Raw genomic sequence first — 72,089 nt, 5'->3', positions numbered from 1 at the left:
TTCTAATCCATTTCCTATGTTTTCCAGGGCCTTCATGTGAACAGTATGTTTTGATGGGCATGCATGAGGATGATTCTTTAGAAGACTTCATTCCCTCTGACGTGCATATAGCTGTGTATCAGAACAAGTACTCACACTTTGATGTGCTCTGTCAGCGAGTTAGTTGAGCTTCCACCTGGTGTTTCATAATGGCATGTGCAGACACTGGTGACAGGCACACCCGTGGAGAGCCATAAGACCATAAGACATAGGAGAAGAAATTAGGCCATTCGGCCCATCAAGTCTGCTCCGCCATTCAATCATGGCTGATAAGTTTCTCAACCCCATTCTCCCACCTTCTCCCTGTAACCTTTGATCCCCTTAATAATCAAGAACCTATCTATCTCTGTCTTAAATACACTCAATGACCTGGCCTCCACAGCCTTCTGTGGCAATGAATTCCATAGATTCACCACTCTCTGGCTAAAGAAGTTTCTCCTCATCTCTCTTCTAAAAGGTCTTCCCTTACTCTGAGGCTGTGCCCTCGGGTCCTAGTCTCTCCTACTAATGGAAACATCTTCCCCACGTCCACTCTATCCAGGCATTTCAGTATTCTGGAAGTTTCAATCAGATCCCCCCTCATCCTTCTAAACTCCATCGAGTATAGACCCAGAGTTCTCAAAAGTTCCTCATATGTTAAGCCTTTCATTCCTGGGATCATTCTCGTGAACCTCCTCTGGACCCTCTCCAGGGCCAGCACATCCTTCCTGTGATACGGGGCCCAAAATTGCTCACAATATTCAAAATGTGGTCTGACCAAAGCCTTATAAAGCCTCCGCAGCACATCCCTGCTTTTATATTCTAGTCATCTTGAAATAAATGCCAACATTGCATTTGCCTTCCTAACTACTGACTCAACCTGTGAGTTAACCTTAAGAGAATCCTGGACTAGGACACCCAAGTCCCTTTGCACTCCAGATTTCTGAATCCTCTCCCCATTTAGAAAATAGTGTATGCTTCTATTCTTCCTACCAAAGTGCATGACCTCACAGTTCCCCACGTTGTATTCCATCTGCCACTTCTTTGCCCATTCTCCTAACCTGTCCAAATTCTTCTGCAGCCTCCCCGCCTCGTCAATATTACATGTCCCTCCACCTATCTTTGTATCATCTGCAAATTTAGCCAGGATGTCCTCAGTTCCATCATCTAGATCATTAATGTATAAAATGAAAAGTTGTGGTCCCAACACTGAACCCTGTGGAACTCTACTAGTCACTGGCTGCCATCCTGAGAAGGACCCCCTTATCCCCACTCTCTGCCTCCTGCCAGACAGCCAATCTTCTATCCATGCTAGTACCTTGCCTCTAACACCATGGGCTCTTATCTTACTGAGCAGCCTCCTGTGCGGCACCTTGTCAAAGGCTTTCTGGAAGTCCAAGTAGATAACATCCATTGGCTCTCTTTTGTCTAACCTACTCGTTACCTCCTCAAAGAATTCTAACAGATTTGTCAGGCATGACCTTCTCTTGATGAAACCATGCTGACTTTGCCCGATTTGACCATGCACTTTCAAGTATTCTGAAATCTCATCCTTAATAATGGACTCTAAAATCTTACCAACGACTGAAGTCAGGCTAATCGGCCTGTAATTTCCCGTCTTTTGCCTCACTCCCTTCTTAAACAGGGGGTTATATTAGCGATTTTCCAGTCCTCTGGGACCTTCCCTGACTCCAGTGATTCCGGAAAGATCACCACTAATGCCTCCTCTATCTCTTCAGCTGTCTTCTTCAGAACTCTGGGGTGTAATCCATCTGGTCCAGGTGATTTATCCACCTTCAGACCTTTCAGTTTTCTTACCATCTTCTCCTTGGTAATTGCCACCATACTCACCTCTGCCCCCCGACTCTCTTGAACTTTGGGGATGTCACTCGTGTCTTCCACTGTGAAGACTGACGCAAGGTACCTATTCAGTTCCTCTGCCATTTCTTTGTTCCCCACTACTACTTCTCCAGCATCATTTTCCAGCGGCCCAATGTCCACTTTTGCCTCTCTCTTACCCTTTATATATCTAAAAAAACTCTTGCAATCTTCTTTTATATTACTGGCTAGTTTACCCTCGTATTTAATCTTCTCTCTCCTTATTTCTTTTTTAGTTGTCCTCTGTTGGTCTTTGTAGGCTTCCCAATCTCCTGGTTTCCCACTGCTCTTCGCCACATTGTATGCTTTTGCTTTAGGTTTTATGGTGTCCCTGACTTCCCTTGTCAGCCATGGTTGCCTCGTCCTCCCTTTAGTATACTTCTTCCTAGGGATGAATTTTTGCTGTGTCTCCCAAATTACTCCCAGAAACTCCTGCCATTGCTGTTCCACTGTCTTTCCTGCTAGGCTCATCTCTCAGTCTATTATGGCCAGCTCCTCCCTCATGCCTCTGTAGTTGCCTTTATTCAACTGTACTACCGTTACATCTGATTCCAGCTTTTTCCTTTCAAATTGCAGGGTAAATTCTATCATATTATGGTCACTTCCTCCTAAGGGTTCCTTCACCTTAAGCTCCCTTATCAAATCTGCCTCATTTCACATCACTAAATCTAGAATTGCCTGTTCCCTAGTGGGCTCCACCACAAGCTGCTCCAAAAAGCCATCTCGTAGACATTCTACAAATTCCTTTTCAGCATCAGGGGTTACTGTCACCTCCAAGCTTTCTTTGCCTGGGCACAGGTTCTGAACCCCAGGGGTCATTGTTGAGGAGTTTTTTAGAGACAGCAGCAACTTGACCAGATATTGACAGATATTGGGTTCACAGTTTCTACAATAACAAAGAGGATGAAGGAGTCTGACTCAATCACTCGTACATTAGTGATGCAAGTAATAGTGTAACTGTCTGTCATGGAGAGAGTTGTTTTCTCTATAGAGCTTCAAGCACAGCTATCAAAGGAGTTCATGCAGACCACGACAATGGCCATGCAAACTTTCAATGCCAAGGTGTCTTAAATCATTTAGCAGATACCTTATCTGTGACCTTACAACATACCACTGAGCTTCACTAGGATGATCTGAAGCAGAATATTAGCAGTAATGTGGCACCGGCCCAGGTGTCAGATAATGGCAAAAGAGGACATGGAAGTGGGAGCTCCACCAAAAGCACTCATACCTCTCACTGATTGGCTTTTCACCTCAGCCAGTTCTCAAATATTACCTTAGCTCCCAAAGCCCAACTCCATCCCAGTACATAGAGCAGTCTTTGGTGGGACTCTCAGGAGTTCTGACGGACATAGGCCAAATGCATCTCAGCAGTCAGAGCAGGAATTTGACTTGTCCCTATTTCTACTGAAGCCACACAGGGTGCACCATGTAGACGTTGTAGGGAGTAGAGTTCAAATCACCAAGGTTGTGCAAAAAAATGGGGAAAAACTATGTTGCTAAGTTTCCATTTACTGTAACACCAGTACAATGTGTTGATTAGCACCATATCTATGACTTATCATTATTTTATCCTAACTGCCAAATCACCATTTCACTTTTTTCATGATGAATGACAATGGATGACAGAATCTATTGAGCAGTTGTGCAGTGAGTGTTAAAGCCCCTTTTTGTGCGAGACAGATGGGGTGGGTGAGGGGTGGCTAGTTGTTGCTGGTGATGCCTTTCATTTCAATTTTGTTTCAGTGGCTATAATTAACTGAACATTTGAACAATTAGTGCATCCATGGCTACCCTGGCAACAAAGTCCACAGCTGATCTGACGGTGGGTGCCTCATCTTCATATTCCTCCTCCTCCTCCCCCATGCTTTTATCATTTGAAATGCAAGATGAGCCCCTTCATTCTCTTCCACCTGTAATCCAGCCAGGCAGGCAGGCAGGCAGCACAACAATATAATCTGGATACCCTGGCTGGCAAGTACTCAAGGGTGCCTCCAGACCTATCGAGGCATCTGAAGTGCATCTTCAACATTCCAATAGCTTGCTTAATGACACATCTAGTGCTCATGTGGCTCTCATTGTTGAATTCCTGCACCTCATTGTGGAGTTCCTCATAGGTATAATAAAAAAAGTTTGAAGGAGAAGTTTGTCCGCTCTGAGCCAACCCAGTCTGTAAAGTTGGTTTGCTGCTCTATGAATGCATCATGGCACCTCCCAGGGAATCTACTATACATCTGCATGAACACCTTCCTGTGGTTTCATAACAGTTGCACATTGAAGAGGTAATATCCCTTGCACTGAGTCATAGAGTCACAAGAAGATAAAAATAGGTAATTTGGCCTATTGAGCCCATGCTGGCTCTCTGCAAAACAATTGGTTGTTTAAAATCTTCTGGTTGCTGTGATGGTCATAAAATCGGCCCATGTGTACAGTGGATAGTACCTGTACCTGTGGGATGCCAGTCTGAGAGGTAAATATAAGAGTCCGCTCATTCTGACTATTATCATCACCGGGGAATTTTACATAACTTTCAGCCCTGACCAGTAATCCATCTATTGATTGCCTTATGTATTTATGTGCAAAGGACTTCAAGACCTTCAATAGGGCCCTGGAAGCAACTAGAGGCAAAAATGATTGAGGATGGTGGGAACTTTCACAACCACTAGCAATGCATAGTGCAGCAGATTGCAAATCTTTTTCTATGAATAAACACCCGAGGTGACAACATCAGAAACACTGCTCTTATCAAGAGGCCAAGGAATCTGAGCGTCTTTCTGTAAGCTTGGTAACATGGGGAGTGCCTCCTCAGCCACTCTGTTAACCTTGTGTCTGCCTTTCTGCACCTTTCCACTCTGCTACACCTCTCTCCTGCGTTACTCCTGTGCACCTCGCCGATACATACAACCTGGCATTGCTGCTGTGGATGGTTATTGCCTTCCTCTTCTGATGTCCAAGACATCCAAGGCACCTCCCATCCTGCTAGGGTTTGTTTGATAGCCTTCACGCTACTATAGAAGGAGTCATGGTGTAGTGGTATTATCACTGGATTATTAATCCAGAGACCCAGAGTGATTCTCTAGCAACCCAGGTTTGAATCCTGCCATGGCAGATGGTGGAATTTGAATTCAATAAAAATCAGGAATTAAAAGTCTAATGATGACTATGAAACCATTGTTGATTGTCTCAAAAACCCATCTGCTTCGCTAATCCCCTTTAGGGAAGGAAATCTGCTGTCCTTACCTGGTCTGGGCTACATGTGACTCCATACCCCACAGCAATGTGGTTGACTTTTACATGCCCTCTTAAATGGCCTAGTAAGCCACTCAGCTGTATCAAACCATGACAAAGGAATGGAGCAGGATGGACTAGCCAGCATCGACCTCAGTACTGGAAGCGACAATGGCAAACCCAGCCCTATTGACCCTGCAAAGTCCTCCTTACTAGTGTCAAATTTGGAAGAGTTGTCCCACAAGCTAGTCAAGCAACAATCTGACAGAATCATTCTCACAGAATCATATCTGACAGATAACGTCCCACCATCATAATCCCGGGGTATGTCCTGTCCCACCTGCACGACAGGCCTAGCAGAGATGGCGACACAATGGTATACAGACGGGAAGGAATTGGCCTGGAGTCCTCAACATCGACTCCGGACCCCATGAAGTCTTGTGGCATTAGGGCATACAAGGGCAAGGAAACCTCCTGCTGATTACCACAAACTGCCCTCCTCAGCTGATGAATCAGTGCTCCTCCATGTTGAGCACCACTTGCAGGAAGAACTGAGGGTGGCAAGGGCACAAAATGCACTCTAGGTAGTGGAAATCAATGTCTATCACCAAGAACCGCCCGGTAGCACCATCACTGACCAAGCTGGCTGCGTCCTAATTGACATAGCTGCTAGACTGGGTCTGCAGTAGGTGGTGAGGGAACAAACAAGTGGGAAAATCATACTTGACCTCATCCTCACCAGTCTTCCTGCCACAGATGCACCTTAGCGTGATAGCATCGGTAGGAGTGACCACCGCACAGTCGTTGTAGAGATGAAGTCCCACGTTCACATTGAAGATACCTCCCGTCATGTAGTGCGGAACAGACGCCATGCAGGATTTCAACAGATCTAGCAACTCAAGACTGGGAATCCATAAGGCAGCAGCAGAATCATACTAGAACACAATTTCTAACATCATAGCCCGGTATATCACCTTCTATCATAAGGTCAGAAGTAGGGATGTTGGCTGATGATTGCACAATATTCAGCACCATTCGTGGCTTCTCAGATACCGAAGCAGTCCATGTCCAAATGCTGCAAGACCTGGACAATATCCAGGCTTGGGTTGAAAAGTGGCAGTAACATTCACACCACACAAGTGTCAGGCAATTTCCAACTCCAGCAAGAGAGAATTTAACCATCAACCCTTGCCATTCAATGGCATTACCATCACTGAATCCCTCGCTATCAACACCCTGGGGGGCTACTTTTTACCAGAAACTTAACTGGACTAGCCATATAAATACTATGGCTGCACAAACAAATCAGAGGCTAGGAATCCTGTGATGAGTAACTCACCTCCTGACTCCCCAAAGCCTATCCGCCATCTACAATGCACAAGATAGGAGTGTGATGGACTATTCCCCACTTTCCTGGCTGAGTGCAACTCCCACAGCATTCAAAAAGCTGGACACCATCCAGGACAAAGCAGCCCACTTGATGCACACCACATCCACAAACGTTCACTCACTCTGCCACCGACACACAGTAGCAACAGTGTGTACCAATTACAAGATGCTCTGCAGGAAATCACCAAGGCTCCTTAGATAGCACCTTTCAAACCCATGACCATCTAGAAGGACAAAGGCAGCAGATAGATGGGAACACAGCCACCTGAAAATTCTCCTCCAAGTCACTCACCACACTGACTTGGAAATAGTTTGCCGTTCCTTCACCGTCACTGGGCCAAAATCCTGGAACTCCCTTCCTAACAGCACTGTGTGTTTACCTACAGCACATGGCCTGCAGTGGTTCAAGGAGGCAGCTCACCACCACCTCCTCAAGGGCAACTCGAGATGGGCAATAAATGTTGGCCCACCAATGAAGCTCACATCCCGTGAATGATTTTTTAAAAAGCCTCTATGGTGACATGAACTCCTTTGCCAGAGGGAACTGGTAAATCAAACGCAAGAACTAAGCCTTTATGAGTTATGGTAATCTGAAATTGATTGATCCCATGAAGTGTGCCTGAAACTCATTTAATTTTCACTGGTTGGTTTTCTGAGCACTTGGAAATCCATACAGGAGGCATTAAATTAATGTTAAATTAATTTCAATAAGCCCTTATTACATACAATTATTTCCATCAATTGAACTGTCTGCCCATCTGTGCTTATGATGATGCTAACTTCGATGAATAGGTTACTCATGCAACCAATTGCGTCTAAGTAAAATGCAGAAATCGGTGCATTGGAGCCGGGTATTGCACCGTTCTGCATTTTTCTGCACTTAACTGTGCACATGACCCCAAACGCCCCACTCTTGCCTGTTTACACTTCCCCATTGTGTCCAATTCTGAGCCCCACACAAGGCTTTAGCTAGGGCGTGGAGGAGATTTACTGGCATGGTATCAGATTTGAAGGATTTCAGCTAATTGGAGAGATTAGGGAACATACGAAGATATAATCATGCCAATTAGGAGCAGGAGTCGGTCAGGGGAACCCATTCACTAAGATCATGCCTGATCTGATTGTGGTCCTGTTTACTTTCCTGTCTACCCCCTGTACCCTTTGACTTCCTTGTCAGTCAAGAATCTATCTAATTCAGTTCTAAAAGTATTCAATGACCCTGCCTCCTCTGCTTTCTGGGGAAGAGAATTCACAGACTATCCACCTTCAGAGAGAAAAAATATTCTCCTTGTCTCTGTCTTAACTGGGAGACCCCTTATTATCAAACTGTGCCCCTTAGTTCAAGCCTGTCCCATAAGGGGAAATATCCTCTTGGTACCAATCCCATCAAGTCCCCTCAGGGTCTTATATGTTTCAATCAGATCACTTTTTGTTCTTCTAAACTCCAATGGATACAGGCTCTACCTGTCCAACTTTTGCTCATAAGACAACCCCTTCATCAATCAAATAACTCTCCTCTGTACTGCTTCTAATGCAATTATGTCCTCAATTAACAAAACTGTACACAGTAGTCCAGATGTTGTCTCAGCAATGCCCTATACGACTGTAGCAAAAAGTTCTCTTCCAATAATCAACATTCCATTTGCCCTCCCAATTATTTGCAAGCTTTTTGTGATTCATGAAGCCTGAATAGGTGTTAATTACTTTCTGAAGCTTGGCTAGTGTAAGTCACCTCAGCTCTATTTAAGAAAGGGACTATCTAGAAGCACACTACAGTGTGCTTGCACACGAACGGGGAGAGAGCTCATCCTGAGCGAGACACAGCCAGAGTGGGTATTGGCAGTTTGGTGCACAGTAGGAATTCATTGCATAAGGGAAGAGGGGCTCTTTGCATTTTTTCCTTGTTATCCAACTTCTTAAAACTTCAGAATGTGGTCTTGCCCTTCCGCAGTAGTAGAGGCTACAATGGAAATGGATCACTGGTAAGTAGTGGGTAAGGTCGGGTAAGTATTTAATACTTTATTCGCTTATAGCTTCAAGTCTTTTTGTGGTTTATAGTTTGTATATTTTATAGTAACGAGGATCAGGAAAGAGGGGCCATAAAGTAATTGATTTAAAAGATTTAATTTAAGAGGACATGTCATGGCAGGAGGGCTCAAAGACGTGGTGTGCTCCTCGTGCTCTATGTGGGAAGCTGGGGACATTTTCAGTGCCCGGGATAGCATGTGTGCAGGAAGTGTATCCAGCTGAAGCTCCTGGAAGCTCGGGTTTCAGAGCTGGAACAGCAGCTGGGGAGCACTGTGGAGCATCCGCAAGTCTGAGAGCACATTTAGAGAGGTGGTCACACCGCAGATGAAAGGACTTAAGGAAGGAAGGGAATGGGTGACCACCAGGTAGTCCAAGAGAAACAGGCAGGTAGTTCAGGTTTCCCCTGGGGTCTCGCTCGCAAATCGGTATTCCGTTTTGAAGGCTGAGGAGGGAGCTGGTTCCTCCAGGGAGTGCAGACAGAGCCAAACTTCTGGCACCATAAGCAGCCTGTCTGTACAGGAGAGGAGGAAGGGAGGAAGAGCAATAGTAATAGTGGATTCTATAGTCAAGGGAACAGATAGGTGCTACTGTGGCTGTCAACATGACTCCAGGATGGTGTGTTGCCTCCCTGGTGCCAGGGTCCGGGATGTCACTGAACGGCTGTAGGGCATTCTGAAGGGGGAAGGTGATAAGGCAGAGGTCATGGTACATGTTGGTACGAATGACATGGGTAGAAAGAGGGATGAGGTCTTGCATCAAGAATTCAGGGAGTAGCAAGACCTCTCGGGTTGTAATTTCTGGATTACTCCCAGTGCCACGTGCTAGTGAGCACAGAAATTGGAGAATAGCGCAGATGAATATGTGGCTTAAGAGTTGGTGCAGGAGGGAGGGTTTTAGGTTCCTGGATCACTGGGACCATTTTTGGGGAAGGTGGGACCTGTACAAGTGGGACAGTCTACATTTGAACCAGAGCGGGACTAACATCCTTGCGGGTGGGTTTGCTAGTGCTGTTGGGAGGAGTTTAAACTAATTCAGCAGGGGAAAGGGACACAGAATGTTAGCAGAATTGGGACACATCATAATTCAGTAAAACAATCAAGTCAGAAGGAGTGCAGCTGCATTAAGCTTCAAGGGAGTAAGGCAAGGCTGGATGGCCTTTACTTTAATGCCAGGAGTATTACAGATAAAACAGATGAGTTAAAGGTGAGGATTGACATGTGGAATTGTGATATAATAGCCATCACTGAGACGTGGTTGAGGGAGGGGCAGGATTGGCAGCTCAACATTCCGGGATAGGGAATATTCAGGCAAGACAGGGAAGGGGATAAAAGAGGAGGAGACATTGCATTATTAGTTAAGGAGTTAGTTACTGTAGTCAGGAGAGATGATATCTTGGAGGGGTCATCGAATGAAGCTTTGTGGGTAGAGCTTAGGAATAAAAAAGGGGCAGTCGCATTGTTAGGTGTTTATTATAGACCCCCAGATAGTCAGCGGAAAATTGATGAGCAAATATGTGCACAATTTGTGGAAGCATGTAAAAACAATAACAATATGGTAATTATATCAGGTGATTTCAACTTGCCCAACATTAATTGGGATAGACATAGTGTTAAGGGCTTGGATGGAGTGGATTTCTTGAAATATGTACAGGAGAACTTTTTAGGTCAATATGTAGAGGGTCCAACAAGAGACGGCGCAGGGCTGGACCTAATTCTGGGGAATGAAGCCGGACAAGTGGCTGAGATGGTGGTGGAAGAGCATTTTAGCGATAGCAACCACAACATGATACAATTTATGCTTGTTATGAGCAAATAAATAGACAAGTTGCAAAAAAATGTTTTGGATTGGGGGAGAGTGGATTTTAGTAAAATAAGGCAGGATCTGGCCAAGGTAGACTGGGAACAGCTACTTGTGGGGAAATCTACAGAGGAGCAGTGGTGGGGGTGGGGGGGGGGTGTTCAAAAAGGAAATGGGGAGGGTACAGGCTCAACATGTTCCCTCTAGGGTGATAGGAAGGAGTAACAAACTCAGACAACCATGGATGACCAGAGATATTCAGGTTACGATGAGAAGGAAAAGAAAGGCTTTTAGCAGGTACAAGGGAAGCAAATCAGCGGAGGCATTAGTGGAGTACAGAAAGTGCAAGGTGGAGCTTAAGAAAGCAATTAGGAGAGCAAAGAGGGGATATGTGAAAGCCCTGGCTGGTAAAAGTAGGGAAAATCCCAAGATATTCTGTAATTCTATCAATGGGAAGAGGATAACCAGGGAAAGACTAGGGCCCATAAGGGACCAAGGGGGCAATCTATGGGTGGAGCCAGAGGACATGGCTAGAGTGTTAAATGAATTCTTCATATCCATCTTCACCCAAGAGAATGAGGAAGAAGGTATCGGAGTCGGAGAGAGAGATGCAATGTTCTTGAGCAAATTGAAATATGGAGTGACAAGGTATTGGAGGTGTTGGCAGGCTCATAAGTCGACAAATTTCCAGGTCCAGATGATTTGTGTCCCAGACTGCTGAGAGAGGCAAGGGAGGAGATCACAGGGGCTCTGACCCAAATTTTTAATTCCTGTCTGGCCACAGGGGAAGTGCCAGGGGAAGGACCAGAATGTGGTCCTCTATTTAAGAAGGGTTGTAGAGATAAGCCTGGGAACTACAGGCCAGTGAGTCTTATGTCAGAGGTAGAGAAACTATTGGGGAAAATTTTGAAGGAGAGAATGTATCTCTACTTGGAAAGGCAAGGTTTGATCAAGGATAGTCAGCATGGCTTTGTCAGAGGGAGGTTATGCCTAACAAATTTGATTGAATTATTTGAGGAGGTGACCAGGTGTGTAGATGATGTAGTTTATATGGATTTCAGCAAAGCCTTTGACAAAATCCCACATGGGAGACTTATAAAGAAGGCAAATGCACATGGGATACAGGGTAATTTGATAAGGTGGATTCAAAATTATCTTAGTGGTAGGAGACAAAGCATGATGACAGACGCATGGTTTAGTGACTGTAAGCCAGTGTCCAGTGGTGTATCAGAGGGATCTGTGCTCGGTCCCCTATTATTTAACATTTATATAAACAGCATAGATGATTGTGTGGGGGGTAGGATTAGTAAGTTTGTGGATGTCACAAAGATTGGCCGGGTGGTTAACAGTGAGGTTGAGTGTCTTGGGCTACAGGAAGATATACACGGGATAAGTGGCAGATGGGATTTAAACCTTAAAAGTGATGCACTTTGGAATGAGTAATTTGACAAGGAAGTATTCAATGAACGTCATGACACTAGAAAGTTCTGAGGAACAAAGGGACCTTGGCGTGTGTGTCCATAGATCTCTGAAGGCAGAGAGGCATGTTAGTAGGGTGGTGAAAAAGGCATATGAGACATTTGACGTTATCAATCGAGGCATAGATAACAAAAGTAGAGAGGTCATGTTGGAGTTGTATAGAACGTTGGTGAGGCCACAGCTGGAGTTCTATGTGCAGTTCCGGTCACCACATTATACTGTACCTGCCAGATCTTTGTCCACTTAACCTATCTATATCCATTTGCAGAATCCCAGAGCCTTAGATTGTTCTCCAGGGGCAGAGGAGGTTAGGGAAGGTTTAATAAAGGTGGTTCCAAATCATGAAGGGTTTTGGTGGAGTAGATAAGAAGAAAATGTTTCCAGTGAAATTGAAGGTTAGTAACAATTGCAAAAGAACCAGAGGAAAGCTGAGGAGATTTATTTTTACGGAGAGAGTTGTGATGTTCTGGAATGCTATGCATGAATGGGTGGTGGAAGCAGATTAAATAGTAACTTTCATAATAGAATTGGATAAATCCTGGCAGGGATATTTTCACTGGGCTATAGGGAATGGGACTAGATGGATAGCTCTGTCAAGACACAATGAGCCAAATTGTCACCTTCTGTGCTGTGTCATTCCATGATTTTTGATTATATGAAAAACCATACTAAGCTCTCAGTTGAAGAATTGTATGCAGTGCTGGGCTCCACATTATTGCAATGATATTGAGAGATTAGAGAGGATATCACACAGATTTACTGGAATGCTATCTGGTAGGAGGAAATAAAATGGTTGAAAAAAATGTTTTTTTTAATCATTAGAGCAAATCAGATTATGGGGCAATATAGTACATGTGATTTAAAATTAAGAAAGAGTTGGATAGGGTAGATTAAAACAGACTGCTTCACGTTGAAGGATCAGGAATGAGGGGCCATTATTCAAAATTAAATACAAGAAATTTAGAATAAACAGTGGTGACAACTTTGAGAGCTGTGAAGCTGTGAAATACACTTCCAGTGTTCATGGTTGAAGCAGAAATTGTGGGCCCACACCATTGACATCCAAGGCCTGTCTGATTTTGTCTTCTTTCCTAAAGTGTACTTTCTTTCATCTTCCTATACTGATTGTGACTGGGGCACAGTTCAACATGTACCAACAACTGAGATCAGCTAACTCAGCATAGATCAGGAATTGAGCCTGAAAACCTCTGGCATACTGCAGTTTAGTGCTGTACTGAGCAGTACCTTCACTGGCATGGTGTTGATGGGAACTTTGGTAGTGATATTTTTGCACGTATGTTTTCTGCTTATGATCACAGAGACTTACGTAGAATGTATTGTATAGAAGTAAGCCATTTTGCCCAATTTGTCTTCTTTTTATTTACGCATTCATGGGATGTGGGCATCACTGGCTTGGCCAGCATTTATTGCGCATCTCTAATTGGCCTTGGAAAAGTGGTGGTGTTTTTACGCACACAAACCTCTTCCCACTCCGCTTCATTTAACCATAGTAGCTATCTTCCTATTCCTTAGAAAAATCAAAATATTGCAGTTGCTGGAATCTAAACACAAAGTGTTGGAATTACTCAATAGATCAGGCAATATCTGTGGGAGAAGCATTTTTTTCTGCCTGATGATCTTTCATCAGAATTGGAGAAGTTAGAGATGGAACAGGTTTTATTGAAATACAGAGGCAGGAAATGTGGGAAGTGGAGGGTAGAAATAAAGGGAAGGTCTGTGATAGGCTGTAAGGCAGGGGTGATTAAATGACAAAAGCAGTGATGGTGCAAGGCAAATGGAGATGACAAATAAAGAATCAAAAGATGGGCCTGGACGTGGTATAAATTAAAATAGCAAAATCAACAGCTGTCTGTCTTCTTAGTAATGGTGGGTTCGCTAGCTCATTGTTCAGGATAACCATTTGAACATTTTCAACATTTTCTGTCTCTATTCCTTACTCCATCACTTTGGTTAAAATACATCTACTTAGGGGTGGACAAACATTTTGGCCAGAGAGCCACATCTGGTTATGGAAATTGCATTGGCGGTGGGGTGGAGCAGGAGGTATTGGTAGCGAGTGCAGACATAAATGTTCAAGTAATGAACGATTAGAATGAAGATAAATTTTGGTACAAATAAACATAACATCTTTATCATTATGATAATTATACCATCATAATGATGCATTATATACAATAACAAAACCAATAATATATTTATACCCTTTTGGCTAAATGTGAACAATGTATTTGGTCACCCCTCTTTGTAATGGCATCAAAGTTTGGTGTCATTCTTCTTTTCTCTCCACAGATGCTGCTTGACCTGCTGAATACTCCCAGCATTTTCAGTTGTTATATCAGATCTCCAGTATCCACAATATTTTGCCTTTGTCTTGCCAATATAAATACTGTTTTACTGTGATCTGCAATGTGGTGTTGTAAGAACCACCAAAGGAAAAACAGTGAAGAAAATAGAAAGAGAATGTGTACAGACCAAGAGGCATCTCAGAGCCGTCACCATACTTTGCGGGGACCTCAGTGATCTGTATCATCTCTCTACCTCTCATTCCCAGAGCTTGGATTCAATAACCTCATGGCACATTTTAAAAGAGCTGCTATCAAGTGCTTCTGTAACTTGATCCACATCTTTTGGGGGACTTGTTCTTAATTTTCAATTTTCTCAGAACACAAAACCCTAATCCAGAACCACACATTCTTCACTTTCCACTGCATCCATCATCCTCCTAAAAATCTAAACCTGAGCTAGACCTGGAAGTACTTCCATGGACCTTGAAATACTCCTTTGAAATTCTCCATAGATCAGATCTGATTTTATTTTCACAGCTCCTGATGCCAATTGTTCGGGTGCCAGGAATGCCACACTCAGCGCATGCTGCATCCCCCAGCATGGCAGCCACAGGCTGGATTAAATGATCCCACAGGAAATAGTGTGTGCATGTCTGATGCTTACTATTCAGTTGAGCTATTTTTTGTGGTACCTATTTCACATTCCAACCATTTTCTGGGTAAAGATGTTTCTCCTGAATTTCCTATAGGATTTATTAATGACTATCTTATGTTTGTGGCTCCTAATTTTAGTCTTTCCTGAAAGTAAATATCTTTGTGTAACAAACACTTTAATAATCTTAAAGGAATAATCAGGTCTTTCCTAACAGAAAAGTGCCCCAGACTGTTTAATGTTTCCTGATAGTTTTTTTTTAACAGTTAAAACCATTTTAAAGAAAGTGAGGGAGAAAGAATTTGGGATTTGTATTGTAATGTAAAAGTGTTGGAAAATCTTCATTGTAAATCTCCTTAGTTTAGTGAAATTATTTTTCTTTAACTTTGCAAGTAAAATATAGCCCATTTTATTCTCCTTGTCATAAAAATATGGCCAGTGAAGCAGTTAAATGATCCAAAACATGACATCCAGTTTAAGGACATTGTTCAAATAATAGAAGCATAGAGATTACAACAGATGCACTGTGTCAAGTGAATGAGATCCAGTTCTCTTTCAACACATATCAGTTTGTGATCAGACAATAGTGGCTAACAGGCACATTAACTTTCTCTTACAGCAGGCAGCTGATAATAGTCATTCCTGGGAGTGTAAATCATAACCATAAGGCAAACAAAAAAAGACAAGAAAAATGATGGCTTCAGGCAGTGAAGATAGGGACAGCATTGTATGTTAATAGGTGTTTGTGATAGAAAATTCAATGGATACATTTCATTATGAGATAGGCCGCTTTGTACAGATCACGTAGTATACTTAAAAAGTGTCAGCTGGGAAGTGAATTGATTAATTTGTCAAATGGGCTGCAAGGAAACACATATCAATATAAACTTATGATGCACGTATGCTACTAGGGTATGAGAAGTATCTAGAGTGCAGTATGGTCAACAAGGTTTGAGCTATATTACAGTCTGTATCACACAAAATTTGACACTGAGCCATATAGGGAAATATTAGGACAGATGACCAAAAGCTTTATCAAAGCAGTAGGTTTCAATCAGTGCCTGAATGGAGTAGAAGGATGGGAGGCCAAAAGGGGAGAATTCCAGAACCTAAGGCCCTGTGACCAAAACAGTGCAAATAGAATTGACAATTCACAGAATTTGAAGAGTGCAGATATCTTGGAGGGATGGAAGGCTGACGGAAGTTACAAATTTGAGGAGGAACAATGCCATGAAGGGGTTTGAAAGCAAGGATGTAGATTTTAAAATAGAGGTGTTGCTGGACTGGGAGAATTCCAACCACCCAATGTTACTTCAGATCAGCCATTAAAGCATAACGCTCATATTCCATGCTCAATTGCTTCAATTTCAATTGTCTTTGTGTGGCCTTTGTGTACCTCTGTCACACCATCATAATTTCACAACTTCCCCCTTTTCATAGCCCTGGCAATCTGGAAGTCCTTGGAGCAAAGAGTAATTAGCTTTCTTTTCTACACATTATTCAAAACAGTCAACTACTAATGGGCTTGATTCAATGTTAAATTTATCTGCCTTTGACACTAAGTAAACTACTGAAGGCTGAATTATATCTTATGTTTATTTAATTGCACTCTCTAACTGTCTTAATTGATAATACATGTTACTAGTTTCTGAACTTCCAGTTGTCAATAAAATATTATTTTCATCTGCTTGACCTCTCAAAGGTCATCGAAATTAAGTAATTAAATTATTTGGAACATTTTGTTCAGTAGCTTTTTCAGAGACCTATTCAGATAGCTGACTGCGAAAGGATTTGGTGAACTAATTATTGGTGTATGTGTTTTACTCAGTAACATTTGGTTGTAAAGCTTGAAAACTAAGGAAAAGGTTTATGTGAAGGAGTTAGATCACTTGATTTATAATCCTATCCTTGCATCATTAAACATAAAGAATCAAGCAGAGATTGGAAGAATAATATGTCAGCTTTGGCTTGGCAGTAACATTCTTAGCTCTAAATTAGGTTGTGGTTTCAAGCTAGGCTGAAAATACAGTTCTATGCTGTTGGAGAAACTAGCCTAGAAATAGGCTGACCAACGCGAGGAATGAAGCCATTGTCTGAATAAATAGCAGCCTTGAGGTAGATAGAAAAGAAAATTCATAGAAAATAGAAGCAGGAGTAGGTAATTCAGCCCTTCGAGCCTGCTCTGCCATTCAGTATGATCATGGCTGATCCTCTATCTCATTGCCATACTCCCCGTCTCTCACCATAATTTCTGGGAAGTGGAGCAAAGCAATCAGAATAGATTGGAGTGGCCAGGCTGAGGTGGGAATTGGGAGGTGGGGGCAGAGACGTGATTGGGGTAGGGGAGGAGGGAGGCAATAAGATGAGAAGAGCAGGGAATGATTGAGAAGAAGCAGTGGGGGGTGGGGTTACCTGGGAGAGAGGAGAAAACAGTCAGCAGGGGATGAATGGGGGTCAGTGATAGGCTTTCAGCATTCCCAGCTTTCCAAAAGGAAACCCTTTAAAAAAAAACTTACCCTTTTTAAGTGGCAACTTCCAGAATTCTTTTAGGTTTAGGCTGCAGGTAGACAACGTTTTCCTCAATATAGCCAGTCCAACATTATCTGCATTTGGGCAGTCCATAAAGGAGGCCTTAAAGAGGCATTTGGCCTTTTTATTTGGATATGCATGAGGCATAATTCCTGTTTTAGATGTTAACTATAAATGCTTCATTTTCTGTCTTTGCCCATACTTCTGTAGTGTAATGAGTGTATGTGTCCTGACCACCAGAGTGAATGCATAGATACCTGATTTGTGTCTGAAAATGGGCATGGCTCCCTTGAATTTTAAGGCCTCTCAGGCCAGATGTGATAATAAGCTGAGAGACACCATCTGTCCTCTCCCATGACATTATTCAAAGCAGAGCAGATGAGTTCCCCTGATGTCCTGGCCAACATTTATCCTTCATCAAGTATTTGTTCATTTGGTTCAAAATACGAGTTCAAGTTACAGGATTAAGGCAAGCAATATAGATCATATTACATTGGCTGCCCCCAAACCCACCTTTTCTTTGTTTTAATTGAGCTCTTTTCAATGACTGGACATCTCCTCAAATTTGATGTTGTGGACTTCTAGGTTTTTCTGCCATCAAGACTGTGCTGTTCTACTGCATTACACTGTAAAACTTGACTGTTGGGATTCTTTGCTTCTAAATTGCTTCATGTTATAAGGTGACCTTTACTAGCCTACAGGCCATCCCCCATATGCTGCAGTTACTTGCTAAGCTTCTGAATGTATTTTTATGGTGGAAGTTTCTCAGCTTTTTTTTTGCTGTATGGATCGTCTGTAACTCCTTTTCCTGGGCTGAATTTGATCTCCCTGCAGCCTTTGGATGTTATAGTGACCATCAACTTCAACCCCCGTTTACTACAGAGACTATATTCTTTGCAATGACTGTCTCATTTTTGCTGGTTCCTATCCTGTTCTGCATTCTGCTTCACTGTTGCCAAACAACCATCACTCTGCTGCTTTCCACCAGCTTCCCACCGTTGCTGACTTCATTCATTCTCGTGCTCATATGCTTTGCCCTATCGGTGTCGACTGCTAATCACCCAGCCTGTGAACTTAACTCCACTCAACAAAGAAGACTAGGGGAGTTATCTTCTATATCCTGGCCAATAATTATCACTCAATCAGCATTACAAACATATATTATCTTTTCATTATCACAGTGCTGTTTCTGGGAGTTTTCGGTGCTACTTCCTTCCTGCATTGCAACAGTGACTAGACTTCACAAAGTACTTCATTGGCTGTAAAGTGCTTTGAGGCATCCAGTGGTTGTGTAAAGCGCTATATAAATGCAAGTCTTTCTTTCTTTTAATGCAAAGATAACCTCCACAGCAAACCATTTTCTTAAACGCCTTTGAGCTTCCACGTCCACCTTCACCTCCAACAACAGTTGTGAGGAATTCATGAACTTAGTTGTCAATAAGATTAGGACGAGCATTCAGTTGCCTCTGTCATATCCCATCCTTCTTCTTACTCACAAAACTGACATTTTCCCAAGGCTCCTTCATGCTTTAGTCCTGAAATGGGTGTTTTTCTCTCCTAACTTCCCTCATAATCTCTCCAAACTCATCTTTTCCATGAGGCCCACATACTGTTCACACAAAACTACCCAACATCCCTTCCTAGCCCCCATGCTACCTGCCATTATAAATTGTAGTCCTCCCTTCCAAACCTGCTGTCAGCCATTGTCTCATGAAGCCTCTCAGTGGCCCAGTGGTTGAAAGCTATTGCCTCACCTCCTTTTGTTCTCCACAGTCCTTCAATATGTTGGGCAGAATCATGCCAGATTTGCACAGAGTCTGGTATCGGGTGGCAAAATGGAATTTTTACCCACTGGCCGCAAAGGTGGCTTTTCATGCCATTCTATCCCATTCCCAGCCTCATCAATAATGCAATCCGAGGAAGACGCCAGGTCGCTGGTGGGGCGACCTCTGATTTACCTGCCTGGCCGTCACATCAGGCCTTCAGTAATCCAGGCGCCATATTTAAATGCCACCTCTGCACAGAGCTAGCACTCTATAAGGCAGTGGAAGCTGCTGGAAATTCATGGCTGCGCAAAGGGAGAAAACATGCAGCCCCCAAATTTAGTGATGCCTCCCTCGGGATCCTACTGGATGCTGTGGAGGCCTGCCATGAAGTCCTCTACCACCACCCCCCCCCCCCCCCCCAGCGAATACCAGCAAGCCAGGCCGCCAATCCAGCAAGGGATGTGGCATCAGCGGTGGTTAGTGCTAATGTCTTGCAAAAGAGGACAGCCACCCTGTACCAAAAGAGGATGAATGATCTCCGTTCTGCCGGTGTAAATAACTCTTTTCATCACTCTCAACTCACACACTCACAAGCCCATCACACAACCACAGGGATCACACTCACTGCCAGTTCAAGGGACGTCACCATTCACTGTCCACACACACCTTCATCTGCCCTGCAGATCGTGTCCTCATCCCATCCATGGCACCACTCACCAGCCATACATGCCAGGCTCCTTATCATCTGGCCTGGCTGGTATCCTGCTTACACTGTCTCCATCTGTATTCATGCAGGACAAGCTGGCACAAAACAAAAGGGTGAGGTTGCAGACTGTTGGAGGAATGCCCGACATCAAGGTCCTCACAGACTTTGAAAATAGAGTTATCCAGCTGGCCGGCGACTATCTGGGCCATTCGTGTGCTGGTGGGGAGATCGGCAGTGCTCAGCCAAGAGAGGATCCAGTAGTGCAACATCCATCAGACAACTACACTATTCCCCTGTTCCGCAGTTCTCTGCTGTGGTAATTATGATTTTATTTAGTGTGTAATATACCTTTAAGAATAATGCATGTTAAGGAAGATCACATGATCTTTAGTGCCCAATAGGAAAGTAGTGCGGGCTACATCTGTTAGTAGTGTAGCAGTATTTAGTTAGTGTAGAGATGGAGTTTGAAGTGAAAGCACATGTATAGTTGTTGTTGAGTATCATTGTAAATGAACTAAAAGTCTCCATGGAAGACATGTCTGCTGATCAACTCTATCAGTAGTACCAACTCAGCCACCACTCACAACATCTGCCACTAATTATCTCTCCTTGCTTTCGCAGGCACATCTGGGAAGCAGCCAAGGGGGCCCACGAGGCAGGTCCTTGACTCAAACCCTGAAGACACCTCGGAAGAAGAATCTGATGACACTCTAATTGAAGACTCATCACAACACTCACCCACACCCCCACCAGTGCAGAGACACACACCTCAGTGGGACCAAATTCTAGAGCAGCTTCGGGGTCACAATCTGGTCAGCACATTGGACTGTCTGATCCACAGCAGGCGGCAGCAGGGGCATCCCAGGTTTATGGTACTTGGAGGACTGCTGGAGGCCAGAAATCTGCTGAGTCTGAGTCAAATGAGGAACAATAAGATAAAAGCAAAAAACTGTGGATGCTGGAAATCCAAAACAAAAACAGTAATATCTGGAAAAACTCAGCAGGTCTGACAGTATCTGTGGAAGAGGAATAGAGTTAATGTTTCGAGTCCGAATGACTCTTCATCAGAACTAAGGGAAAATAGAAAATAGGTGAAATATAAGCTGGTTTAAGGTGGGGTGGTGGGACAGGTAGAGCTGGATAGAAGGCCAGTAATAGGCAGAGATTGCCAAAAGATGTCATAGATAAAAGGACAAAGAGGTGTTGATGGTGGTGATATTAGCTAAGATCTGTGCTAATGGTGACATTAAGGGTAGAAAGCAGGATGAGCAAGGTACAGATAGCCCTAGTTGGGGTGGGGTGGGGGGAAGGGATCGAAATAGGTTAAAAGGTAGAGATAAAGCAATGGATGGAAATATATTTAAAAATAATGGAAATAGGTGGGAAAAGAAATATATATATAAATTATTGGGAAAAGGGGGAACGGAAAGGGGGTCAGGATGGAGGAGAGAGTACATGATCTAAAGTTGTTGATCTCAATATTCAGTCCGGAAGACTGTAAAGTGCCTAGTCAGAAGATGAGGTACTGTTCCTCCAGTTTGCGTTGAGCTTCACTTGGACATTGCAGCAGGCCAAGGACGGACATGTGGGCATGAGAGCAGGGTGGTGTGTTGAAATGGCAAGCGACAAGGAGGTCTGGGTCATTCTTGCAGACAGACCGAGGGTGTTCCGCAAAGCGGTCACCCAGACTGCGTTTGGTGTCTCCAATATAGAGGAAACTGCATTGGGAGTAGCGAATGCAGTAGGCTAAATTGAGGGAAATGCAAATGAAATTCTGCTTCACTTGAAAGGAGTGTTTAGGTCCTTGGACCACCAAACACATCTTCCCTTCACCCCGCCCGGCAGCATTCCGCTCCACTTCCCAGATCGTTCCCTCCGGGACACCCTGGTCCACTCCTCCATCACCCCCTACACCTCAACCCTCTCCCACGGCACCTTCCCATGCAACCACAGAAGATGCAACACCTGCCCCTTTACTTCATTCCACCTCACCGTCCAAGGACCTAATCACCTAATCAAAGTTGTATGCCCTCGCAATTATGGAGCTCTTGATTGCATTTGTGTGTAGAGGCTTGCGAGATCCCACAGAGTTCACCTGTGGAGCCCTGGAAGGAGGCACTGGTGTAAAAATTGAGTGCTGCAGTCACTTTCACGGCCACTGGCACTGGATGCCCTCCAAGTCCCCATGGCACCAAACCCTGCAGTAGGTGGCATATGTGACAGGCCAGATTCCTGGACATGCGCAGTCTTCTGCGATACTGGTTCTTGGTCACCTGCAGGAATGACAAGTACCATCTGTAGACCCTAGGTCTAGCTAGGCGCTGACCCATGTTGGCTTGCTGTGGCTCTTCAACATTGTGTGAAGGAGCCCCAGCTGCCTCTTTTTCTTGATGGCGCTGCTCCTCCCTCTGCCCAGCTAGGCACATCTGTCACTCTCTTCTCCTTCATCTCCACTCCCTGTAAGACATCAGGCATACAGCTAGGTCACCAGGCTCCATGCTCCTGATGTACTCCTTGGTTAGCACGAGTCTCCTAGGGACCTCTCATGATTATGTGTGATGGTCAGAGTTTAGTGCACTGCATGGCTGCCCAAAACCCCACTTTGTACAAGCCCTTCCTTGGATAGCAGGTGGGCTTCCCTTTATAGGAAGGAGATAAAGCAATGGGAAATAGTCAGTGTAGACTCACTGGAATGCGATGGGGGTTTACAATTACAATCATCCTCACTGATTTGAATGATCAGCCATGAAAATAATGAATGGTGCAGCAGGCTTGAAGGGGCGAAAGGCCTACCCAAGAATGATTCCTGGGATGCGGGGCTGACATATGAGGAGGGATTGAGTCAGTTAGGATTATATTCGCTGGAGTTCAGAAGAATGAGGGGGGTTCTCATACAGACCTATAAAATTTTAACAGGGCTAGACAGGGTAGATGCAGGAAGGATGTTGCCGATGGGGGAGTCCAGAACCAGGGGTCACAGTCTGAGGATATTTAGGACTGAGATGAGGAGAAATTTCTTCACCCAGAGAGTGGTGAGCCTGTGGAATTTGCTACCACAGAAGGTAGTTGAAGCCAAACCATTGTATGTTTTTAAGGAGCTAGATATAGCTCTTGGGGTGAAAAGGATCAAAGGGTATGGGGAGAAAGCGGGAGCAGGCTATTGAGTTCGATGATCAGCCATGATCATAATGAATGGTGGAGAAGGCTTGAATGGCCGAATGGCCTATTCCTGCTCCTAGTTTCTATGTTTCTATGTTCCACTTGGTTGGAGCTGTTCTCACTTGGTTCCACTCTTACATATCTAGTAAGAGTTAGAGAATGACCTACAATATAGCTTCTCTTCCTTCTCCCATACCATTACTTTTGGAGTACTCCAGGGATCAATTCATGCCCCTTCCCATTTCACATCTACCTACCTCTCAGCAGCATCATCCAAAACATGGGACAATTTTTCCTTAAAAGTAGATGAGTTGGGGTTTGTTGTGATGCACATTGTGAGGTGAAAACTCAGACTTCTGAGTTTCCGGATTGAAAGCCTTACTTTCTCCCTGGTTATAAAGCCTCCTCTATCAATATTGGGGCCATGCTGTCAGATTGCACATGTATGTTGATTACGTATACCCTTTTGAACTGCACCTGGGAATTTTTGCAGCAATACTACATGTTATTTTTTAAAAGTACAAATAAATGCGGCTCTGGATTTCTGAATTGTGGTTGTATTTGAAAAGGTTCCTCTTTAATTGCCCTCTTATTATAATAGGTTTTGTAAAGAAACAATAATAGCAATGGATGAGATTCAAAGGTCATGCTGGAAAATAGCCTGTTGACAAGTCCCCATGCCACAGAAACTGATTTATCAGATTTTAGTCACAAAGCACTTACACCTTGTCAGGTGACTATTTAGATTTTGATAACATAGCTACAGCTCCACAAAACATAGTTTGTATAACACCGGCAGCCAATTTATGATTAATGACTAGATCAAAGTAAAATAAATGTAAATTTAAGCCTTTTATTGCTACGGCTCAAACCAATGCAGTCAATATATTGCTGTTACCAAACTACTACATATAAATCTATGTGAATTACAGTGCTGCAGTTTCTATTGATGAACGTTTATGTGCATTATTTTTCTGTAGCTATTTTCGTTGATATGATAAATGCATTGTGTTATGTCATGCCTGGCAATTACTTGCCTTATTAATTAGCCTCTGAAAGCAGGTTGTTCACTACCATATTAGTGGAGTTTTCAGTTAATAGAAATCACGCGTCATCTGGTGAGTCATACAAATTTGCCAAGTTATCAGTAGATTGATTAGTGAAATCAGGAAAAAGAAAGTGGGAGAGAAGAACTTTTCTTTTTCATTTGTTTTCAACTTGCTCATAAAGGAAAGGTATGCATGGTTTTAACATGTGTGCAGCCTTACAATGCAATTTTAGTAAATGCCACTATGTCATAAAGGCACGGGTGACCATCAATCCTATGTAAATGAGGTACTAGCCACTGGCCCTTCATAATACAGATTATGATCCTTGTGCTGCTGCCAGAATCACTTCCTGTACATTTTCAGTTTTGATTTTTTAAAAATTAAATCCAGTTGTTTATGTGATTTACAAGAAACAGTAATGATCAAGAGCAGCTTCAAATGTCTGTCTCAAGAGCAATGAGGGATTGGTGATAAATGCTGGCCTTAATGCCAATGAAGCCTGCATTCCAGGAACAAATGAAAAAAAACTGCCAGGAATTTACATTTATTAGTGTTAAAATTGCTTATTCACATTTGTAAATGATGGTAGAATTCCATTAACCACCTACAGCCTACAGCAGGAAGGCACTTGAAAGAATGCAAATGTCCAAATTCAAGTATTGTGTCAATCATAGCTCCTTAAAGAATACTAAAACGTGTGGGTTCTCCTGCTCATCTGCTTTAACCTGGACAAAGCAGTATAAATGTCAATGTTACTTTTCATGAACTTCAAATAATAAAACAGATAGAAACTATGATGTCAAATGAGCAATTAAACAAGTTATCAGCTGTGGCTCTGTGGTAACACTCTTGTCTCAAAGTCCGAAAGATTAAGTTCTAGCCCAATTGTAAACACTTGAGCACATAATCTAGACTGACGCCGCATCCTTCCAGTTGAGATATTAACCTGTGAGACTTCTCCTTTCAGGTGGATGTAAAATATTCCATCTCACTATTGGAAGAAGAACAGGGAATATTTCCTGGTGTCCTGGCCAATATCTATCTTTCCACCTACAGCAATGGAAAAAAGGATGGTCTGGTCATTCTCACATTGCTGTTGCTGTGCTGAAATAGGCTGCTGTGTTTCCTATGTTACAATAATGGCCATCCTCCAACAAACAGTTCATTGGCTATAAAGCACCTTGGAACCTTGAGGTCAGGAAAGGGGCTATTTATACATGATGTGCTTTTTAGTGACTTTGCTCCTTTGCAGAGGAAGAAAGCGCTCTTTTTAGTGTTGGGTTAGCTCCAAATTAATATAGGAGATTGTAAGAGTCAAATTGCCACGGCAACCATTACAACCTAGTATGAAGTTCAAGCTGGTTTGAGAATGCTAAAGTAATGCTGATGGTTCACCATACAGTCTAGTTCTTTAATGGGGCTATGTTAATTTGTCCATATGCTCATGCTACAAAACAAGTCCTAATATTGGCCATTAACATTTTCAAACATTCACCAATGTGCCACTACAAATTTGCTGAATTCCTTGGTGATGATTTTAGCAGTTCCAAATGCGTAGAAAGCAGCTTTTTGATCTTGGATGCCATTGATTCATCACCACTATTAGGAGCAGTCTTGAGAGATACTGCACCTTGTATTCCAGAAATCTCCCTGTGGACTCTATTGATATTTTATGCTGCTGGCAAGTTTTCTTGGAGAGAGCCCTTGCTGTGTGATATCATACAATTATATGCCAACTGCTTGCATCACTTCCTCTAAGCAGATAAGAGGGTGGTGCATGTGGTCCTAAAATATTTTCCTTTCATATCTGACCATTAAGTCATAGGGTGGAATTTTTTCACTATGTACACTAAGGGCAGAATCCTCCCAAATTTGTACTAAGTGCGTTAGCGAGTGGGAAAAGGATGTTTTACCCATTGGCTGCAATGGCGTATCTTCATGCCATATCGCCTCAATCCTGCCTCAGTAATCATGCATTCCCAGGAAACAAGTCGTTTTGCTGGCGGGCGACCTCCAGTTCACCCACCACGCTGTCACCTCCCTGCTTCCTCATGCCGGGCGCCAGATTTAAAGTGCAGCTGCATGCACACCCCTCAGTGCTTCCAGCCCAGGACTGCTGCACAGAAAATATGGCTCCAAAAGGCAAGAAGACTGCACCCTCCAGATTCAGTGACACACCCTTGGGGAGCCATCTGGATAATGTGGGGGTGCACCACGATGTCCTCGAATCCCACTCTGGCTGCGGGAGGCCCATCAGCATAATCACTCCGGCTTGGAGGCGATGGCAGTGGTGGTCAGTGCCAACACTACACAGAAGAGGTTGGCCATCCAGTGCAGAAAGAGGATGAATTATCTCATTCGTGCGGCCAGGGTAAGGCAATCATCTCATCACTCTAAACTCACACACTCACAAGGCCATCACATGTTCACTGGCATCTCACTCACTGCCAGGTCAAAGGACCTCACCATTCACTTTCTTACACACACCCTCATATCTCCATATGGCCTCATCTCCTCTGGAGACCACTTCCTCAGCTCTCACCCCCCTCAAGGCCACTTGCACAATTCAACGTGTCCCCACACTCACACACCCTGGGATACCCCACCTTCGCCAGTAGTGCGCTAGCCCTGCAGCCTCCTCCCTTGCCTGAGGTCACTTCTCCCCCTTCCCCAAGCAAGCCATAGCCCTGTAGCAATTGAAAAGCCAACTCCAGCTTATGGCTGGTCTCGTAAGTAGAGACCGGCCCTTGAGCCCCCCCAAAAGTGATGTGGTTCTGCCTGCAAAGCTTGGTGCTGATGACTGCAATCATGCCGATATGCCCAATTGATCCAGTGTGGGAGGATGTTTCCGGCGAGCAGGGCTTATAATGATATGCTGATGTATTACAATGAAGTTCCTGACATGCAGCAACGGGAAAGGCGGCCTGCCATTGATGGGCAGAGCAGACAATTGCAAATAGGTTTCACGACGGCGTGAAACCACCCACCATATTGTCTCCTCATGCCCGCGATGACACCAGACACCAACAGGCACAGAAAATTCCACCCTAAGTATGGTGGTGGGCAGGAAAGTCAGCATGATTCCAGCTGGGCAGTGGGGTGGCTCAACATGCGTGATCTTTCACTTTTTATCTCATTAGTTATTTATCAGTGAGGAGCTCAGCAAATCTTGTGGCAGGATGGTCAGGGACCCTTCCACCCTGCTGTTACATCATGGGGTTGAATATCCTGGTGCCATTTTTAAACGGCACCCTGAGAGACATTCACTCACTGCAGGCCAGGTATTGTTGTGGAGAGGAAAGCAATGACCCGGAAAAGAAGCAAACCCTCGGCTCCACGGTTCAGCAAGGCCCCCCTGGAAATTCTTCTCCAGGCCGTCCAGAAAAGGTGGGCGGTCCTCTTTCCTCGGGATGGGAGCAGGAGGTCGTCCCAGCTGACCACATCAGTCATGGAGGAGGTCGCTGGGGAGGTTAGAGCCCATGGCACTCAGAAATTGACCGCCCTGCAGTTCTGCAAATGCATGAATGATCTGCCCTGCTCTGGCAGAGTAAGTGAAACTTCTGCTCATTCCAAACTCACACGCTCATAAAGGCATCAGGCAGTCTAAGAATTAGGGTCCATAGGCATCTAACACATGATCAGCATCTGAGACAGCAACACTGACTGACGACCAGCTACTGTAAGCTCACCATCTCATGTCAGTTCCTGCACAAATGGCATCTTTACCCCTTATTGGGGAGGGCTCAGCAGAAACAAAAGCCATGCATGCTTCTGAACTGCTCTTCCATCGTACATAGAGTAAATCCATCTGTCTTTATGCAGGAAAAAATCTCACATAACGAAAAGGACAGAGCCAATACCAGCAGGGCAGCCTCGGAGTTGCGGACCCTTGCACCATTTGAGGAACGGTCTGCAGAGCTTGCTGTTGGGGATAGGGATTGCTCCAGCGCTGAATGTGAAACCAGCCTCCCCCAAAGGCCAGTGAGTGTGCATTAGTGTACATTGACAGCATGTGGACAATGACTGTGAGTGATCTTTAATGTATGAGCCTGCCTAGTGAATTACCAATTCTCTCCTCTCTATTTCAGGTACCAGCAAGAAAAGAGAGAAGACGTCCTCCACCAAGCAACTCAGCCCCAGCCCCCAGACCACCTCTGAGGAGGAAGCACATGTACCCTCAGATGAAGAGCTGTCACTGCGTTTACCTACACCCATCACCAGGGCAGATACACACACTTCAGTAGGACCTAGTTCTAGAGTAGGCTTGGGTTCACAATCTGGTGATCACTTCACAGACATGGGTCTACAGCTGGCGAAGACAGTGACAGCTAGCTGATGTCTCTGACACTCGGAGGACTGCTGGAGACCTGGCCCCTGCTGAGACCATGTCTGATAATGAGCCTCTGGAATTGGCTCAAAGAGACATGTTGCAGATGTTTGCTGCATTGTTCTCGTACAATGGCATCCTCATGTGATTCATCTGAATCCTTGCACTCTTCAGAGCCATCCCTTCAATGTCCTCCTCATCCCAGGAGATATCTAGCTCAGCCATGTTTCTCTGTGGTAAAACATCCCCCCTTTATAATGCAAGGATGTGCAGGATGCAGCAAGCAAAGATAATGTAGGACGCTCTCTGTGGTGAGTATCGGAGAGCCACACTTGAGCCATCCAAACATTGGAAATACATCTTCAGGAGGCCAATAGTTTGCTCTATTAAGGGCCTTGTGCAAAATGTTTTGCATTGTATCTCTCCCCAGATACACTCTGGGTATCATTAGCCATGTCTTCTGGGGGTACCCTTTAGTCACCAAGGAGACAACCCTCTAGGTGCCAAGGCCCCTCAAAGATCTGTGGCACCTGCAAGTGACTCAGATGTAAAAGTCATGAAAGCTACCTGCGTACCCAGCACAAATATACAGGATCTGCTTTCTGTGATCACAAATCTTCTGGGCATTCAGATAGTGAAATCTTTTTCTCTTTATGAATCTCACAGGCTGCTGCCAGGGAGATCTCAAGGCCACATTTGTGCAGTCAATGATGCCCTCAATGTGAAACCTGAGATAATAGCGAATCCCACAGATCTGGCATCCTGGCTTGCATCACCCATGTGTAATAGTGTACTTTACTGAAAAGGGCAATGTCACCTCCCTTATGCATTTGTGTGGCACCAATTGTGAGATTCCACAAAGGCCCCCAGTGGAGCCTGGAAGGATCCATTGGCAAAATGTTCAGGGCGGTGGTCACCTTCAAAGCAACTGACATTGGATGCCCTCCAAATCCTTGCGGCATGAGTTCCTCATGGAGAAGGTGGCAAATGTGAGCTACCACACCCCTAGACAAGCAAAGGCATCTGTGGCATTTTCTTTTGCTCATCCCCATGTATGAGCTGTGTCTTCTATATACCCTTGGTTGTGCCAAACATCTTCCGGGATTTTTCCCCTCCTCAACAGCATCTGGGACCACCCAGGACCCAGGTGGCTCTTGCTCCTTAGGTCAATGGTCTTCCTGGATAGTCTATTGGCTACTGGCCCATCTTCTCCTCATTCTAATCATAGCTATCAAGGAGGCACATTGCTTACAGCCTGCATTCTCCACTCCTTGTGTCTGCAAATGGATACAATTCAGCAATCATTGCTATTTCTTGAATTGTGTCCCACCATCTCCAAGCCAGGAATCCAGTCTCAAGCCTTTGACCTGCCCTCAGTCTAGGTGTGGTTTCCCAGGCTACCCTTTGCAGGCTAATAACATCCTGGAAGTCCACAGTTGACTGAGCATCCCCTTCACACATGGCTGCACATTCACAACGAGGGGTTTGATTAGGCTGAATACACCCATGTGCTAGAAGCCTCAGTCAGGCTATAGTGGCCTAGACAGTAACTACCGATACTCAATCCTTATACTTCTGTCATAACTGTAAGCATTGTGCCTTGTAAGCCATGACCAGTACACTGGGAATATTAAGGTTTATTGTGCCCATTTAGTTTTTGTGCAGCAGCCATTGCCCTTGATTGTTTGATCCGCCTTCCCTTTTCGCACACCTCTGTGAGGTTCAGATGGCCATTAAGACCAACTGCGCCACAGTACCAAAACTTATTGATTGTTGACTGAATGCACACCGTTAGTAAAAGAGCAAAACTTGGTCATTGTGCATTAGACCCTCGAGTCCAGCATTCAGATGATCCGTGTTCTCCATGGTTTGAGCAGGAATTTAATAGTTGCCCCTTCAATTGGCCCAAATTAATTGTGCTAAACTCCTCCCACATGCTCTGAGAGCCCTCCCACAGTGTTTTTTTCAAGCTTCTTTTTCCGATTGCATCATTCATCTCTCATTGCTAATATGGTGCTCATTATATTTGTAAGTTCAACCAGCTTCCAACCTCCCCCTATCACCCACCTAGTTCCTCCCATCCTCCTCCTTAGTCACTGTCTCCTAATTCCCATTCCTCCTGTAACTATCCAGCCTCCCCTTGTTACCCTTGACTCCATCATTGTACATGTGGATATTTCTGTTCTTCCTTATTCCCTTCAATGTTGACATCCCCATGCCTTTTGTCACTCTGACCCCTTCTCAAGGCTCATGTACCATTACTTTTCGAGACACCCCCATGAGACTATCCAAGACCCCCCCCCCACCATGACTTTTTAGCTACAGAATACAGATGACTCCACTGAATGTTACTGCGCCCACCATTTCCCAATACCGTGAGTCAAACCCCCAGGACCAAATGCCTTAGTTCACTGGCTGCGTCCTACATACCATGCTGTGAATGACCATCACAGTCCAGAGAGGCCTTCCCCCATCCAAGACTGAAACCAAAACATTCTTGCCATGCAGAGCCCTCTAACGTGGGCGATACAGCCCCAGGACAGCTCTGAAATATTCCCTGAATATTCTTTAAAATGTTTTTCCTGGACAGTCTTTCATTCTTCCTCTCTGTTCCTTGCCCACCCCTACCACCCCTCCCCCCAACAGTCCTGTCTCTGTCTCACCTTCCCTTCTCGTTTTCTCCCTCCTTGTCCTCCCTCCTTCTCACCTCTCCTCTCTCGTCTTCCCCGCCACCTTGTCTCATCTCCTTCTCACTCCTTCCCTCTCATCTTCCACCACCCACCCAACCCCACCACGTCTTGTGCCTCCTCGTTCTCACTCCTCCCTGCTGGTCGTGCCTCCTGTGCCTAGCCTTGGCACAGTTAGTGCTTCAGGCACCCAACATTTAGCAGTGACAGTAGTAAAGGGAGCTGGAAGCAGCATCTACTGACCTCCAAGTTGTGGATGAAGTAAAGCTTGTCAGGTGTGTGCCACTTATATACAATCAAGAAACAGACCATTCTTATTATCCGCTGGTGCAGCACTTAATTTGGAAGGGGGATGTAATTCCGGTGAATTGGCCTCTAAATGAGTATTCATGAGGTGTTAATGAATGCAAGTATGGCTGCCAACAATGCTCAAGGGGAAACCTGACTCCCCTTTAACCTGCCTTGAAAGTCAGAAGAACAAAATTCCAAACTATTTTTCCACCGCCAGAAAAATGATTTTTAAATTCATGCCAAATGTTGTGCCCTTGCCATGATTCCCTCTGTTGGCAGGAGCAGAAAATTCCGCCCATAGGATAACTCAATTTGCACTTCTTCCTCTGAATATGTGAAACCTTCCTGTGTGCATGAATCTAAGCTGCTGCTTGTGTCAAATGAGATGAATTATTTTGTTGAGGCTTGGGGCTGAAAGAACCTAGTTCTGTCATAACAATAACAGGAAGAAAAAAAAAATGTGAAATTTGCTTAATTTGCTATGTTTTGATTGCATTGACATTTTCTGGCACATTGCAATATCTACCACATCCAACTCTTCACATCTGCTGAAACACAATTGCACAGGTAAGCGTTGGATCCTAGTCACCAGTTTGTTGGGACTTATGGATCCTAATTGCATGCTTGTTGTGGGATGGCCAAGTTGATACAATAGACAGAGTTGGTCAGCAGACACCTGAGGTGGAACACATTGTGTTTATTTACAAAGGTACTTAGCAGTTACACTTGTGTGCTTTCACATCAAACCCTATCCCCATACTACTGACTACTAGCTAAAGACTACTGACTACAAAGATAGCCCGCGCTACCTCTCTATTGGTTACACAAGATCATATGTTCTTCCTTTATAACATCCTTCTTAAAGTATACTACATGTTACATAAAACCATAATTACCACATTAATGTTAGCAATTTTAATTGTATGAAGCAGGAGCATCACCAGATAACCCAATGCCACTGTGGCCCCCATTATGACTTCTTTTAAAGAGGCTGAAGAGATTGGTCTGTTGAGACTCTCTATCCGTCTTGTACTTGTTATATGCTGTTCAATGCTGCTTTTTTTTCAATAAGCAGAAGAAAAATATGCATTGGATTTCAGGCATGAGTTTATTGTAAGCACATTGGATGAGAAATTTGGACTCAGGGGCTACAAGTGTTCTTAGAGTTCCAAAATGGCATCCATGGTGAGCACATACATTTGTGGTGTGAAATGCACCAGATGCAAAACTGAACGCCCACCAAAAGTTTGCAGAGCAGATCATGACATCACTCAGCATACAAGGTGCTTTGATGTCAGCTGTGCTATTCTGGTGCTTAATGTTCGAGCTAACACATTCTCCTTGCCTTGCACAGCTGGACACATGTTCAGCAGGAGGAAGAACACCAACTTACCAACTGGTGTTTTTTACAGGGATCAGAAACTACTAACAGATTGCTAATTGATTTATACAGCTTATTACTATGATTCCAAAAGTACTTGATGATTTTTATGATTTTTTAAAAAGCCTACATTAAGTGGTGTGACAGCATGACTGGGAGATCGAACAGTGCAACACAGAGATGGTCAAGATGTGAGAAAATGGATGAGAAGGGTTTGCAGCAGAAGGCCCTACCCACTGAGAGTGTTCAGGGAACAATTCCCCTACCTGACCCTCAGCGAGGAACAATGTATCAGATAAAAGCAAAATACTGCAGATGCTGGAAATCTGAAACAAAAGCAATTGCTGGAAAAACTCAGCAGGTCTGACAGTATCTGTGGAGAGAAAGACAGAGTTAACATTTCGAGTCTGAATGACTCTTCTTCAGAATCGGATATATTGGATATATGGCCTCCATTAAGTGCCCCCTCACTGAAATCTGCCACCTGCTCCAGACTAGGGAAGCAACCTTTCAGTATCTACCACTGTCAAATCCCATTATGATCTTGTATGTTTTAATGAGATCACCTCTCATTCTTCTAAATTCGAGAGAATATAGGTCCAGTTTACTGAGCTTCTCGTCATAGGACAACCTCCAATGCAAGTATACCCTTCCTTAAATACGGGGACCAAAACTGCATGCAGTATTCCAGGTGTCATCACACCAAATCCCTGTACAATTATAGCAAGACTTCTTATGCTTGTACTTCAACCTACTTGCAATAAAGGCCAACATGCCATTTGCCTTCCTAATTGCTAACTTTGTGTATTCCTTTTGAGTACACCTTGGTCTTTCTGAACATTAGCATTTACAAATTCCACTTCTTTTAAAAAAAATTGCTTTTCTCTGCCTATGACCAAAGTGAATAACCTTACACTTCACCAGATTATACTTCATCTGTCACCTTTGAGCCATTTGCTTGACCTGTCTATATCCTTTTGCAGTCTCTTTGTGTCCTCCTCACAGCTTGCATTCCCACTTAGCTTTGTAAAGTCAGCAGCTTAGATACATTACTCTTCATCTCTTCACCTGAGTTATTAATATAGGTTCTAAATAGCTGAGGCCCCAGCACTGATTCTTGAGGCACTCTACTAGTCACAGCCTGCCAATCTGAAAAAGTCCCATTTATCCTGACTCTGATTTTTGTCCATTAACCAATCCTCTGTCCATGTTAACATATCACCTCCAACTCCATGTGCCCTTATCTTGAGTATCGGCTGTTTGCATATCATCTTATTGAATGCCTTGTGGAAATTCAAGTATGCTATATTTACTGGTTCCCTTTTCTTTACCCTACTAGTTACATATTCAAAAACTCTAATAAATTTGGTAAACATGATTTCCCTTTCATAAAACCATGCTGACTTTGTCTGATCACATTATGATTTTCTAAGCGCATTGTTAAGACTTCCTTAATAATAGATTCTGTCAATTTCCCGATGACTGATGTCATGCTAACTGGCCTGTAGATTCCTATATTCTCTTTCCCTCCTTTCTTGAATAGTGGTGTTACAGATGCTAACTTCCAAACAGCTGGGACTATTCCAGAATCTAGGGAATTATGGAAAATCATAACCAGTGCATTTACTATCTCTGTAGTTATCTTTTTCAGAGAAAGCATATTGGAAATCTATCTGACTGCATTACATATTTCACCCAGATGAGCACCAGCTTTAATTGCAAGCAAAGAAGCTAAGTGAAAGCTGATGAAGACATTGCTAATGCTTTCTCACCAAAACATCCATATGAGGCAAAGAAAGTTTGATAACACAGGCTAGATTGTGATTCTCCTTTGGTGCAAATTTGACAGTAATCTTTTTTTAAAATATGAATTTCATTCCCTTTCTATGCTTTACAATAGTAAATAGATTGTTTTCCTTACCATCAAGACTTCAAGATATACAATTTAAATGTGTGCAGCCTTTTGGATAGCACAGACAATATTAGCTGGAGAAGGTTCTAATTATACAAATCCAGATGGCCCAATGGAAATTAGTTAACCGTTGCTCTTCCAGTCACAGAGCAAATTGCATTTAGAAGATTTAAAGCTAAAAAACACACACCAAAGCTCGTCAGAGAAGCATGCATGGATGCACGTTCTTTTTCATTCTAATTAATGACCCAGGGTAGGTCATAAAAAGGGATATCATCTTGTTTGCTGATAGAAATAATGTCTACCAAGTGTTCAAGTCACTGTCTGAAAAACAATCACTGCTTATATTGCAGAGAAGATGTGGTGGACACTGGGCTATCAAATTAACCGGGATGATTCAAAAAGAGAAGTTATATATTCAGATTTGAATTTTTTTTCAGAGAGACTAACTTGACAACCTTTGCTGTGTGTTCAGCACAACACTTTTCACCGCTGGTTTATGTGTAATAATACAACAGGGCCAAAACACTTTTGGGGTTCCAACCACTTTCCCACCATAACTTCATTAGGAAACTGGTGATCTACCCAAGGATACAGCAGAGACGGCCAGGAAATGGCACTGAATGTTTTCTTTCCTGAGAATCTCAGGTAAGGGGCCAAGCGTCACATGGAAGAAATAGGTGAATCAGGATGTTCCCGAACTTCTTTGTGTCACCAGGATCATTCCTTGCTGTACTTGCCAGTGCTGCTCCTGCTGGATTTTCTTGTGGGATCACACCCCATTCACTCCTAAACAATGTGTTCTTGAGCCTAGAAGCGGACAGCATATTAGTGGCGGCAAGTATGCTGAGCGACTAAAAGACTACTGGCCTCTGCAAGAGCATACAAGGCCTCATTTGCCTGAAGAAAACACATTTTCTAAGAACTGTTTTGAGGTCAGGAAACTGATTTCCACATTTGATAAACATTTTCCAGTCCTTGTCCACTGAGTTGGGCTCAGAGGAGTTATTGAGAAACCTCTTTTGTCACCTGTGCAGCTTGGCTCTTAAAGGCTGCAGTACTGATACCTTGCCACTGCAGCACTTGCCTTGGTAGTTTTCAGTGCAGTGCTGCCTAATGCAATACTCACCCAAGACTGCTAAACGGTCACTTATCCTGGATTGGGGCCTGACTGATCTCATCAAAGTAGGATGTGTAACAAAAAGATCCAATAAGTTCTCAGTTCCATTGGTTTGCTTCCTAATAATAAAGTTGACCATCTATATTAACAAATGGTCATTTGCTATATTTACTAACTTTTCCTGAAGTGGGTTTATTGCACACTGGGGACCATCTTGATTCCAAGGAAGATTGGAGACATTAAAATCCCTACTTAATATGACAATATAGTACTATAAAATGTTGTTAGGCTAGCATCCAGGTTATTCAGTGAATCCTTGGGGCTGCTGGGTTTCTGATAGTAAACTCCAGGAGAAATATTGAGGGTCAGCTGACACCATATTAACTCCACAAGTGTTGAGGGAAAGTCATACGTTGTGAGACTGGAAATTGAGTTCTAGACTGCAATAAAGACTCCTCTGCCTTTAATAGATCTATCTTTATGATATAATGTGAAACCTTTTGGAAATATTTCTGTAATGTGAATACTTTCATCAAATTTGGCTTCAGTTCCTACAATAAGGTGAAGTTTTACTTGGCTGATGCCCTTGAACTGTATGGCTTGCTTGGCCATTTCAGAGGGCAGTTAAGAGTTTGTAGCCAGAACACATTAACAACAGCAGATTTCCTTCCCTAAAAAACAGCCCCATCCCCACAGCAGTTAATGATAACTTCATCATTATCATTCCTGAGAATAGCTTTCAATTCCAGATTTTATGAATGAACAGAATTTAAATTCTACCAGCTATAGTAGTGGTGATAGTTGAACTTGCATCCCTCAGAGAATTCGCCTAAACTGCTGCCTCACTAATCCAGAGACTTTACCACTACACTACCACCTCCAGCAATGCAGGAGTGCACTCAGGAAAGTCAATAGAGTTTCCAAGGTTGCAATGACGTCTGAAGACTTCAAAAGGCATGTTAGTGACTTACAGTGAACCTTCAGATAAAAGAAAATGTTCAGCAACCAAGGATCTAGATCGCTCCGAGAAAATAATTGGCTTCAGCAGAATTATGATTAAACCAAATCTTTTACCTAATGGAATATACACCAATGCAATCATTTGATTTTATACATTCCTGCAAGCTTTTCATTATTTTATTATTTTCTCGCTGGGGTGTCATATATCAATGTTAAATGTTCTCATTTATTATCTTATAATTCATGAATCATTTTCTTTAAATAGAATATTGCAAAAAATGACAATTAAAAGACCCTTTCTTTGAGGTGCCCAACCATGATCTCTCTAATTTACAAAGACGACCAGTGATTTTGGAGACTAAATGATTCTCTACCTCTCAAGAAACTTAGGCACTTAGCACAGAAGTAGATCTCCTGTATGCCTCCAATGGGACATTTTCTCTATTGTGGGATGAATTTTACGGCCCACCCATGGGAGGTACAGCAGATGGGTGGACCTGCAAAATAGGGTGCTGTGCCACTCTGCTGGTCCATTGACACCCGCCCCGATTTTACGGGTGGTGGTTTGAGCACTCATGGCCCAAACGAGCCCCTTAAGTAGGCAATTAACACCCAATTAAAGGCCTTATCCCAATACCTCTTTAATATAATGGGTGGTATAAAAAGCCTGCATACAACATGTTTAACCTTGCAGGCTGTTGGTCAGTGTCAGTGGGCGGTGCCTCCTTCTCGGATTCCATGTGGAGGGTGTGAGAGGAGGACCCTGGGTCAGGCAGTCAGCAGCATCTAGAGGAGAGTGCGAGAGGAGAGCCCCTCGGGCTGTACAGCTCAAAATGAATGTCTACAAATGATTGTAATATTCATTATTTGTACTGATACTTGTGATACATGTTGTAAAAGCTGAACCTGATTGTACTTTTGTAATGGTGATTTTGAAATGGTTCGGAATGTGGTTGAAGATATTTTATGAATAAAGTATATTTTTGCAAAAAAAAGGTCAGCAGCACCTTGAGGAGAGTGCGAGAAGAGGACCCTGAGACAGGCAGTCAGCAGCACCTAGAGGAGAGTGCGAGAGGAGGACCTTGGTATAGGCAGTCAGCAGCACCTCGAGGGGAGGGCGAGAGGAGGACCCTGGGACAGGCAGTCAGCAGCATCTAGAGGACAGTGTGAGGATAGGCCCTGTTTTACCTGTCAGAGCCGAAGTGTGAAGTCAAAGGAAAACAGATAGGTGATTGGTGGGTATCTCTTCCGTGTCTCTTTTGATTGGCCAAATAGTTTAAATCAGGAGACTTAATACAGCTGAAGTGTACAGTTAAGAAATTTACTTTTAACATTTAACTTAATTACTTAAATAGAATAGAGATGGCTGGGCAGGTGGTGTGCTGCAGCTGTAGTATGTGCGGACTGGTCGATGCCGGTGTGATCCATGGTGACCACATCTACAGCAAGTGTTGGCTGCTCAAGGAACTTCAGCTCAGAGTTGATGAGCTGGATCATGGATTTGGACCATGGTCAGAGACAGGAGAGTGTGACTGCGAGTGAGGCAGGAATGGGGATCCAGAATTTAGCTTTGGAGGAGCCTTAGCCAGTGCCCTTGGCCAATAGGTATGAGGTTCATGCTCCCAGTGTAGACGAGGGCACAGACTGCAGGGGGGATGAGTGAAGTGACCACAGCATCGTGGTACAGAGCACCATTCAAGTGCAGGAAGAAAAGAGAAATGTAGTAGTAATAGGGGATAGCATTGTTTGGGGAATAGATACTGTTCTCTGCAGCAAAGACAGTGATTCCCGAAGGCTGTGTTGCCTACCTGGTGCCAAGGTTAAGGACATCTCTTCTGGTCTGGAGAGAAACTTGAAGTGGGAGGGGAAGGATCCAGTTGTCATGGTCCCCGTAGGTCTCAACGACATTGGTGGGACTAGGAAGGAGGTTCTGCTGAGGGACTACAAGCAGCTCGGGGCTAGATTAAAGAGCAGAACCACAAAGGCAATAATCTCTGGATTACTATGTGAGCCATGTGAAAATTGGCATAGGATAAATAAGATTAAACAGGTAAATGCATGGCTCAAAGATTGGTGTGGGAGAAATGGGTTCTGATTCATGGGGCACTGGCACCAGTACTGGGGAAGGAGAAAGCTATTCCATTGGGACGGGTTCATTTGAACCATGCTGGGACCAGTGTACTGTCGAATTGTATAACTAGGGTTGTAGATAGGCCTTTAAACTAATTTGTTGGGGGGAGGGTGCAATTGAAGGGAAGTTTAAAAAATCATCAAGAAATGAGAGAGTAGAGATGCAGGGTAGTGAAGAGTTGAATGATAATCAAAGTGTGATGGGAAGGAGCAGAAAATATACGCAGAAGAGCGCAGCAGAAAACAGAACCAGAATGAGCAAAACTAGTAAGAAGTCAAAGCTTAAGGCTCTTTATCTGAATGCATGCAGCATTTGTAACAAGATAGATGAGTTGACGGCACACATAGAAATGAATGAGTGAATTGATAGCTATTACAGAAACATGGTTGTGTGGTGACCAAGACTGGGAACTCAAAATTCAAGTGTATTCAATGTTTGAATTCAAATTCAAATGTTACTGAAAAATAGGCAAAAAGGAAAAGGAGGTAGGGTAGCTTTGATAATAAAGGAAGGTATTAGTGTGGTGCTGAGTGGTGATATATGTGCAATAGGTCATGATGTGGAATCAGGTTAGGTAGAAATAAGGAATAGCAATGGGAAGAAGTCACGGGTGGAAGTCGTCTATAGGCCCCCGAAGAGTTGCCTCACTGTGGAAAAAGTGTAAATTTGGAAATAATGGAGGTGTTTTGGAAGGGGGCTACAATTGTCTTGGGTGATGTTAATCTGCATATTGACTGGACAGATCAGATTGGCAGGGGTAACGTGGAAGACAAATTTGTAGAGTGCATCAGGGATTGTTTCTTAGAGCAATACATTGCAGAACCTACCCAGGGACAAATTATTTTAGATCTAGTAATGTGTAATGAGGTAGGATTAATAAGAGATATCATAGTTAAGGATCTTTTAGGGAGTAGCGATCACAACATGGTAGAAATTCAAATTGAGTTTCAGGGTGAGCAGCTCGGGTCTCAAACCAATGTCCTCTACTTAAATAATGGCAATTACAGAGGTACGAAGAAAGAGTTGTCTAAAGTGGGCTGGGAAAATAGACTAAGGGGAAGATCAGTGGATGAGCAATGTCAGGCATTTAAGCAGATATTTCATAACACTCAGCAAAAATTTATCCCGGTGTAAAAGAAGGACTCAATGAGAAGGACAAACCACTTGGGGTTAACAAAGGTGGCCAAGGAGAGTATCCAATCAAAAACTAAGGCATATAAAGTGGCAAAACGTAGTGGTAGGCCAACGGATTGGGAATTTTTTAGGAACCAGCAATGGATGACTAAAAAGCTAACAAAGAGGGAGAAAATTGATTGTGGAAGTAAATTGGCAAGAACTATAAAAACAAACAGCAAAAGCTTCTACTGGTGTATAAAAAGAGAGTAGCTAAAGTGAGCATGGGACCCTTGGAGGATGCGACTGGAGAATTGATAATGGGGAACAGGGAAATGGCAGATAAGTTAAACCAATATTTTGCATCAGTCTTCATGGTGGAGAACACTATACACATCCCAAAGTTATCAGATAAGCAAGGAACTAATGGGAGGAAAGATCTTGTAACATTCTCTATAGCGAGGGATTTGACAAACTAATGGGGCTAAAGGCAGACAAGTTGCCAGGACCTGAAGGGCTACATCCAAGGGTTTTAAAGGAAGTGGCTGCAGAGATAGTGGAGGCATTGGTCGAAATATTCCAGAACTCACTGGATTCCGGGAGGATCCCAACGGATTGGAAAACCACTAATGTGATGCCCTGTTCAAGAAGGGATAGAGACAAAAAGCAGGAAACTATAGGCCAGCCAGCCTAACATCTGTCATTGGGAAATGCCAGAGTCCATTTTTAAAGAAGAAATAACAGGACATTTAGAAAAGCTTAACACAATCAAGCAGAATCAACATGGCTTTGTGAAAGGAAAATCATGTTTGACAAATTTGCTAGAGTTCTTTGAAGCTATAACAAGCAGAGCTGATAAAGGGGAACCGATAGATGTAGTGTATTTGGATTTCCAGAAGGCATTCGATAAGGTGCCACATAAAAGTTTATTGCACAAGATAGGAGTTCATGGTATTGGGGGTAATATATTAGCATGGATTGAGGATTGGTTAACACACAGAAGGCAGAGAGTCGGGATTAATGGGCCCTTTTCAAGTTAGAAAGGCATAGCTAGTGAAGTGCCACATGGATCAGTCCTAGGGCCTCAATTAATTACTATCTATATTAATGACTTGGAGGAGGGGGCAGAGTGTAATGTATCCAAATTTGCTGACGATACAAAAATAGGTGGGAAGGCAAGTTGTGATGAGGACATAAGGAATCTGCAAGGGGATTATAGATAGGTTAAGTGAGTGGGCAAAAATTTGGCAGATGGAGTTTAACGTAGACAAGTGTGGTACTTTGGTAGGAAGAATCAAAAGGCAGACTATTATTTAAATGGAGAGAGGCTCCAAAAAAGTGCAGTACAGAGCGATCTGGGTGTTCTTGTGCATGAAACACAGGTGTACCAAGTAATTGAAAAGGCAAATAGAATTTTGGCCTGTATTTCTAGGGGGTTGGAGTTTAAAAATAGGGAAGCCTTGTTATAACTGTACAGGGTGTTGGCAAGGCTGCACCTGGAGTACTGTGCACGGTTTTGGTCCCCGTATTTAAGAAAGGATATACTGGCATTGGATCCAGTACAAAAGAGATTCACTAGGCTAATTCCTGGGATGAAGGGGTTGACTTATAAAGAACGGCCTTTAATCAATAGAGTTTAGAAGAATAAGGGATGATTTTATTGAAACATACAAGATTCTGAGCGGTCTTGGCTAGGTAGATGTTGAGGAGATGTTTTCACTTATGCGGGAATCTTGAGCCAGGGGACAGTTACAGAATAAAGGGACACTCATTTAAAACTGAGATGCGAAGGAATTTCTTCTCTCAGAGGGTGGTCAATGTCTGGAATTTTCGACCTCGGAGAGTGTGGAGGCAGTATTTCAAGAGCAGATATATAGATTTTTGAAATATCGGGGAGTTAAGGGCAATGAGAAGTTGGCACGAAAGAGGAGTTGAGGCCTGGGGCAGATTATTGCTGATCTTATTGAATGACGAGGGAGGCTTGAGAGGCCGAATAGCCAACTCCTGCTCCTATTTCTTATGTTACGTTCATGGGTCAGTTGGAGGCCTACATGTTTTGCCTTCCCGTGTCCACTCTCCCACCACTGCCCTGTCCAACATGACCCCCAACACCCCCTGCTTGCTAGTGTCTCTCAGTCTGATGCCAGGGAGATCACAGACTTACATCAATTTCCCAGTCCGTCGCTGAATGCTGCCATAAACATTAATCACGGAAAGTGGCTCATCTTCAAGGACTAAGAACATTCAGACATAATTTGTGTTTTTTTTAAAAGACACTGTCCCTTAAGGGGTTAATGCAAGGACCCTGGTTGCTGCCATTCCTGGAAAAGACAGCATTTTACAAGAAAAAGTTAAAAACAGTTTTAAAGAAGCTGAAACAGTTTGAAAGATGCTTGACCCTGGTGGACTGTTTATAAAATGGCCACATGGTGGTCTATGGCTTTGAAAAACATTCATGCCTGGTAGACTGCTTTAAAAGCTGGTAAGTTGGTTTTGCTTTTGGGGGAGAAAACAAGAAGGTCAAACTGCTTGGGTAAAGAAGGCAACAGCTCCTGAAGCTCCAGACCCAGTCGAATGGAAGTCGCTCTAAGTTCTGAAATTGACTAACTACAAGTTTCCCGTGAAGTATGCCTGAAAGGTAGTGCAAGAGTCATCAAATGTTTTGCAGACCGGTGCTGAGAGTCCAAACCTATAACCCAGACACCATTTCAAGGACTCCATCATCTATCTTTTTCCCTAGAACCATTAAACTTTTTCCCTTGAACCATTGACCTTTAACTTTTTGGCAGAATTCCTCTGTTTTTTTTGGTGCAAGAGTTTTTTTATTCATTCATTAGATGTGGGCTTTGTTAGCATTAGATTGGCCAGCATTCATTGCCCATCCCAAGTTGCCCTTGAGAAGGTGGTGGTGAGCTGCCTTCTTGAACTGCTGCAGTCCATGTGGTGTAGATACATCCACAGTGCTGTTAGGGAGGGAGTTCCAGGATTTTGATCCAGTGACAGTGAAGGCATGGTGATATATATCCAAGTCAGGATGGTGAGTGACTTGGAGGGGAACTTCCAGGTGGTGGTGTTCCCATCTATCTGCTGCCCTTGTCCTTCTATATGGCAATAGTTGTGGGTTTGGAAGGTGCTGTCGAAGGAGCCTTGGTGAATTCCTGCAGTGCATCTTGTAGATGGTGCTACTGTGTGTAGGTGGTGGAGGGAATGAGTGTTTGTGGATGTGGTGACAATCAAGCGGGCTGCTTTTTCCTGAATGGTGTCAAGCTTCTTAAGTGTGTGGGAGCTACACTCATCCAGGCAAGTGCGGGATATTCAATCACACCCCTGACTTGTGCCTTGTAGATGGTGGGCAGGCTTTGGGGAGTCAGGAAGTGAGTTTGTAGCCGCAGTACTTATATGGCTAGTCCTGTTCAGTTTATGGTCAATGGTAACCCCCAGGATGTTGATAGTGGGGGATTCAGTGATGGTAATTCCATTGAACACTAAGGGGTGATGGTTAGATTCTCTGTTGTTGGAGATGGTCGTTGCCTGGCACTTATGAGATACGAATGTTACTTGTCCCTTGTCAGCCTAATTCTGGATATTGTCCGGGTCTTGCTGCATTTGGACATGGACTGCTTCAGTATCTGAGGAGTTGCAAATGGTACTGAACATCCCCATTCTGACCTTATGATGAAAGGAAGGTCATTGATGAAGCAGCTGAAGATGGTTGGGCCTAGGACACTATCCTGAGGAACTCCTGCAGTGGTGTCCTGAAGCTGAGATGATTAACCTACAACAACCACAACCATCTTCCTTTGTACCAGGTATGACTCCAACCAGTGTAGTCTGCAGGAGTTCGCAAAGGCCACAGCTGGGTGTTGACACAATGTAATTTCTGTCCAATGCTCTGAATATCAAAGTGAAGAAACTCAATGGAGCACAGGTAAATGGCAGGAGTAACTATGACTCTCTTTGGGGGGGTCTAGTTGCTGTAACTGTGGGAATTTTCTGCCATCTCTATACCACTGTGAGTCCCACCACCCCATTAGTCCTGCTGGGCACTTCACTATGTAAGTGGTGAGGGCTAAAGCAACTGGCCGAGAAAGTGGGAGGTACCTATGTCTCTCTAGGGCTTGTTATCACCCAATTGCATATCCAACTGTGGGGAGGGTAGGGCTGAAATGCCTCGTGTCGTCTATAGCATGCTACGTTGGCATCTCAAGCCTGAAGTTGCTGTATTGTTTCCTCACCATTTTGATAAAATATGTGGTAGCTGAGAGCTGTGGTTATCTAGGCTGTTCTAAACCACAGAGAGTCAAGCCTAGACTGGTAATGGTCCAGAGTGGTTGATCACCACCTTGCTGGCATTTGGTATGGTGATCTTTGGAATTTGACTGGCTGAAAATAGCCATTATTAAGCCTCAGGCCTGCGAACCATTTAGAGAAAGGGGAGGGCTGTACCTCTGACATAGGGCAGTCAGTGATTTTCCACCCACTTTTGGAATTTCACACAGCTGACAAGTGACCAAGGGAAACGTGACCTCGACCCTTTCAAATGGTCGAGAGGAAAGTCAATTACCAAGAAGCAAGAGCCTGGCATCTCACAGGTGCTGTGCGATGGATGGAAGTTAGTGTCCCTTGCAGATCCTGGAGAGTGTTCTGCAGCAGAAAAACCGGTGATGAGGACAAGGAGTTCAGTTTGGGGGAACCTAGAGTATTTTCCTTTAATGACACCCATTTGTCTGACCCCGAAAGGATTGGGTGAAGACTCAGGGAGGCAGCCTACTCCCAGGTGTGCGATTATGGTATCATAAGTTACTTTGACCTTGTGTTTGATCTTGTTGTTCTAAATTGTACTATTGTAAGTTTAACTAATAAAATATCATGATCAAATGATGACATTAGGTTAAATGTCTCCGGACATTTGAGTAATTAACCTGAACTAGTTCCCTTCTTTGTGGTGTGAATTCCCTACTTGGCTGACCCTCCAGCATTAATGGTTGTATTCACCCTGGTCCTCCACATAGTCCTCCCAACCGGCTGTGGTCCACCCTGGAGGTAGTGTCGCTCACATCAACAAGGGACATAAAAATTCGGATTAGGCACTCGCGGGAGTGTTTCAAATGGCCAAATGCCTCATCATCTAATTAGTGATGGGCATGAATGGATGAACGAGTTTCCCACTGCCCCTACCTACTATCTAGCGAATCACAGCCAAGGGAATGGACTTGGCAGAATCAGCGGGGAAAGAAGTTAGGGTTTTTTGTGAGAGTAATTATTATACTAGGTGGCACAGTGGTACAGTAGCTGGCACTGCTGCCTCCCAGCTCCAGGGACCTGGGTTTGATTCTGATCAGGTTCTGTCTGTGTGGAGTTTGTACGTTCTCCCCGTGTCTGCGTGGGTTTCCTATGGGTGCTCTGAATTCCAAAGACGTGCTGCTTAGGTGGATTCGCTACGGTAAATTGCTCTCCTGGTGTGTGTCTGTGTGTGTGTGTGTATGTGTGAGTGTGTGCCCTGTGATGGACTGGCATCCTGTCCTGGGTGTACCCTGCCTAGCACCCATTGCCTGTTGGGATAGGCTCCGATTCCCTGTGACCCTGAATTGGATAAAGGTGTTCTAGAAAAGTGAGTGAGGGAATTATTATACTTTCATATTTCATACTGTAAGTTGTAAAGCTTTGCCTTCTACTGGACAAGTCTGGATTTATAATAGACTAATAATTTTGTTGTTTATTGAAGTAACTGAGCGCTGAGCGGTCTTTCTGAGATTCATAGGAAAAGCACATATTTGGCCACATAGCTAGCTGGAGAAATCATTTAAATAAATGTTGTGACTCTGGAGTAGCGGAAGAAGAAACAGACAGTGCATTCATCCCATCTTGCTCGTAACAATGCCACCTCCTGCCCTACTTGTAGCACCATCAGTGACCTCCTCTCCTGCTTAAAGCTGCACATGTGCAGAGCTGCTGGCCTCTGATTGGTCTGAGGCCAGCAGCTCTGAGGCGGGACTTCCTCTGGAGGCAGAGGGAGGTCTTGCTTCATACTTATTAAAGGGCCATCGCCCGAAAAATTAAAGCAAGGCGAGCCGAGTAAGTAGAGGCAAGCTTGTACTTGAAATTAATCTGGGGTGCGGGGACCCCACCCTCAATGTAAAATCCAGCCCAAATGTTTTTATGTGTAGCAGTTAACAAATCTTCCTTCTGTAGATAAGTCAGACTATGCTCTGTTTAAAACACAGTCTTGGGTAAAGCAGATGACATGTATTACGTTGTTTGTTAATATAGAATGTAAGAATACAATACAATTCTAGATTTGAAGTTGATTGATTGATAGATGTTCATTCACAGGTCTAGCTATATGTACAATAAATTATTTTGTAATCTTAAGCTCCATGCTTTGCACTGCCGATATCATGTCAGGTAGCCAGATGCAGATGCTGCAGAGTCATCACCAATGTAATATTTTATCAGAAAGTCAGTCAAAAGTTACTGAAAATAAATGCAAAAGTTTGAAAATAAATCTATCACTTCTAGCTTAAATTTTAGGATTTAGGAATGAATATACTTGACAACCATTTTGAACAGGAACGTGTGTGAAAAGCCCATGTGGTATCTGATGTATAATAATGTTTGACTGGTTAACTGTTGGATTTGTATCATACTTTTTAAACTGTGCTCCCTATTTCTAGCTTCCCCCATGAGGGAAACACCTTCTCAGCATCTACGCTGTGAAACCCTGTCAAAATCTTATTTGGTTCAATAAAATCACCTCTCATTCTTCTAATGAGTATGACCCAACATGCTCAAACTTTCCCCATTAGACAACCCCTTCATCTCAAGAATCAGCCTAGTGTACCTTCTTCTGAACTGCTTCCAATGTAAGTATATCACTCCATAAGTAAGAAAATTTCAGATCGAGGAAGAGTGCCTGGCTATTATCTTTGCTTATGAGTATTTTCATCAATGCCTGCTTGGGGGAGACAAAGTGACAGTGGAATCCGACCACAAGCCACTTCAAAGTATTTTCCTCAAACCGCTACTATCTGCTCCAAAGCATCCGCAAAGAATGTTACTTCGCTTACAGAGATATCATCTGGACGTGACATATGTGCAAGGGAAACAGGTGTACATCACTGACATGCTGTCAAGAGCAGCACTCCCAATGAAGAAAGTTAAGGATGCTAAAATAGAATGTGAAATCTCCAGATTCAATGTGAAGCAGCAGCTCAACATGCTCTGGAAGTCATCAACCCTGCAGAGGTATTGAATCTGACAGACAAGCATCTTGCTCAAATCAAGTGAACTATCCAACAAGATGCAAATCTCCAAGTGCAGCAAGAAGTAATGATGAATGGATGATCTGAGAGCATCAAGGACACATCTGTATCACAAGAATGAATTGGGCACACAGAGGTGAATTGACAGCCCTTGATGGCATCCTGTACAAAGGAACTAGAGTCATTATCCCTAAGAAAATGAGAGGAGAGATGCTGAAACTCAACCATGCAAGCCATCAAAGAATTGTGATGAGCCTGAGGAAGCCCAGAGAAGTGCTCTACTGGCCAAACATGAGCAATGAGATTAAGGACCACATCAGCCAGTGTGGTGCCTATAACGAGTACCAAGCTAAGCAAGCTAAAGAGTCGCTGATGATGCATGACATTCCAGAAGGATGATGGATGATGCTGGGAGTTGACCTCTTCACTTGAACAGGAACTGATTATCCTTTTACTGTAGAATACTCTTCTGACCACTGGGAGCTAGACCAACTGCCTTAAATGACCTACAAGTGATTTTAAAATTCCTGAAAGCACACTTCAGCTGCTCTGGCATTCCAGATGTTGTGATGAGTGACAATTGCCCTCAGTTCACAAGTGAAGAATTCAGCTGCTTCATAAAGGATTGGAAATTCAATGCTGTACATCACATCCGCTCTATCCCCAGTTGAATGGAAAGGCTGAGGTACAGTGAAAATCACTAAAGAAGTCAAGCAAACCAAGCAGAGACGTACAAAAGGCCATCCTCGAGTAGAGAAATACATTGACCGAAGGCATGGAAAGTAGTCCAGTCCAAAGACTAATATCATGTTGCATCTAAACTACTCTTCCGATATCAAAACAGCTACTGAAACCAGATGTAGTAACACATGTGACTGAAAAAATAGAGGTGAAACAGCAGAAAGCCAAGTTTTACATTGACAAAACTGCAAGCCACTGCCAGAGTTGAGCATTAGAGAGCCAGTCAGGGTACAAACCTTCAACGGTCTTAACAGAAGTCAGCCCATGTGGCAACTTCAGACGTGTAGAGCAATTGTCACCTTGATCGTAAACAGTTAACTGGCCTACAGTTTCCTGCTTTCTGTCTCCCTCAACATTGAGAGGGAGAAAACCCAGGACAAAGAAAGAGAATAACCTGGGATTAGTCTGGGGAAGATAATCTGGGAATAAAGGGACTTTGGTGTGTGTGTCCATAGATCTCAGAAGGTGGAGGGGCATGTTAGTGAGGTGGTGAAAAAGGCATATGGGACACTTGCCTTTATCAATCGAGGCATAGCTTACAAAAGTAAGGAGGTCATGTTGGAGTTGTTTGGAACCTTGGTGAGGCCACAGCTGGAATACTGTGTGCAGTTCTGGTCGCCACATTATAGGAAGGATGTGATTACACTGAAGGGGTGCAGAGGAGATTCACTAGGATGTTGCCTGGGATGAAACATTTAAGTTATGAAGAGAGGTTGGATAGACTTGGGTTGTTGTTGTTGGAGCAGAGAAGACTAAGGGGCAACCTGATTGAGGTGTACAAGATTATGAGGGGCTTGGACAGGGTGGATAGGGAGCAGCTGTTCTCCTTAGTTGAAGGGTCAGTCACAAGGGGACATAAGTTCAAGGTGAGGGGCAGGAGGCTTAGGGGGGATGTGAGGAAAAACCTTTTTACCCAGAGGATGGTGATGGTTTGGAGTGTGCTGCTTGGGAGGGTGGTGGAGGTGGGTTGCCTCACATTCTTTAAAAAGTACCTGGATGACCACTTGGCATGTCATAACATTCAAGGCTATGGGCCAAGTGCTGGTAAATTGGATTAGGTAGGTAGGTCAGGTGTTTCTCACATGTCAGTGCAGACCCGGTGGGCCGAAGGGCCTCTTCTGCACTGTGTGATTTTGTGATTCTGTGATATGGTGACACAGTGGTATTGTAACTGGGGACATGGATTCAAATCCCACCATGGTAGCTGGTGGAATTTAAGTTTAATTAATAAAAACGTAATTGAAAATCAGTCTCAGTAATGGTGACCATGACATTGATTGTCATAAAAAAACACCTGATTCACTAATGTCTTTTAGGGAAGGAAATCTGCCATCCTTACCTGGTCTGGCCTACATGTGACTCCCAACCCACAGCAATGTGGTTGACTCTTAACTGCCTCTGAAATGACCTAGCAAGCCACTCAGTTAAAGGGATGGGCGACAAATGCTGGCCCTGCTAATGATGCCCACATCACATGAAAGAATAATAATTAAAAAAAGACACTAGAATACCTTATCTACCTACTCTTCTTTTGTTCCTTTGAGTTCCGTACTTTGTCTGTCAACTCTTTGGAGTTGAAAAATTAACTATATCCTGTTTCATTTGGAAAGAAGAAGTGCAAACCAGATCCAAAAGGGCGAAAGTTCCAAAGTATTCTTTCAGTGCGTGAATAAGCTCTTCTGCAAAACCATGGGACATTCAGTAAAGATGTTGAAATGGCAATAATTTTATCAGGTGGCCATTGTGCCTGACCATGGTAGTTGTAAAGCTTTCCAAAAATTGAGTTATAAACAGAATTTGTGTGGTTCCTTCAAGTCATGATGCCTGTATGTAAGATGTGTGTACTTCCTTACCCTCAGAGTGATTTTTCTTAATAGAAAATAAGTTCCAGCAGCAGGTTTTCTGTTAATGTTTAAAAGTAAAGAAGGTTAATTATTATCACACACTTGCACCAGATGTTTGAACACAGCACCTCCTCTCACATTATCGCACATATGAAAATTAGGTACAGATGAAGTAAAGCCGTAATTATAAAAATCGAATTTATAACCCAGTCTTTATATGCAAGCCTGATGTCATCTTGGTTGTGATGATACTTTAATTGGAGTGAAGGTTTTTTTAGGAACAAAGGATTCTCATCAACTTGCAAAGCCTCTTGTAGACGAATAGCCAGGATATTGGTTCTCAGGTGGACTTGGAAGCTGGAACAAATACAGTATTTTGGCTGCATTAGAAGACTGTCAGCTGTGATGGTTTGGCTGTTTCAGATGTTTCCTGGTGCTCTTGAAATTCCAGTGGGCTTACAGCCAATGTAAGCTGATTGTTTTTCTGGGGACAGTTTCTTTCAAACAGTAATCCATTTTTTTCCAAAGTGGATAGTGTGGCACTTGAAGTTCCTCTCAATTAAAATTCTCTGGGCAGAATTTTCTGCCTACCAGGCGGGCGGGCCCGACTCAATGTCTGGCGGGTGGGGATATGATCCTCTCCGGAGAAGTGGGCCCGGCCACCATTTTAAGTGGGCGGGTCAATTAAGGCCACCCAGTGTGACAGCCGGCGGGAAGCGCTATACATTTCCTGTGTGGGTTGGGGGTGGGGGGAATTCCTTAAATGCGAGAATGCGCTTTTTCAAGCATGCACACGAAAGAGCGCACATCTCCCTGAGGCTAAGTGCTACCTCAGGGAGATCGCTTACAGCTGTATAAATGTTAAAAATAGAAAAAAAAATCCTTAACATGTCCCCCTCATGTGACAATGAGATGGGACATGTTAATAAATTTCATTAAAATGTTATTCAACTTTTTAAATCCCTACATGAAACCTCATCCCGCTGGTGGATGAGGTTTCATGTTTTCTCTATTTGCCGCCGGGGCACCTGGCCTGCCCACCAGCCTTAAGGTTGGATGGGCAGGTCCTTTCATTGTTTTAATGATCCTGTCAATGGCCTCAATTGTCGATTGACAGGTTGGCGGGCCAGCAGCTGATTTTGCTGTGTCCCTGCCTTCCTGAAGATTTAAATGGGGCGGGGTGACGCCAGGGGAACCCCCGACATCATCCCGGGTCACTTTGCGTGTTGGCAAGCAGGCCCCGCTCGCCAACGGCAAAATTCAGCTCTCTATCTCTGTGATGAATTCCAAATATGTAGCAGAGATAGGTCCCAGACTTGAGAAAAGCAGGAAGAGAGAGAGAGGTGATGTTACATTCTACAGTCTTCTTCTTGATGTTACTGTTGTATTCTGCAGACTCACTTTGCTGTAAGCCCAGACAAGCTTATAAACATAGCTTTTCAAAAATGGGGTTTTGATCATGTGACAGCTGCTATTGGCAGACAATGGAGGGCAATCCTTATTAATGAAGGAGCTTCGATCTCTCATTATCTAACCTATCAAGGTGCCATCAAAACAGATAGGGATCTTTCGAACCTTCCTTGCATAGTGACATTTATTTGCTCTTCTTTATTGTTCCTGGCAGCTTCTGGTGTCAGGAAGTCTGGAAGTCTGGTGGCTCATTGTCCTTATGCTTTACAGAGAGTTCAGGCAATGGCAAGTGTGAAGTTCATCAGGGGAACTGCCCAGACATGTCCCCTGGTAATCCAATTTCAGAGGCTTCTAGAAACTTGGGTATTTTGCAGGTGACCATTTTGCCAGCAGCTCTCTTTCTCTCAGGGATTGGGGGCCATTGCTGTGTACTGCCAAAGAGATGATGCCAATGGAGCCTACACTTCCAGATTAATTTAGGGTTTTGCCAGAGCTAGACAGGCAGGGTCTGGTGAGAGGACATGGGGGGCCAGGTTAGAGAGGGTGGGAGTAGAGCCTCTGATGGGCACAGGGAGCCTGAATTGGAGACAGCCCCACCCCCACACCAAAACTCTGGCCGAGCCACAAAGCCACCAGATTTCATCTTGCGGCCTGGACACTTGGCATGGACCACTTAAGGATTTCAGTTGATTTGTAGGGAACTGAGCCGCCCATACCTCTCTCACCATGGGTAAAGTGGGGATGGGCAGGTGATGGACATGATGCCCAATTTTACACCCTTCCACCTACCATCCCTCCCCCGGGAGGACATAAAATTCAGCCTTTAGTTATTATAGTGCAGAAAGAGGCCAGTTGGCCCATGATGTCCATGCTGGCTCTCCGTAGAGCAATCCAATCAGTGCCATTTACCACTCTATCCCTGTAGCCCTGTAAGTTTATTTCTTCAAGTGCCCATCAAATTTCCTCTTGAAATAATTTGTCATTGCTGCTTCTACCAGCCTCATAGCCAACGAGTTCCAGCTCATTCCCATCCATTGTGGAAAAAAGTTCTTCCTCAAATTTCCCTTGAATCTTTTGACAAAACCTTAAATCTGTGTACCCACCCCCCATCCTTGCACCATCAATTAATGCAAACACCTTTTATTTGTCTATCTTATCTAAACCTGTCATAACCTTGTACACCTCTATTAAATCTATCCCCAATCTCCTATGCTCCAAGGAGAACAACCCCAACTTCATCAACCTAAATTTGTCACTAAAATCCCTCATCCCTAAAACTAATCTGGTAAATCTACTCTGCATTCTCTCAAGGACCTTCACATTCTTCCGAATGTGTGTTGACCAGAACTATATGCGATGCGTTAGTTGTGGCCTAACCAGAGCGGTAAACAGGTTCAGCATAACTTCCCTGCTTTTGTACTCAATGCCTCTATTTATAAAGCTCAAGATCTAATATTCTTTGCTTATTATTTTCTCAATTATGTCCTGCCAATTTCTAAAACCTATCTAAATGAACTCCCAGGACCTTCTGTCTCTTTACACCAAATAGTTTATATTGCCTCTCCCAACCCTGCTGCTAAAATGTATCACCTCACACTTCTATGTATTAAATTCTGCCACTTGTCTGCCCATTCTGCTAACCTATCTATTCCTGTTGCAGTCAATTGTATCATCCTCGTCATCTGCCACACAAGCAGGTTTGAGATCATGGGCAAATTTTGAAATTTTACTCTGTAATTTAACATCCAAGTCATTTAGATATATCAAACACAAAACAGCAGTTCCAGCACTGGCCCTTGGGGAACGCCAGCTCCAGTTTGAAAAACAACTGTTTACCATCACTCACTGTTTTCTATATTGTTCAGCTAATTTATTTATCCAAGATGATGCTGACCTCCATGGGCCTCAATTTTGTTAACCACCCTTTTATGTGATACATTGTCAAATACATTCTTAAAATCCATGCTGGACAATCTCTATTGCATTCCTTTCAATCTTTTCTGTCAATTCCTCAAAATATTCAGTTACATTAATAAAACACAATCCGTCTTTTACAAATCCATGCTGAGGAAGGGTTTTTTTTTTATTTGCTTGTTTATCATTTGTTTCCTATTTTAAACTGTAAATGGGGTTTTGTGATTTTTGACAACTTTCAAAGACTCGGGCCAAAAATTTCCCAGCACCTTGGAGTCGGATTTGGGAGAGGGTGTCCAGGAAAATGAGAGAACATATTGGGCCGGTTCCTTGATGTATTCCATGCACTTTTACTGAGGTTTTTTTTCTATTTCTTCATGGGATGTGTGTGTCACTGGCTAGGCCAGCATTTATTGCCCATCCCTAATTGCCCTTGAGAAGGTGGTGGTGGGCTGCCTTCTTGAATCACTGTAGTTCATGTGGTGTAGGTACACCCAACATGTTGTTAGTGAGGGAGTTCCAGGTTTTTGACCCAGCGACAGTGAAGGAACGATGATATATTTCCAAGTCAGAATGGTGAGTGACTCGGAGGGGAACTTCCAGATGGTGGTGTTCCCATGTTTCTGTCCTTGTCCTCTTGTCCTTTTAGATGGTAGAGGGCCTGGCTTTTAAAAGTGCTGTTTAAGGAGGCTTGGTGAATTTCTGCAGTCCATCTTGTAGATGGTACACATTGCTGCTACAGTGCGTCAGTGGTGGAGGCAGTGAATGTTTGTGGATGGGGTGTCAATCAAGCAGGCTGCTTTGCCCTGGATCGTGTCCAGCTTCTTGAGCGTTGTTGGAGCTGCAGCCGTCTGGGCAAGTGGGCAGTATTCCATCATGCTCCTGACTTGTGCCTTGTAGACATTGGACCGGTTTTGGGGAGTCACTCGCCACAGGATTCTTATCCTCTAACCGGGTCTTGTAACCTTAATATTCATATGGCTAGTTCAGTTCAGTTTCTGGTCAATGGTAATCCTCAGGATGTTGATAGTGGGGAATTCAGCAACGGCAATGGCATTGACTGTCAAGGGGCAATTGTTATGTTTTCTCTTGTTGGAAATAGTCATTGTTTGACAGTTGTGTGGCACAAATGTTACTTGCCACTTGTCAGGCCAAGCCTGGATATTGTCCAGGTTTGGAAGTATATCACCGTTCCTTCACTGTTGCTGGGTCAAAATCCTGGAACTCCTTCCCAGCTGAAGTTGGTTGGACTGAGGACACTGCCTTGAGGAACTCCTGCAGTGATGTCCTGGAGCTGAGATGACTGACCTCCAACAACCACAGTCACCTTCCTTTGTGCTAGTTATGGCTCCAACCAGTGGAGAGTTTTCCCTCTGATTCTCATTGGCTCCAGTTTTGCTAGGGCTCCTTGATGCCACATGGTCAAACACTGCTTTGAAGTCAAGGGCAGTCACTCACACCTCACCTTTGTAATTCAGCCCTTTTGTCCAAGTTTGAACCAAGGCTGTAATGAGGTCAGGTGATGAGTGGCTCTAGCGGAATACAAACTGAGCATCAGTGAGCAGGTTATTGCTAAGCAAATGCCACTTGATAGCATGGCAAATTCTGGAGCACAAGTCTTCAGCACTATTGCCCGAATATTTTCAGGGCCCATAGCCTTTGCACTATCCAGTGCCTTCAGCCATTTCTTGATATCACATGGAGTGAATTAAATTGGCTGAAGACTGGCATATGTGATGCTGGGGACCCCTGGAGGAGGCCGAGATGGGTCATCCACTTGCCATTCTGGCTGAAGAGTGTTGCGAATTTTAAGCCTTATCTTTTGCACTGATGTGCTGGGCACATTGAAGATGGGGATATTTGTGAAGCCTCCTCGTCCAGTGAGTTATTTAATTCTCCACCGCCATTCATATCTGGATGTGGCAGGACTGCAGAGTTTAGATCTGATCCTTTGGTTGTGGAATCTCTTAGCTCTGTCTACCACATGCTGCTTATGCTGTTTGGCATGCAAGTAGTCCTGTGTTGTAGCTTCATCAGCTTGACACCTCATTTTTAGCCTGGTGTTGCTCCAGGCATGCTCTCCTGCACTCTTCATTGAACTAGGGCTGATCCCCTGGCTTGGTGGTAATGGTAGAGTGGGGGGTATGCCAGGCTTGAGGTTATATATTGTGGCTGAGTGCAATTCTGCTGTTGCTGGTGACCCACAGCGCTTCTTGGATGCCCAGTCTTGAATAGATAAATCTGTTCAAAATCTATGCCATTTAGCACAGTGGTAGTGCCACACAATGCGATGGAGGGAAGATGGGACTTCATCTTCACAAGGACTTTGCGGTGGTCACTTCTACTGATACTGCCTTGGACAGACGCATTTATGGCAGGCAGATTGGTAAGGATGAGGTCAAATATGTTTTTGCCTCTTGTTAGTCCCCTCACGACCTGCAACAGACCCAGTCTAACAGTTATGTCCTTTAGGACTCAGCCAGTGATGGTGCTACCAAGCCACGCTTGGTGATGGATATTTAAGTTCCCCCACCCAGTGTACATTCTGCACCTTTTCCACCCTCAGTTATTCCTCCAAGTGATGTTCACCATGGAGGAGCACTGATTCATCAGCTGAGGGAGGGTGGTACATGGTAATTAGCAGGAGGTTTCCTTGCCCATGTTTGATCTGATGCCATGAGACTTCCTGGGGGATGGAATCAATGTTGAGGACTCCCAGGGCATCTCCATCCCAATTGTATACCACTGTTCAGCCACCCCTGCAGGGATGGTGATGTCTGGGACATTATCTGTAAGGTATGATTCTGTGAGGATAACTATGGCAGGCTGTTGCCTGAATAGTCTGTGAGGCAGGTCCTCCCAATTTTGGCACTAGCTCCCAGACATGCGTAATGGGGACTTTGCAGGGTCAACAGTGCTGGGTTTTCTGTTGTCATTTCCAGTGCCTAAGTTGATGCCAGGTGGTCCATCTGGTTTCATTCCTTCTTTGTGACTTTTTAGCAGTTTGATACAACTGAGTGGGTTGTTCGTCCACTTCGGAGGGCATTTAAGAGTCAACCACATTACCACAGATCTGGAGTCACACCTAGGCTAGGCTAGGATATCAGATTTCCATCCCTAAAGCATTAGTGAATCAGGGTTTTTGACAAACTACAATGACTCATCATTAGACTTTTAATTCCAGATTTTTATTGAATTCAAATTCCACCATCTGTCGTGGTCAGATTTGTGCCAGGTCCCCATAGAATTACTTGGGTCTCTGGATTACTAGTCCAGGACGATACTACTACACCACCACCATCACTGGGTGGTATTTCAGCTCTGATGGCTACTCACCTGGCAGCAGTGGGAAGCCAATTACAGGAGCTGGTTATATAATTCATTTTCATTTCCTGGAAGTGACCAGGAGCCCCCACAGTACACATAGATGAGTGCACAGAGGGAGGATCCAGCAGTTCCAGCTTTATAAGCGATCTGCAAGTGACCAGAAAACAATGGACAGCCTGTGGTCAAGACAGCTGCCATTGCTATTGTCTCCATTGGAACTTGCTGCCAGTGGGATTGCTGGGATTGAGAAAATCCCTCCAACCCTTCCTCCTTACTTTCCTCACTTAGCCAGGTTCCGTCTTTACCCCAAACAAAAACAAAAACAGAATTACCTGGAAAAACTCAGCAGGTCTGGCAGCATCGGCGGAGAAGAAAAGAGTTGACGTTTCGAATCCTCATGACCCTTCGACAGAACTTTCTGTTTTTGTTTTTGTTTTGGATTTCCAGCATCCGCAGTTTTTTTGTTTTTGTCTCCATCTTTACCCCAGTCACTCTAGCTGCACGCCCTCTTTCACATGCCAGCTGCTGATTGGCCCTTCCATTGCCACAGCCCACCCACATCCCTTATTGGATGGTGAATGTAGAGGCAGATTACTAACCCTCTAACCAGCTCTACCCCCCGCACCCCCCCCCCACCTTAAACCAGCTTATATTTCACCTCTTTTCTATTTTTCCTTAGTTCTGTTGAAGAGTCATACGGACTCAAAATGTTAACTGTGTTCCTCTCCGCGGACGCTGTCAGACCTGCTGAGATTTTCCAGGTATTTTTATTTTTGTTTCGGATTACTAACTAGCTGCTTCCCATGAAATTAAGTCTGCAGGCATGCTACTGAAATACGTGGGGCGACACAAAAATGGTCCCGACGTTGGGTTACCAACATTCAGGACAAAATTCAGCCTTGGGTGTGGAATCTTACAGAGACATAAGATAATCCAGTATCTCAAATTGTTTACCAGGCATGGTTGTTACTAGATATTTTACTGATATGAAGACCCCACTAATATCAGTTGGGACTCAACCATGATGAAATTTTAAATATGAGCACCAAGATAAACCTAAGGTTTGAGTTTAGAAAATACGCAAACAACATCAAAAAGATACTCTTATCTAATGTCAAATCCATTTGGATAAATTCTGCTCTAACTTCATTAACTGACTCCATGCATACAGGAATGTTTATATGGTGCTAATTATTTCTGTTGTCTAATTTAGCATTTTGCTTGACACACAGTTGCTTAGCACAGATCAATTTTCCGAGCTTGTCCTCACTATTGCATCATAAAATTTTATGATTTAGCCATTGGTCCAGGAAATCAAAATAACAGGCGAGTCACTGAGAAGATAAATCACTCTGATGCTTTCACTTAAACAGAACATTGCCTCTTGTTCTGAAAAATTGTCTGTGGCTTATTTTAAACAGTTTTATACAGTAAGCTTGAAATGCTTAATTCATGTTAAGATAATGATTTACCTTGGCAGAGATGATTAGCAATGAACTGAGTTAATAAATGATTGATATTTATTGTTTGCAATGGAAAAGCTGTACATCTGTACATAAGTACACCAGGCACATCTACCATATAAACGTTGTTATGACCAAGTTAGCAGAGCTGAACTGACTCCTTTCTTTAGACCATTAGACAGAGGAGCAGAAATTAGGCCATTCGGCCCATCGAGTCTGCTCCGCCATTCAATCATGGCTGATAAGTTTCTCAACAACGCCTTCTCCTATGAAACTATCTGTCTCGGTCTTAAATACACTCAATGACCTGGCCTCCACAGCCTTCTGTGGCAATGAATTCCATAGATTCACCACTCTCTGGCTAAAGGGGTTTCTCCTCATCTCTGTTCTAAAAGGTCTTCCCTTTAGTCTGAGGCTGGGCCCTCAGGTCCTAGTCTCTCCTACTAATGGAAACATCTTCCCCACTCCCACTCTATCCAGGCCTTTCAATATTCTGTAAGTTTCAATGAGATCCCCCCTCATCCTTCTAAACTCCATCGAGTATAGACCCAGAGTCCTCAAACGTTCCTCACATGTTAAGCCTTTCATTCCTGGGATCGTTCTCATGAACCTCCTCTGGACTCTCTCCAAGGCCAGCACATCCTTCCTGAGATACAGGGCCCAGAATTGCTCACAATATTCTAAATGTAGTCTGACCAGAGCCTTAAAAAGCCTCTGCAGCACATCCCTGCTTTTATATTCTAGTCCTCTCGAAATAAATGCCAACATTGCATTTGCCTTTCTAACTACTGACTCAACCTGCAAGATAACCTTAAGAGAATCCTGGACTAGGACTCCCAAGTCCCTTTGCACTCCAGATTTCTGAATTCTCTCCCCACTTAGAAAATAGTCTATACCTCTATTCTTCCTACCAAAGTGCATGACCTCACAGTTCCCCACGTTGTATTCCATCTGCCACTTCTTTGCCCATTCTCCTAACCTGTCCAAATTCTTCTGCTGCCTCTCCACCTCCTCAGTACTACCTGTCCCTCCACCTATCTTTGTATCATCTGCAAACTTAGCCAGGATGCCCTCAGTTCCTTCATCTAGATCATTAATGTATAAAGTGAAAAGTTGTGGTCCCAACACTGACCCCTGCGGAACTCTACTAGTCACCAGCCGCCATCCTGAGAAGGACCTCCTTATCCCCACTCTCTGCCTCCTGCCAGACAGCCAATCTTCTATCCATGCTAGTACCTTGCCTCCAACACCATGGGCTCTTATCTTACTGAGCAGCCTCCTGTGCGGCACCTTATCAAAGGCTTTCTGGAAGTCCAAGTAGATAACATCCATTGGCTCTCCTTTGTCTAAACTACTCATTACCTCCTCAAAGAATTCTAACAGATTTGTCAGGCATGACCTCCCCTTGATGAAACCATGCTGACTTTGCCCTATTTTATCATGCATTTCCAAGTATTCTGAAATCTCATCCTTAATAATGGACTCTAAAATCTTACCAATGACCGAGATCAGGCTAATCAGCTTGTAATTTCCTGTCTTTTGCCTCACTTCCTTCTTAAACAGAGGGGTTACATTAGCGATTTTCCAGTCCTCTGGAACCCTCCCTGACTCCAGTGATTCCTGAAAGATCACCATTAACACCTCCACTATCTCTTCAGCTATCTCCTTCAGAACTCTGGGGTGTAATCCATCTGGTCCAGATGATTTATCCACCTTCAGACCTTTCAGTTTTCCAAACACTTTCTCCTTGGTAATGGTCATCATACTCACTTCTGCCCCCCGACTCTCTTGAACTTTGGGGATGTTACTCGTGTCTTCTACCGTGAAGACTGATGCAAAGTACCTATTCAGTTGCTCCGCCATTTCTTTGTTCCCCACTACTACTTCTCCAGTGTCACTTTCCAGTGGCCCAATGTCAACTTTTGCCTCTCTCTTACCCTTTATATATCTAAAAAAAACCCTTGCAATCTTCTTTTATATTACTGGCTAGTTTACCCTCATATTTAATCTTCTCCCTCCTTATTTCTTTTTAGTTGACCTCTGTTGGTCTTTGTAGGCTTCCCAATACCCTGGTTTCCCACCGCTCTTCGCTGTATTGTATGCTTTCTCTTTAGCTTTTATGCTGTCCCTGACTTCCCTTGTCAGCCATGGTTGCCTCGTCCTCCCTTTAGTATGTTTCTTCTTCCTAGGGATGAATTTTTGCTATGTCTCCCAAATTACTCCCAGAAACTCCTGCCATTGCGGTTCCACTGTCTTTCCTGCTAGGCTCATCTCCCAGTCAATTCTGGCCAGCTCCTCCCTCATGCCTCTGTAGTTGCTTTTATTCAACTGTAATACCGTTACATCAGATTCCAGCTTTTTCCTCTCAAATTGCAGGGTAAATTCTATCATATTATGGTCACTTCCTCCTAAGGGTTCCTTCGTCTTAAGCTCCCTTATCAAATCTGCCTCATTACACATCACTAAATCTAGAATTGCCTGTTCCCTAGTGGGCTCCACCACAAGCTGTTCCAAAAAGCCATCTTGTAGACATTCCACAAATTCCTTTTCTTGGGATCCACTACCAACCTGATTCTCCCAGTCCACCTGCTTATTGAAATCCCCCATGATCACTGTAACCTTGCCTTTCTTACACGCCTTTTCTATCTCCTGGTATATCTTGTGCCCCACATCCTGACTACTGTTCGGAGGCCTGTACATAACTCCCATTATGTTTTTTTTCACCTTTGCAGTTCCTCAACTCTACCCATATAGATTCTACATCATCTGACCCTACGCCATTTCTTGCTATCGATTTAATTTCATTTCTTACTAACAAATCAACCCCACCCCCCTCTGCCAACCTGCCTATCTTTTCGATAGGATGTATATCCTTGGATATTTAGCTCCCAGTCCTGATCCCCTTGCAGCCATGTCTCCGTGATGCCCCCACATCATAACTGCCAATTTCAATCTGCACCACAAGCTCATTTACCTTATTTTGTATACTGCGTGCATTCAGATACAACACCTTCAATCCTGTATTTCCCATCCCCTTTCTCATCATTGTCCCTTTATCTGATGTGCTGAAGTTAGATTCCTAGCCCTTTCCAAACACTCTGTCCTATTTTGTGTTCTGGGGACTTTAATAGCCTCTCCGGGGCTTTCCTTTCTTTTCTTTGTACTACTCCTGAGTTGGTTGTAACAGAGTTTAAATTTAAAAGGGAGGTGATATTGCCAATTTAACCTATATTTAACACTGTATAGCTCGGTGCAAGAAATAAGCCAGCCAGATCCCTTAGTTTTTTTTTTGCTAAAACTCACTCAGGTAAGGATGTAGAAATTATTAGCTAAGAGTTTAAAAAGTACAAATATTTTCAACGATCCACATGTATAATTCTCCCAAGCATTCAAAAGCAAAAGTAAAAATCAGCAGAGTATCAGATATTAAAAACTTGGCCAGGTAATAAGTAAAGTAAAAAAAAACTCAAGTATCCAGATGCTTGTTCACAGCTGAAGGATCCTGGTCCACAGCAGCTGCTGGTTTTTGGGGTTTCTCACTGGAGACAGTGGTTTTGATTTCAAATTCTTCTTTAAGAACTCTTAGCTTGCAGCAATGAGGTCTTCTGCTGTATTTTTCAAATCACAAACAGCTCAGCTTCGATGGGAGAGGTTTCAGATGATGGGGTAAGGCTGTTGCCCCTGGTCAGTCTCTCTCTGACTATCCAAAATCCAGTAACTTCTTACACTCAAGAGCTGGATTTCAGGACCTCTCTCTGAGGACTCCATTGTCTCTTTGGGCAGAACCTTCTTGGCTTGCCAGCAGTAGGAAGCTCAGTGAGTGCTTAATCATGCATGTGTGGGAATATTGAGTAATCACTATGTTGATCATGTGATCATGTGGGAGAACTGAATCTATAGGAGTTGATTATTGGACTCTGATGGGGACCCAAATTCCATACACTTTAAATACCATGACCACATCTAGCAACTAGCAGTTATATGGAATCCAGGATACTTCCAAATTGCAAGTGAACATAGAATTACAAGTGCCAAAGTTATATACAATGGTTGTATAGCTGTGCCACCTGCGTGACTTCAAAACTTATTTATCTTTCTTTTTCTATTAATACATCTAGGTGCAGCCCCGACATCCACAGTTGAGGTGCTAACTGTGATGACTTTGGCGAGTGTGCTCTAGTGGACTGAGGCCTAGAGGGCCCCTGCCTACTTACGTTCTCCTGCTCCGTTGTAGCTGCACCCTCTTCAGCCTGACCTGCTGGAGGCAATGGGATCACTGTCAGAGGGAAGGTGGAGTGGCAGGCCAGTCTAGAAGTGTCCTGGGCTGAAGCCTCTGTGGTGCCTGGCTGGTGCTCCTCTTCTCTGTGGGTGCCCGATGGCACCTCCATGACTCCTTGAAATGAAGCGGCACCATGAGGGAGGTTAATGTGCCTTGTCCCCCTCTCGCCTAGTCAGTGCTGCACTGCACACATGGCTAGAGTGATGAAGCACAGCTCTGATGCATATCTAGCATCCACTGTGTGTTCGACTGGATCTGGGTCTCCAAAGCAGCAGCCACTCTTTCCATGGAGACATCCAAGTGCTCGCATGCCAGAGCCACGACTGCATACAGAACGTAAACAGACTCCTCCAGCCTTCAGTCCAGTCTGCACATGGTCTCTGGCAACTTTGCCTGAGGTTCACTCACCTGTCTCTGCCCCTCCATCTGGTCTTTTATGGCTGAGTCCAGAGGCTTGTCATCTGCATGGGGCTGAGCAGGGGCCTGGTCTCCAGCAGTCCTCCAAGTGTCACTGTCACTTCCTCTGCTAGCTGTGGACCTGTGTCAATGATGTGCTCACCAGATTATGACCCAGGGCCTATTCTAGAATGCACACCCAACAAGGTGTCTGGTGGACGGTGCAAGTGAATGATGGTGCATCCTTTGAAGCTTCTGATGCTTCCTCCTCAGAGGTGAGCTTGGAGATGTAGCTGTGGCTGGCCTCCTTTCTGGGCCTTCCACTTTTCTTGCTGGTACATGGAATGGAGAAAATAAAGATTTGGTGGATGCCTGAAAAGGCTCCCTCATTAAAGCAATATCTCACTCCGAGGGAGCATTTGACAACTGCAGACTGGAGACACCCTCACTGGCTTTCTGAGTAAGTCCTTTCCCACCTTTAGTGCAGGCACAGTCCTGCTCCTCCTTCACTAATTCTGCATCTCCTCCTCAAATGGATTCAGGATTGAATATTGGGCAGGTCATGTCCGACCATTAAAAAAAAAAAAATTATTTACGGGATTTGGGCATCTCTAGCTAGGCCAGCATTTATTCTCCATCCTTAATTGCCCTTGAGAAGGTGGTGGTGAGCTGTTTTCTTGAATTGCTGCAGTCCATGTGGTATAGGTACACCCACAGTGCTCTTAGGGAGGGAGTTCCAGGATTTTGACCCAGCAACAGTGAAGGAATGGCGATATATTTCCAAGCCAGGATGGTGAGTGACTTAGAGGGGAACTTCCAGGTGGTGGTGCTCCCATCTATCTGCTGCCCTTGTCCTTCTAGATAGTAGTAGTCATAGGTTTAGAAAGTGCTGCCTGAGGAATCTTGATGAGTTCCTGCAGTGCATCTTGTAGATGGTAAACAATGCTGCCACTGTGTGTCAGTGGTGGAGTGACTGAATGTTTGTGGAAGGGGTGCCAAACAAGCAGCTGCTTTGTCTTGGACAGCATCAAGCTTCTCGAATGTTGTTGGAGCCTCGCCCATCCAGGCAAGTGGAGAATATTCCATCACACTCCTGACTTGTGCCTTGTAGATAGTGGCCCACTCCCTCCTGCTGTGCGAGTTCTTGTGCTGCAGACAGAGAGAGGAATTTTTTGCCATCCCAATGGGTGTATGAACAGTTTAGGTGCGTGCATGTCTATGCAACTCCTGAGCCCTCCCAAGTAAGTGATTACAAGCAGGATGTCCTGCAACTGATAGAACATTGACAGCATGAAGTGGCTGGCCCACATTCAGTGCACATGTCCCATCTGAGTCCTGCATCCCTAACTCCTTTCTGACATCCTCAGGATTTGTACACTTACACTGCCTGATGTACTTATGAGTGTCACTTTGCAGTGAGCGGATGTGCCACTTACCCTGACAGCAGATCATTCATCCTTTTTCTGCATTGCTGGGCAGTTCTCCTGTTGGCCCCACAGGTGCTATCCTCCACTGTGACCTCTGTCCAGACTGCTGTGGTCAGATGGGAGGCCTCCTGTTGCCACCTTTGGCAAACAGGACCTCTCACCTTTCCTGGATGGCCTGAAGGGGAATCTACAGGGAGGTATGAAACATGGCTGAAACATGGGGCCACACGTTGTCTGATCTTTGACCTACTGTTTGTGATGTGGGGATTCTGGAGCTCCTGGCTTTCAGTGAGGTGAATGACTCTCTGGATGCCTGTTAGATATTCGACCCCATGGAGTAACAGTAGGCATGGCAACCCCCTGTCTGCTGCTGTGAGAGTCGCTGAGCTGATCACACATAGCCAGTAATCCCACCCCAAACAAAAATCACTCTCATTTCCACTCCCACCACTAAAGTGAGCCCACAGGGGTGATAGTGGCATAGTGGTAATGTCAGTAGATTAGTAATCCAGAGACCCAGGGTAATGCTCTGGAGGTCCAGGTTCAAATCCCACCATGGCAGATGATAAAATTTGAATTCAATAAAAATCTGCAATTAAAAGTCTGGTGATGACCATAAAATGATTGCTTTAAAAATCCATCTGATTCACTAATGCCCTTTAGGGAAGGAAATCAGCCATCCTTACCCAGTCTGGCCTATTGGTGACTCCAGACCCACAGCAATGTGTATGGTTGACTCTTAAATGCCCTCTGAACAAGGGCAATTAGGGATGGGTGATAAATGCTGAGCTAGCCAGTGACACCCACATGCCATAAGTGAATAAAAAAATACTTAGAGCAGAATTTTGCAGGGGGCGCGGCCCGCTCGCCAACGTGGGATGACATCAGGCAGAACCCCCAACATCACTGCGTCCCATTTAAATTTTCAGTAAGGTGGGGGCACAGCAAAATCAGCTGTGGGCCTGCCGACCTGTCAAGGCCATTGACAGGATCATTTAAACAATTAAAGGACCCGCCCGTCCAGCCTTAAGGTTGGTGGGTAGGCTAGGAGCCCTGGCGGGCAATAGAAAAAACAAGAAACCTCAGCCAGCAGTGGGTTGAGGTTTCATGCAGGGTTTCAAAAATTTTAATAAAGTTACTATGTAAATTATGAACATGTCCCATCTCATGTGACATTTTTCTATTTTTAATATTTTTCAACTTAAAGCGATCTCCCTGAGGCAGCACTTAGCCTCAGGCAGATGTGCATTCTTTCGTGCTCATGCGTGAAAGAGCGCACTCTCGCTTTTGGGGAATCCCCCCACCCGCACTGGAAGTGCATAGCGCATAGAAGGGCTGCTTCTCCGGCAGGGATCGGCTCCCCGCCCGCCGGAGATTGGGTTGGGCCCGCCCGCCCAACAGGCAGAAAATTCTGCTCTTAGACTCCAGAACGGAGGATTCCAGCCTGTCTCCATGAAAGCAGCTTGTGTCCTTCACAAATGCAAAGTAGTAGGTGTTGTAATCAAGTGCCCTTTGCTTAGGAAAACTGTTCTTTGCAAAAATGTTCAATACATATGTATGTCCAGACGATATCAGTATAATGTAATATAGTCCAGATGACAAAATTATAAAGTAAATAATATTTTAGAAAATTTATCTTCATAGCAGCATGTTTTAAAAAAGGCCAATATTTTTCCATATAATTCTAAATGAAGAGCAATAGAAACCAGAAGTTTCTTAACAATTTTAAAGAAAAGGTAGATTTCAAAATATATGGAACATTTATCACCAGACCAGAATCAATTTGCTGTTGTTTATCTTAGCATGGTATACAAAAGGAATTAAGGTTTTTCTTAACACATGTATAACTCTTGGCAGGAAAGACAAGAATGGCCTCCAAATTTTATGCCCTGTTTCTGGGGTCTAAAGGCAAAGTGTCTTTGTTTCCTGGCCACAAGTTGGGGCCGATGCAGCCTGAGTCATGGAGGCAGAAGGCAGTGCATGTTCTATGTCCAAGGGACCAGGGGGCCGGCCAATGTCCACTCACACAATCTGTCTATTTCCTTTTGCAGACTCGTTATAAGTTATTTTTCTACTTATCTTTGTATTGTCAGCCAGTTTGGCTACAATACAATCAATCCCTTCATCCAGTTATTAATACAGATCTGAAACAGTTGAGGCTCCAGCACTGATGCCTGTGACGCTATATTAGTTCCAAACTGAAAATTATCCATTTATCTCATTGCAGCCACTTCATTGCTCCTGCATCCAACCGTTGGCCTCCATGAGGATGTTCACCCTTTCAGTGGAGGAATTCATGCACTCAAATGATTGAGAGATGGCACCAATAATGGCATAAATGAACTCCTCCATTTTCTGCCCAAGGGTGCGCACTGGCTCAAGGATTTCTGCCAGATGAACACACAATTCTTGTTACTGCTCTACTGGAACTTGCTTTAAGCATGATCTAGGGAGTTGACATTGGGGCTGCTGCAATCTTCCACTGTCTGAGCTTCCACTGCTTCCACCACCTGCTCACATGTGACCCCTCACCCTGTGCCCAAACATTCTGCTTGTGACTGGGGACCCACCCAGGTGTCAGAATCTACCCAGGTGGAGAATATGCTGGTCTATGGTGACAGAGCATCTTTAAAGTAGCATCTGACTTATCAGTTGCCTCTTCTGGCACCTCCTGGTCTTCCTCCAGCATTGACCCTGCCATGTAGAGAAAATATAAGTTAATGGATGTTCCTTCTCTCTGTGGCTCTTTCTTACCATCGTAGCACCCTTATAGAAATAGACATCTGTATAAATCAACATTGATGTGACATTTGTTACTCTGCAGTCAAATCACAGAATCACAGAATTGTTACGGTGTGGAAGGAGGCCATTCTGACCATTGTGTTTGCACCGACTCTCTGAGCATTTTAACTTAGCACCATTCTCCTGCCTTTTCCCCGTAACCCTGCACGTTGCTTCTATTTAAATAACCAAACCAATGCTCTCTTGAATGCTTCAACTGAGCCTGTTTCCACCACACTTCCAGGTAGTGCAGTCCAAACCCTAACTACTTGCTGTGTGAAAAAGTTTTTCTCACCTTGCATTTGCTTCTTTTGCAAAACATGTTAAACTATACCCTCTGTTTATCGCTCCATTGACGAGTGGGAACAGTTTCTCCCTATTTACTCTGTCCAGACCCCTCGTGATTTTGAAAACTTCTATCAAGTCTCTTTTTAGCCTTCTCCTCGCCAAGGAAGACAATCCCAACTTCTCCAATCTTTCCTAATAACTGAAGTGTCTCACCCCTAGAATCATTCTCGTAAACCTCTTCTGCACTCTTTCCAATGTGTTCTCATTCTTCCTATAATGTGGTGTCCAGAACTGTACACAATACTCCAGCTGAGGTCAAACCAGTGTCTTATATAAGTTCATCATAACCTCCCTGCTTTTGTACTCTATGCCTTGATTAATGAAGCCTAGAACATTATATGTTTTAGAAACCATGTTCTCTACCTGTCCTGCCACCTAAAATGGCATGTATACATACACTCCCAGGTCTCTACTCCTGCATTCCCTTGAAAGTAGTACCCTTTATTTTCTACTGTCTTACCATGTTCTTTGTACCAAAGTGTATCATCTCACGTTTCTTTACATTGAAGTTCATCTGCCACCTATCTGCCCTCTCCACCAAAATGTCAAAGTCCTTTTGAGGTTCTACACTGTCCTCCTCACAGTCTACAATTGTTCCAAGTTTTGTGTCATCTGCAAACTTTGAAATTGCTTCCTGCTTACCAAGATCTAGATCATTTATATATGTCAGGAAAAGCAAGGGTCCCAATACTGACCCCTGGGGAACTCCACTGCAAACCTTCTTGCAGCCTGAAAAATACACATTAACCATTATTCTCTGTTTCCTATCCCTCAGCCAATTTTATATCCATATTGCTACTGCCCCTTTTAATCCATGACTTATAACTTGCCTCACATGTCTATTGTGTGGCACTGTATTGAACACCTTTTGGAAGTCCATATACACCACATCAATGGCCTTGCCCTCATCAACCATCTCTGTTACCTCTTCATAAGACTCCAGAAAGTTAGTTAGACATGATTTTACTTTAATAAATCCATGCTGATTCTTCCGAATCAATCCACATTTTTTGATGTGACTATTAATTCTATCCCAAATAATTGTTTCTAGAAGTTTCCCCATCACCGAAGTTAAACTGATTGGTCTATAATTGCAGGAAAGATCTTTAAAACCTTTTTTGAACAAGGGCATAATGTTTGCAATTCTCCATTCCTCTGGCATCTCCCTCGAATCCGAGGAACATTGAAAGATTATTGCCAGTGCCTCCGCAATTTCCACTCTCAATTCCTTCAATTTTCTTGGATGCATCTCATCCAGTCCCAGTGTTTTATCAACTTTAAGTACTGACAGCTTATCCAATACCTCCTCCTTATCAAATTTAAACCCTTCTAGCGACTGAATTTCCTCCTCTGTCACTATGGCCTTGGCAGTATCTGCCTTGTATGTAAAGACAGATGCAAAGTATTCACTTAACACCTCAGCCATGCCTCTTGCCTCTATGTGTAAATCCCCCTTTTGTTCCCTAATTGTCCCTACAGCACCTTTTACCGCCCTTTTATTACTGATTTGCTTTTAGAATACTTTGAGATTTCCTTTTATGTTAGCTGCCAGTCTTTTTTCATCATCCCTCTTTGCTTCTCATATTTGCTTTCTCACATCCCTTCTGAACCTTCTGTATTCAGCTTGGTTCTCAATTGTATTTGTTACCTGACACCTGTCATAAACACACTTTTTCTTCTTTAACTTAATTTCTATCTCCTTTGTCATCCAGGCCGCTCTAAATTTGTTTGTCCTACCCTTCCCATTTGAGGGAACATATCTGGCCTGTGCCAAAACCATCTCCTCTTTGAAGGTAGCTATTGTTTCTCCTGTCAACATTTGGTTCTAGTCTATCCAGCCCATCTCTATTCTTGGTCCATTGAAGTCTGCTCTCCGCTAGTTGATTATTCTTACTCTGGATTGACCAATGTCAGTTTCTACTGTCACCCTAAATCTTATGATACAATGATCACTTCCTCCTAAATGTTCCCTCTATGTCACTTGATCTACTTGGCCCACCTCATTCCCAAGAACCAGGTCTAGTCTCCTTTCTTGTTGAACTGGACACATCCTGCTGTAGAAAATTGCCCCTTACACTACTGCTATCCCAATCTATATAAGGGTAATTAAAGTTCCCCATTAGAACTACTCTACGATGTTTAGACCTCTCTGTAATTTCCTTGCAGACTTGTTCCTCTATATCTTTCCCGCTAGCTGGTGGTCTATATATTACACCGAGCAATGTAATTGTACCCTTCTTATTCTTTAGCTCTAGCCAAATCGATTCTGTCCTTGAATCCTCTGAGCCATCCTCTTTCTCCAGTACTGCAATACTCTACTTAACCAAAAGCACCACCCCTCCTCCTTTCTTCCCTTTCCTATCTTTTCTGAATACCTTGTAACTAGGAATATTTAACATCCAGATCTGCCCTTCCTTAAACCAGATCTCTGTTAACACCACAACATCATAATCCCACAAGGCAATCTGTGTCTAACTCCCCAATTTTATTAACTATACTCCATGCATTCACATACATGCAGTGTAACCCTGATTTAGACTTCATTACTTGCTCTCTTACTCCGACTCCACCCATAAACTTACTATTCTCTATTTTAGTGCTATCTGTCTTCCCAGCATTTTGTGCATTCTGGTATTACTTTCTATTGAATAATTTTCCTGGTTCCCACACCCCAGCTGAGTTAGTTGAAACCCTCCCAACAGCACTAGCAAAACACCCTGCAAAGAACTCAGTCCCAACTCTGTTCAGATGCAACCCCTCCAGCTTGTCCAGGTGCCATCTCCCCCAAAGCCAGTCCCAGTGTCCCAGGAATCTAAAGCCCTCCCTCCTGCACCATCTTTCCAGCCACACATTCATCTGTCTTATCTTCCTATTTCTGTACTCACTTGCACATGGCATTGGGAGTAATCCGCAGATTATTACTTTAGAGGCTCTGTTTGCTAATTTTTTTTACCTAGCTCCCTAAATTCCAATTGCAGGACCACATCCCTCTTTCTACCTGTGTCATTAGTACCAATGTGAACCACAACCTCTGGCTGTTTGCCCTCCCCCACAAGAACGTCCTGCAGCCGTTCTGTGACATCCTTGACCCGAGCATTAGGGAGGCAACAACCATCATGGAGTCATGTTGACGGCCGCAGAAACACCTGTCTGCTCCCCTAAATAAAGAATCCATTATCAGTACTGCCCTTCCGTTCTTCTTCCTCCACCCCCCCGTACAGCTGGGCCACGCATGGTGCCACAAGCATGGCTCTTGTTGCATTCCTGCAAGGATCCATTGCCCTCACCAATATAGAGAATGGAAAACTGGTTATTGAGCGGGGTTTCTGGGAACTCATGCACTACTTGCCTGTTTCTGTTGTACTGCCTTGCTGTCACCCATTCCCTATCTACCTAAACTGTGGTGTGACAACCTCTCTGAACGTGCTATCCACATAGTTCTCTGCCTCACGGATGCACCTCAGTGACTCCAGCTGCTGCTTAAGCTCTGAAATGGGGAGCTCAAGCTTGTGCAGCCAGTGACACTTCCTGCACATGGGCTCATCTGCGTCACAGTAAGTGTTCACGACTCCCCACATGTCACAGGATGGGCATTCCACTTGATGGAACTGCCCTGCCATGCCTTAACCTTAAACTTTTAAATCACTTTATTTACTTTAACTTTAGTTTCTTTTACTTTAACTTACTTTAACCTTACTCTTGTACTATTAACTATAAACTGGAGATTAGTAGAAAGCCCTTACTCACAAATCAGCCCTCTCTGCTGTGCCAATAAATTCTTACTTTCCCTGTGCTAGTTTAGAAATGTATGTTTTTCAAAATTACCAGGGTTGACACACAATCCCTAAAAGCAGCTGGTCAAGAACTAATCAACTCACGACAATCCTGTGATGTCACTCACACTTTTTTCCTAATCCACTGAGCAGCTCAGGAAGGGTGCTCCCATGCAGATCTGATTCCTCTCGACCCTGCAAGGTAAGTGAAAGGCACCGAGCCTTGGCCTCTCTTTATTCACAGCCCCAGAACATGCTCCTATGCAGTTCCAACTCCTCTCGCCCCCGGAAGGTAAGATTAACAAATAATTTATTCACCCTCTCATGAGTACACCCCCATCCTGCGCTTGGTTACTGTGAATCTTGCAAATACTCCGGCAATCATCAGGGATTTGTGTAAGAGGGGATGAGGAATGGTTCTACAGGTTTGAGAAGTCAGTGCACCTGCATCAGGCTCAGTATAATGCTACCTACCCAAGAACACATATGTACAGACAGTGGCTTTGCCATTTGTGCTTCACTAGTGAGTTAGCTGTGGAGTCTTTCTGTCTTTTAGAGGCAGACCACAATATCATATCCATGACTTGGAAGGCTTTGCCCATGCCAGTGAAAGTCACCTCAGTGACATTTGCCAGATCAGCCAGTCTGCAAATAAACAGCATCTAGACCAACAGATGAGTCAATCAGTAAAGGAAACTCCTCCATTGGATTGGTATGAATCATGATTATGGCCTTTCATTTATGCAGAACCTCTTAGCAGCATGGAGGCTCTGATTCCAAGCCCATGAGCTGGCAGCCTCCTCACATGGCAGTGTGCCACACTGCCATTGGCAAAGTGATGGAGAAGCTACAATATTGCCCCTAATTGCCTCAGCAATATTAATTACTGTCTGCCTCCGTGGAATGGGCAGCCAATCCACTTCCCCGGCCACCCCTGGAGAGTTCCCTAGTGGCAGGAATGAGATGAGGAGTCATCCTGATGCGGCTACACCCTATTTTCCCAGCCCTTCCAGCCTTCAAGCCACTGTGTGGCTGGGAAAACTCAGCTCATATTTTTTTAAATGAAGGGTGGACTGTAGCCAATTTGTACTACAAAAATGAATAAATTAACAATTCATAATTGTTTCAGAACACCAAGGAAAAGACATCCACGGCCAGTGTTGATTGCTGTGTGAAGAACCACATCCTGATATCAATCTTAAAGTATGGGTGGCTTCT

The sequence above is a fragment of the Carcharodon carcharias genome, chromosome 1 (genome assembly GCF_017639515.1).
Source record: "Carcharodon carcharias isolate sCarCar2 chromosome 1, sCarCar2.pri, whole genome shotgun sequence".
In the NCBI taxonomy this organism is placed as follows: domain Eukaryota; kingdom Metazoa; phylum Chordata; class Chondrichthyes; order Lamniformes; family Lamnidae; genus Carcharodon; species Carcharodon carcharias.
The sequence above is the reverse complement of the archived record's forward strand: the minus strand, read 5'-3'. Positions refer to the sequence as shown.